Below are 72,089 nucleotides of genomic sequence, written 5' to 3' on the forward strand. Positions count from 1 at the left end.
TTGGTCAACGAATCGTGCCTAGAGTTCGGGTCAGCTGACTCCCACATGATCTTGAGACCTCGGCCTGGCTATATGCCCAAGGTTCCCACCACTCCTTTCAGGGACTAGGTGGTGAACCTGCAAGTGCTGCCCCTGGAGGAGGCAGACCCAGCCCTAGCTTTGCTCTGTCCCGTCCGCGCACTGCGACTGTACGTGGACCGAACACAAAACTTCAGGACCTCAGAGCAACTCTTTGTCTGTTACGGAGGCCAGCAGAAGGGAATGGCTGTCTCCAAGCAGAGGATGGCCCACTGGACAGTGGATGCCATCACCTTGGCATACCATGCACAAGGCGTGCCCTGCTCACTCGGGTTGCGAGCTCACTCTACCAGAAGTGTTGCATTATCCTGGGCACTGGCATGTGGCACCTCGCTGACAGATATTTGTAGAGTTGCGGGCTGGGCAACACTCAACACGTTCGCTAGACTCTATAGCCTTCGTATTGAGCCGGTTTCCTCCTGTGTTCTCACCTCAAATGGGTAAAAGCGGCAAGAGGCCCCTGCTTAGTGTCTACTTGCTGCGCCATGGTATGCGCTTATATTGCTCCAGAGAGTTCCTTGTTGGGCAAACCCTGTTGAGTTATTCAATCACCCTCGGTAGCTGGCCGTGGCGGACCATCCGGTGCCAGGCCTTCACTCGTTGTCTTCTTGAAAACCAGTGCTAGCGTGATTCCCAATTCGTCGGTTCAATCAACGTGATGTCTCTGTTACCTCCTTCAGGGAACGAGGGTTACATACGTAACTAAGACATACTTTTGTTTTCTTTAATAAATGTATGCTGTAAATAGATCATAACATGACAGTCATGCATTTTTCTCTGTCTTTATCTTAGCATGAGCCAATAGCACTCTTGAGAGCACATCAATAGTTTGATTCACTGAACAAGTAGGCCTAACCCAATTCACTAAACAAGTCAGCATTTATTTCCTTCATAATTAAAATAACCTGTCCTAAATCTGACATCTGGACATGGATCAGCTACTGACTGACTGCACGACAATAGCCATGTCAAAACTACTTCAATCATAAAATCTTCAAACTTTAAGTTTTTCAAACTACTTCACACTTTTGGCCAGGCTTTTTCATGTCAACAGTCTGTCTTGACCAACTTTTTAATCTAGTTTACTTTACACACTCACATTTGAGTTTTAATTTTACATGTTAATCTAAAATATTGTGCTGTCACTTGGCTCACCTGTTATCCACCAAGCACAAGGCGTGACTGTGTTTTACGAATATTTCTCACGAAGTCATTATCCGTGCCTTTCTGAATATTTATATGTGTTTTGGCTTCAGGCACATCCTAAGTGTCTATGTTTGTTGGCACTTTACTAAGATTATTTAACTGAAAGAATATTTATTAAGAGGTATTGCTAGACATTATTGTAAAGTAAAATGTGCAGAACATTTGTTAGCATTACTTAACAGCTGTATTACGTTCATCAAACTTAATAACACGTAACATGTTCAATCAAACCCACCTGAAAATCTTTGGCCATTTATAATGGGAAAATTGTCAAGACAACTCCAGTATCATGGCAGTGGGTTTTGCAAACAGACAAACATCTAAAATGTACATACAGAAGTCCTTAATTTGCTATCTTTGTTTCCACGCTGAATGCCTTTCATATAAATAAGCAGTTCAGTGTGAAAGTAAAAATCCAATTCTTTTCTTCCATAGAGAAATCCAAGTTGACCATTAAGCTTTCTCCATTGGTAGAGCCGTGGAGGTTGTAAATAACATTGTACATTGTAAATAAATACTTGCACATGCGTGCTTCATTTACCTTATCTGTTCTTATCTAAGAGCAAAGACTTATTGCATCATAATATACTATGATGTAGTCTTGAATTTTTGGAAAGTCTTCTTCTTGAAATTAATTCACTTCATTAGAAAAAAAAAAATAATAATAATTATATATATATATATATATATATATATATATATATATATATATATAATATACAAAAAAAATGTTGTTAATTTTAATGTGAGCCAAAATACTGTGATCATAACTTTAAATGATTCAACAGACCCGTCATTTAATATATATATATATATATATATATAAATATAAAATACAAGCACGGTTAATGCAATGCATATTTTTTTCAAGTAGTGCAATTCAACTTGCTTTTTGTTTCAAAAACATATGGCATTATTTTACTTTCATATGAAACTCTGAGCGATTCAGTGACGTAAAAGCCAGTTCACACTATGCTCACTTGCTCCCCAAGCTTGCAGTGCGAAACAGTCGTATGTAAATAAAGCACACGACACATTATCCAAGACCCTTTCCCCAAAATATAACAGAATTAATAAGATTTTCAGTTTGACATCACATTGGTTTGAAGTTAAGTTTATTTCTTTGAATTGCCAGTCTCATTGAGAAGATGTTTTAACGTGGAGTAATGTGTTTAACTGCTGACTCGAATGTGTGTAGCTCCTTATATCATACATGATTCTGACCAACTTTGGCTTTGTATGCATGAAATTTCTTTTGTGTCTGTTTGAATTTCAGATGTGACCTTTGTTGTGTAAATGTCAGGATGGGTGGAATCAAGCCGTATGGGAATCTCTGTGTCAGCGTTATGTAACTGACTGTTTTGCATCAGAAGAAAAAATCTGTTTCAGTACATTATACTTCTGATATTTTATAAGAATAATCTAAAGACATAAATAATTGTTTGCCTTCTGCTATACTGTGTGAAAAAAAAAAACATTCAGTTGGGTGACATTTAGTGTAAAGAAGATCATCTATTAGCAGCTTACAACTCATGATAAACAGCAACTGATACAGTTTTTATTATTTATTTGTTTTGAGGACTATTATTCCTTGTCTATGAATATCAGTTTTGTAAAAACCTCCATTATTAAAGTCGAGAGGCTAGAAATCATTTATTGTGAACCATTTGTGGGATGAAGTTTAATGGATTTAGAGCATTACATACATTTAAATTTTAAAAAATATTATAAAAAGTAATAAAACAAATATTTTTCGGAGCATTTCACTACTAGCGTGATGTCAAAGCATCATATTATTTAATTGATCATTAGGGCTAATTAATACTATTTTTCTTTTTTAATTTGAACTTTAAACCATGCAAAGGACATTTGTTTATATATAAGTTGGTTTGGGCTTTATTTCCATAGCTCTTTATACAATAGAAATTGTTTCCAAGCTGGTTCACAATAATCAACAGGAAAGTAACAGAATTATGACTCAAACTTGATCAAATTTTGCTGTAAAGCAGCTATAGCAAGGTAATAATGTCATTATTCAGCTCATTTCATTTCAAGTTTTGTTCTCATCCAATAGTGCAGTTAAATCAGTAATATTGGTTGATACTGAGTGTCCCCAATAAGCCACCGAAAGGCAGCAGTGACAAGGAACCCAAAATCCATCAGGTGACAGAAATAGAGAAAAATAAGAAATGGAGACTGGCTTATAAGTGGCCTTAAGCACGAACATGCTTCTTGTTAAAACTTTGTTTAGGTCCCATCTGGTCCTGGCATGACGCATTCATAGATTGCCATAGGGATCTGTGCCGAGGTCATCGGTAAGGATCTGTCCCAAGAGCTTGTCTATTCACTAGTCATTTTCACAGCCTTGTTATGTTTAAAACTACACTCTTGCATACTATTCTACCTGAAAATTTCAGGGAAACTAAAAGAGCTGTCAGAAGCTTAATGGTGGTGATGTTGAAGTCACGTGACCATGGTGTTCGTTTAGATTTTTCTTCTGGCTATTTTATTTAGGCTTCAGATTATCATGATGATCAAAACGTGTGACTGTTACACAGGCCGGTGTGGTGGCAAAAAATGACTGCCTTACAGATTATTAATCCCCTCATTCACCTATATGGTTATGTTTAGGTCTAGTTGTGGGGTTAAAGGGATAGATCACCCAAAAATGAAAATTACCCCATGATTTACTCATCCTCAAGCCATCCTAGGTGTATATGACATTCTTCTTTCAGGCAAAAATAATCGGAGTTATATTAAATATTGTCCAGGGTAATCCATGCTTTATAATGGGAGTGGATGGTGCCCCAAATTCTAAAGACAGAAAAAATGCACTCATCCATTATAAAAGAAGTCCACACGGCTCCGGGGGGTTAATAAAGGCCTTCTGAAGCGAAGCAATGCGTTTGTGTAAGAAAGACATCCATATTTCAAATTTTATAAACTATAATCTCTAGCTTCCGTTAACTGTCATAGGCGCGTTCATGAGAGAGTGGTGTCTCAGCTTATGACGCAGGACGCATGCGCAGTGTGAGCTCCGGTGATGAACACGGAAGTGCAGAGAAGAGAGCAAAACAAAACACCGGTCACAAATTAAAAGTACAAAACTAGGATTTGTTAAGAAAAATGTCGGAGGATTTCGATATAAGCCAAGAGAAGACTTTGTTTTTTGCCCAGCCATATTTGTTTGAACCGGAGTATACCGACCAGGATCTCCGGGAGATGGAGGAGGCTGCAGCAGCTAAACAAACTGAAAAACTGTTTCCCGGGGCATGTTTATATTGTCGGAGTAAATGCCAATCACTAGCAAAAACCACGTTAGCCAAACCCCGTAAGTCACATTACCAAAAACAGCAGGCTAAGAGGGAGACAACACACCCAGATATCAAGCAGTAAACAAACCGCACAACTGATAGAGAGAGCGGTAACTCACCCATCTGATGAGCCGAAAGTAGTGGAAGACGCAATAGGGTAGAGAACTTGCAGCAGCCTGATGGCAAAACTTGCAGGCAGTAAAAATTGCAGTCAACAATTAAGTCCAAAGCACCAACAGTTAGAACTGGAGTGATCCGAAAAGCACAGTAATCCGATGGTGATATAGAAATACAAATAAAGCAGTAATCCGATCAGTGCAGCAAAACATACAAACAATCCAGGTTTGAAGCGGCAGCCAGTCATGCACAGCGCTCTGCATCTCCCTTTGATGTCAGCGCATGTAAACTCAAGACTTTAGCTTTGTTGAAGCAACCCGGATATTCACAAGAAATCAGCATTTTAACACTAATAAAATGTAGAGTATAGCTCAAATAATTAGCTTCTTCACGTGGATTTCCTTTGCTGTACACAACTTGGTTCTCGCGAGACTAGCATATTCTCAACGGAGCTCAGGCTGCGCATGCATCTTCGTCACAAGCTGGAGCGCCACTCACAAGCTGGAACGCCACTCTCTCATGAACGCGCGTATGACAGCTAGTGGAAGTTAAAGTTTTAAATATGGATATTTTTCTTACACAAACGCATCGCTTCGCTTCAGAAGGCCTTTATGAACCCCCTGGAGCCGTGTGGACTTCTTTTATAATGGATGAGTAAATTTTTTCTGTCTTTAAAATTTGGGGCACCATCCACTCCCATTATAAAGCATGGATTACCCTGGACATTATTTAATATAACTCTAATTATATTCATCTGAAAGAAGAATGTCATATACATCTAGGATGGCTTGAGGGTGAGTAAATCATGGGGTAATTTTTTGGGTGAACTAACCCTTTAAGGCCCAAATCTACAAATAAATTCTATTTGAATAAATGTTACACACGTGAGGTGACAGAAGGGGGTACGCGGACAAAATGGTTTGTCTTGCCGTTCTACCCTACCTTAAAATAACATTAAAACCGAGCATGTATTTCTAACTGGCAAAATGCCGTAAATGCATGACATCCAATCAAACTACCTCATCTTTTGAGTATTGCTGCCTTAGCAAATTGCGCTACATTACTGTCATTCTCGACAGTGCACCTTTGTAAAAATGGGGATTTAGTACTCACATGAAGGACATATATAGACACAGAGTGGACAGAGATCGATTTAAGTCTCAAACTTTCTTCGATACAAAAACATACCCTATGTGAGTTCTTGTATTTCATTTTGATAAAGAGCAAGAATGCAACTGTTCCCAAATATCCAGATGATTGCAAACGTGATATTGGCTACGTTTACATGTGCACCAATAATGCAATAATTTCTTATAATCAAAGTAAGGTCTTAATCACAGTAAGATGTTTACATGACACAAGCAGAAATATTCACTCCAGTTTTAATGCAAATTTCATTACTCTGATTATTCGCTTATAGCTAAGTATGGCTATACCACACTCAGATAGGCATACAGTATGCATGTTACCGGCCATTGTTTTAATCTACTCACATCAAATTAAAAATATTTTTTTATTGGACGTACTGGATATTATTTGGCGCCGTGATGAACATCGCAATGCCAGGTTTGCCTACGCTGCCGTAGCGTTCTTCGCGCCATCTGGATGAAGATTAGGGATGGGCAGATCGATATGAAGTATCGATATATCGATACTGACATTGAGTATTGAAAGTATCGATACTCAAATTAAAATATCGATACTGTGTTTTTTTATTTTTTGTGGTTTTTTTTGTTTTGTTTTTTAAGTCAAGTCAAGTCACCTTTATTTATATAGCGCTTTTTACAATGTAGATTGTGTCAAAGCAGCTTTACATTGATAACTGGTACATTGTTAGGCTGCACAGCAGCTCTTAAAGAATAGTGTCAATGCAGGCAGATCAAAGCACTGTTGAATATCAAATGTCAAGTCAAGTTTTACCAGTTGTTTTGTTTATTTAACAATAAATTGAATGCATACAATATACATTGAATTGGACAAATAACCTATGTTAGCGAATATTTTGTAGCAGAAGTATTTTCCTGCTCATCTGAACGCGCAAATACTGCAAGTCAGAACCAATCAATCACAGAGTGTTCGCTCACTGCCGACACTACATTCAAACAGGGTTGTGTTTAGCATCGTAAGAAAGTATCGTTTCCCAAAAGCATAAATGCTTAACAGCAGACAGAAAAATAAAATATTATTCTTATTAGTTATTTCACAATAAACAAAATGAAATAGTAGCCTACATACTTTGTGCAATTACATTTATTTACATTGAAGGTTAAAAGTTCATAGTGATGTTCTGTCCGAATACAAATGTTGCATTGAATGGGTGCAACAGCCTGTCACTGGCAGCTTATGAAAATGAACCATTACTAAAGTGACCATAGTTCATCTAGGCATACAGTAGGCTTATTTGTAGATTTGGTTTACCAAGTAAACATTTTAACTATGTGTAAACAAAAATATAATCTAATAAACTGCAATTAAGGCATATTGAATGTTAAAATGCCTTTCAAATATAATGTTAAGTGGGTATCATAACCCATTTTACTCTTAGTAATTCAATAATTGAATAAATGTTAAAATCTATAAATTCATATTAGAGGTATTGTATCGGTATCGATATCGGTGATATTGGCCTTGAAAGTATCTGTATCGTATCGAAAACAAAATAAGTGGTATTGCCCATCCCTAATGAAGATACGGAGCAGAGACTGCGCAGTGAGTTGTGTTTGACAGAGTTAGGCGACTTGGAGAAGAGAAAACTTCAAAATAATATAACAGAGTTCATTCATGAAGTTGTATCCTAGCACATGCACACTTTGGTCAGAGCGGTAATAATGCGATTAAGGTGTTTAAATGCCTGTTTATTGCGATTAAATTTGGCATAGTACACCACTGAATTTAATGTGATTATGGTTTCTATAATTATGAACTTTTGATCGAAGTATTGCATTTACATGAGGTAAATTTTAATCACAATATTGCCAAAATCCAATTATAACCGCATTATGCACTCGTTGATTATTATACAACAGGTCAACAAACAAAATGTGCATTTTAAACACAGTATTGTCAGTATTCTCTATTTTGCAATGAAATAATAGTTCCAACAAAAGCAACAGCAGAACTGCAGCCACAGCAGAATTGTTTCGTAAACAATTCTGCAGCTTTGAACAAATCGTGAGAGTCAATCATTCAATGATTCATTCATACATACAGCTAGGGTGCTTCTCAATTCTTATTGTGCATCCTTGTTTCCTTTCCTCGCTTTCCTTTCCTCAGCTCCACCCCCCATAGGATTCGAGGGAAGGATGCAAAGAAATGTTATTTGTATATTGGAATGTTCTTGAACACTCTAGCATCACTTCAAAGCGTCATCAGCTGCGCTTGAGGGATCTGCCCTTACGTTGTTGAAGTTTGGTTATTTAAGAAATTCATAAATAATAATAATAAAGCAAGATGCCCTTTTGAAATATGTGAGATATATGGTTTATTTGAACTGCAAAGGTAAAGCATAAATTAAAATTACTGTGACAGATATGAAAGGGGAGGAGAATGTATATGTGTGTCAGGTTTCTCGTTGAGAAAAACTTCCACAAAGGATACACCTGTGTGTCCTCGCTCATAGCTCCTCAGGAAGCTTCCTCACTTCCTCGTTCCTCGCCTCCTCACGGTGCAATTAGAGGCTGCATCCGAAAACCTAGCTGACTTGTTGTCTCACTGCCTTATCAGGCAATGACTTGTAAGGCAGTGTTTGTGCATGAAGGCACCTCACGAAACTGATTTCGGACAGACTTCTGAGGCAGCGTAACAGTTTAATGATCTACAGCAAAATAGCGTGAGGTTTGGTGAGAACTGAACAAATATTTAATTACTACAGTAGCAATTTCTCACTAGAAATGTCATCAAAAGTGGAAAATGTTGGTCAAAAACGTACATTTACATACAAACTGACCAGCAAACTCAACTTTCGGACGCCATCTTTAATTTTCTAGCTCAACAGTCACAGAATGGACGCACAGGATTGTGGGATATCAAAGGCAGTGAAGGATACATCTATGCTGCCTTCAAAAATCGATCAGATGAAGGTATCTCAGGAAACAGGAAGTGAAGCTAACATTGGATTCGGACATGCCTTGATGCCTTCCTACCTTGAAATGTGTCCTCCCAAGGCATCATTTTCCAGTTTTTGGATGCAGCCAGAGAATTGAGATGTCCTCCAAGATGGCTGAGTTTGTTTGGTTTCTGGGTCACAGGCTGGAGGACGGAGGAGCGAGGAAATGAGGAAGCATCAATTTGAGTATTGAGAAGCACCCTTAGTTGCTTCGTTACTGAATGAATGAATGAGCCGATGACTCGCTCATTAAGACAGTGGCTATGCACCAATTTTACGCAGAAGTATGGTAACTCTAATTGGTACGCCACTCTAAAAAGTTTGGGAACCACTGGTGTAGCGATATGTAGCACAGCTCACATAGAAGTCACTTTCAAACCAACCAGCCTTTGTCACATGGATTTGCCATCTTGCAGATGACAAAACTTGAACCTTGTGTACACGTGGAAATCGAGTGGAATTGACTATGGATTTAATAAATAATTACCAGAAGGTTTCTCAATGTTACAAGATATTATGTTAAGTTAATAAACTATCAGAAGATTTCTTTTTTATGAGATACTAAAGTATAGCTAAGTATGAAAAAGTAATGAAAAGAAAAGACTTAGGATGGTTGTCTTAGGAAGACTTAGGATACCTTCTGATATTAGGTATCCATTCATACGTTACTAATAATTTGTGGGATCTTGTATTAGATGTCTTACACGTGGACGATTTTAAACTGCTTAGCTTTAAGCTCATTATTTCTTTTTTGTCTTCATTAATAAGTTAGTAATATTCTTAACTGTATGCACATTGACTAACGGTCTGTTAGGCCTTATGCAATAGAGTCTGAATTTTGTTAATGTAAATAACAGTGTTTCCATAGTGAGGGTGTAACATCACGCAGGCAGTATCTGGTTGGCTGAACGCAGATGCGCGTCATCTGTGCTGTAGAATAAGCATTGTGAATAGTGACTCCTCGCGCTGATTTCCGCTGCTGTTTTGACGACAAAAGATGCCGATAAAGATGATGGTGAGGATGAGGCATATTTATGCGTGTATTGGAATGTAAGGCACAGAGGGAAACACAGAGGTGTATCTTAAAACCTAGCGAGCTGCCTAGCAACACAGCATTGAAGGACATTACAGGTGCGCGCAGCTGCTCAGCCCAAATGTGCTGTCTAGGTAGGCAGCTCACTAGGGTTTGAGACATACCCGGAGTGTCGTGTTTTTAACCTCTTACATACATATCTATGCAGGTGGATACTTTTATAATTGTAGGCTACTGAACGCAGGTTTGACATCAGCATCGCGAATCTCGCAGCACTGCAGCATGACCTTGGACGTGCAAACGGTGGCGGTGTTCACTGTTATCGCCATTCTGCTGCTGGTTAACGTGATTCTCATATTCTTCATGGGTTCCAGCTAAAGGATCTTCACCATGACTGATACACAGTCGTAAAGACACAAAGATCTGTGATTGTTTCTTGTGCTGGAAACATCTGAGGCTGTTTCACGACTCCCCATCTGTGATTCTACTCTATACAGCGGTGGATATGGTAAAATATATTTTACGTTGCAATTTGAAGTGTGTGCGTGTGTGTTCTTCGCCCTAATTATTCAGTCCTATGGCATTATATAAGATGATCTGTATAATTATTCCACGACATTGTGAATGCATCATGACGTTCTATGAAAGTAGTAGGTATGTGTATGTATTGTGTGAATGATTTATGAACATGAGTCTGGTAACGTTCGTTCAAAATGCTATTGAATTATTGAATATTCATGACCAATGCTCTGAAACCATAAAAGATCAAATGCCGTTTAATTATATTTGTGCTAAAATCGTAATAATTGCAATCAGTTATTTCTTTAGATATCTGAACAATGTATTTTTTTTTTTTTTTTTAATGATATAAAATACTGTGCAGTCTTGTTTCAGGGGAGTTTAGACAATATGCATTTAGCTTATTTGGCCCAGTCCTCTCAAAATATAATGAGGCAAAATTACAATCAAAGGATTATAATATAGGCTATGGCCAGATGCCATTCTGTATTTAGAGAAAGGTACATTCCGAGAATCTGTTATTATCATGTTTGATCAGAGCTGTGATCACATGCCAGCACATGTGGTGACACATTTTGGCAAGTTGTGAAGTGTCAGTTTTTTACAGCATTACTGTGAAAAGCTTGACAGCAGCAAGGAGCTGTTTTCTAAACTGTGCTTTGGTTTACTTAGAGGCTAGATGGTTGATATTTTACAGTCTTATGCTTCAGAAGGCACATCATATGTTTCAAATGTTGCAGATGTGTTTGTATGTGTAAACCTGTCTGGCAACTTTGATTGGCCCTCACTCTCAGGACACAAGTCTGTTACATAATATAATATTTCACTGTATAGTGACTGGCTCTTCAGTGAGGATGTTGGTATTTGGGCAAATGGAATTCTCATAGCAAATTTCTACTTTAAAACAAATGTTCATGTTGCTCATACAGACATGGTAAATTCCTTATTTTCATTCTAATTTGATTTTAATGAAATGCTTTCCTTTGTTGAAGTTCACTTTTGTCAGCTTTAGTATTATTGACAATGAATATTTCTTCCTAAAAGATAACAAAGTCCCCACAAATCTGACAGTAAAAATAGCACATTGATGTGAAATGACAGATAGAGGACATGTTTCCTCATTCTTATTTTGAGTTTTTTACATCTTTGTGTTTTTATATGCGCTTGGTGCCATGTCAAATAGCATTCGTCTCAGCATAATGTATGCTGCAACATGAAGGGAACAGAGGTTATGTAACAATAATTCCATTATATTCACTGGAATCCTCGGACTCTGTAATGAGAGGCGACTTTGAATGTCTTAATATTATGACTTGTTGACATAGTTGTTCTGTATTTTTAATGATTTCCATTCACAGAACAGTCTAAAATTGGTTGCTAAATGCTTGAGAGGATATTTATTGGCATTAATCATCTGGATAATTATGTTTAATGTATTATGTAGCCTTCTCAAGTTTGAAGCAAATGGATCACACAAATAGCAGAGTGTGTGTTTGATCTTCTTATATTTATGTACTTGTGGTATGTACATCGGGTCTTTGGCATATGATGTTTGCAGTCCAGAAAAGGGTTCGGGCATTTGTGGCTGGAGTCTAAATGTGCTGTACCTGTGGCTGCTGTACGCAGCAGGGGAGTTAAGAGACAACCATCAACAAATGCACTGACAGCACTCATTTACGCACGCTCAGGGTGACACTGTCAGAGGAGACATATACTGTACAAACAGATAATCAAGAATCCTCCTCCCACAACCCACCTCCTCCTGTGCCAGTCTGAAAAGCAGCTTTTAAGAACTTTGATTTAAGCACTACACTATACAAATTAAAAAAGACTCAGAAATGGTTTGATGAGGTGGTGAGAAAAGCAAGTCAGTTATCTCCACAGCAAAATCTTGTATGGTCACACAATGATTCATCTTTTATGAATTGTTAAAATATTGGTGTCCAGGATGCCATGAGTCTGTAGTATACACAAGGGGTGTCCAACCCTGGTCCTGGAGGGCTACTGCTCTGCAGATTTTTAGCTCCAACCTGAATAAAACACACCTTAATTAGCTAATCATGGTGTTCAGGGCTCAAACAAACAAACCAAAAAAAGCCAATATTTAAATGCCAAAAATTCTTTTCTCGATAATATATAGTTATATCAACCTAAATCTTAACATCAAGAACATGCAGGTAAACAAAAACACCTGAAACTAAGGGTGGAAGATTTTTTTTTTTTTTTCTTATTTTAATTTGTCTTTGTTTTTTTTTTAAAAAAAAAAAAAAAAGAACTACAAACAATAGGACAAATTAAGGCTACATCCACACGAAGCCAGAGCTTTCCCTATCCGATCTTTTTTTTTTTTTTTTCTCGTCTCAAGATATATCTGCGTACACACGAAACCACTAAAATGACTCAAAACGATGTAGTATACATGCCAGATCAGTTTGTGGCGCTGTAATTCTGCAAAAGAGATACACTAAAAACAAAGAATAAGACTTGGAGCATGCGCATAATCCTTGCGCGCTGTATACAAACTTTAGTAAAGCTTAGAAATCCACTCTGGGACCAGGTTTCAGAAAATAGCGGTTTCACCTTCTGAAAACGCCGGATCCGTCTGGACGAAATGCCTATACGATACAACATTTTTGTGTGTACAGCTAAACTCGTCTCCGTGTGGACGGGGCCTAAATAACATTCAAGAAAGAAACAATACATAAATTGAATGATTAAATGTAAATCTAAAACACTGCATAGTCTTCACATGAATTAAATATACATTGATTTATAATAAAGCTACAAAAGTTATTCAGTTCAGTCAAGAGCAGTGAGTGACTTTCTCTTTATCTTTTGTTGTTTGACAGACAGCAGCAGGTTTACTGTATTACGCTGCTGTCCCTTTAAGACCTAATGCACGGCCACGGATCCTACTGAAACGCATCCGATTTCTTTCCCAACTGATAACGTTTACTTAAGACATACCGACTGTGTTTACATGGATACTCACCAAGATAGACATTTTGACATAACAGTGTGTGTATTTGAGCATTCGAGTGCAATAAGGCACGAAAGAGAACTGAAGGGATCGCACGCTGTCAGAGAGGCGGTTTGTACGCCCGCTTCACGTGTGTGTGTCAAGCCTGATTTAGTGGCCCGGTCCTAAATGGCACCCTAAACCCTCACTGTCTTCCTCTGAGTCCGTACTTTCATGACGTAATGCCGCTTTGACTGCCGGGTAAAGTCCTCTGCATAGCTCACAGACTTGTGGGCTCAGCTGAAGTGCGCATCGAGGGCGCATAGCGGCCGCAAAGGGGACTCTCGCGAGCACCCTTCTGAAACCTAAAATAAAGAATGGGACACCCTACGGTCTCGTTCCACAAGACCGAAAGCGCATAGAAGTGTGCCATTTGGGACAGGGCCAAAAATGATGTCATCGGCGAATCTGGCTAAGCTTGTACTTCTGGCTAAGCTTGTACTTTAGACGCCCAGTTTGCGCGTCTAAATTAGTTGCTTAAATTTACTAAATGTGCCAACAATACCAGAAATAATCCCTTTTAATGAAAATAAAGGTCCATGTTTAATAAAACATTTTCATGAAACTAAATGAAAATGTTTAGTGAAATTAGAAAATATTTAAGAGATTGTTAATTTAGTTGTGTATACATGTTCACATATCCATATATTTTGTTCTAATCTCACAAGTAATAATCTCAAGGTTTACTGGGTTTTACACGATTCTTTTTGCAGTGTGGTTTTGGTGAAGTGTAGTTACTAGAATAGACATTGTCACGTGTACCTTACTTCTCACCCCTGCTTCCTGCTGATTAGAGAACAATTTCTCCAAGTCGCCCCCTGTCGTTTCAAAGAATAGAACAACGGCGAGCGCGTCAAGCATCTCGTCCGTTTGGGGAGATGCGCGCACAGTCAGTGGAGGCTCGGGGTGCAGAGCCAGGCGAAAGCATATATCAGGCTTTAGACAGCAGACAGCGCGAGACCACAAGGAGTTGTTTTCTGCAGCTTATCACGGTTAATATCTCTTTTTAACGTCAAGCAAGTCACGTACAGTAAGTAACAGTCGCATGCCCAGTCTATTCACTGCTATGTGCATTGACCTAAAACGGACTTTTCGCAATGTTTTAGCCTATTAAAATCATTCATATATCGCATACTGTTGCAATATGCATATCGCGATATGTACATTTGAGATATTTGGTTAATTTCGATATATCGTGCAGCCCTAGTTGCATATTATATACCCTAAGATAATATGGGACTAATATGAATCTCTATGATAAGGCTCAAAGGGGTACCTTTGAGGGTGCCACTCCAGTGAGAAGCAGTTGTAATGCTACAGTAGGTAAAAAAAATTTTATCTGCAGGACCAGAATTGAGAACAACTGGGTGATTAACCTTTTTGGAAATACTTTCACTTTTCATAGATTAATGTGCCACTTGTCATAGATTAATGTGCAGACACAATTGTGATGCGTTCCAAACATTGGGCTGTGATTGTTAGAGCATATTGAACAGCCCAACATAGCAACACTGGCTCCACTGGTGGCATGAATTTGAGACAGGACTACCTGTTTTTTGATGAATGGCATACAGGGGATCGAGTTTTGAAACAGTCATGTGTGTGAAAGAATGAACATTTCTACATCAGCGTCATTGTATTTTTCTACAGTTGATCAGCGGAGGTTCAGTGGTCAGCGCAGAGGCAGTATGGGATCACGTGACCATGGCCGAGAGGGAGTTGGCGTTTAAGGCGGGAGACGTCATCAAAGTCCTGGATGCCTCCAATAAAGACTGGTGGTGGGGTCAAATCGATGACGAGGAGGGCTGGTTCCCCGCCAGCTTTGTGAGGGTAGGTTTCAGCCACATCTTGGATCAACTCTCTCATCTCATCTTGATCTTATTATTTAATTGTGATGCGGCTCAAGGTCTCAAGTGAAGAAATGAGGTCTTGGGACACTGATCCCGATTAGATGCGTCTGTCTGGACTTTGAAAAGAATGCAGTCAGTGTTGAATCAGTGTTGCCAAGCCACTTCCATCTGACTGTTCCATTTCTATTCTTCCACAACAAGAGTAAATTAAAACAAAGTGTATTTTTTCATTCTTTCCAAAGGTTGATCCCCACCCTCCTCAACCTTACACAAAACCAGTTTTCTATATCAACCCTATAGCAACTCCAAGGTTCCATAACACAACAGCAAAGGTGCGTTCCCAGCTCCTCAAATCTTATCAAGTGCTGCTGATTTTGTCAACACAGCCGTCTCTCATAAAGCATTTTAAAGCATCCAACTGAAATCACGCTCCTAGTGTGCTTCGTAGCTTTTCAAGTAGATTTAGAACATAAGCATCCTTTCTTCATTACATGTTCTGCTTTGGATGCGTTTTGTAGTATCCTCCAAATCACAGGCCTCATGTTAAAATAAATGTTAGTTATAGTAATCTGCTTTGCATTCAGAAGCATCTTTGCCTTTTTGCCAGGAAGCATCCCATTTTATGTTTGCATCTTTTTTTAATGCAATACGTTTGTACGATTTAAAATACTCTAATAATTCCAAATGGAGTTACACAGGCATTGGTACATATAAAGCTATAAACACTCAAGCAAATGTTCCTGATGGGAATGGGTTTCTTAGCCATTAGTAGGCCATGCAAGGGTGACTTGTGAAATGGAGAATTACTAAGACAACTATTATGCCCTCACATGACCCTATGGTCTCTCTTTAGCAGTACTGGAGTTAGGACAAGACCCTCTGAAACCCAGACCAAGACAAGACCCCTCAAGACCCAGACACACACACACACACACACACACACACACACACACACACAAATCTTTTTGCATTGTCAAATGTTTTATTTTAAATGTTTTTTTTTTGTTGTTTTTTGTTTATTTACACCAAGAACATGTTTTCATAATGAACATAAAATAAAAGCAGTAAAATATAAAATAAAATACAAACATCCAGTGTTTGCTATAGTGTTACAAGTGATGCACAATCATCAGATTACTTCTTTAATAAAGTACCACACTACTTTTTGAATTTACTCCATAATACAAGTTTTATATACCATTTATAATACCATTTTTTCTATTTATTGAGTGTATTTTAAAAACAAAATTGAAAACCTCACCTATTTCCATAACATTCTAGGCCTTCTCAGTGCATGTGAAACTATAAAATATACTGGCGTTGACCCACCATGGAAACAATCCAGAAGACATAATATAATATAACATTCAAGAGTGTGATTCATTGTTTCCCAGGATTGTGATTCCTATGTAAAAATATTTATGCCACCATTAGATTTCTGAGCCCTATTAAAACATAAAAAGTCTATGTAAACTGCATATATGCCACTTCAGAAACAGCTTCTGTGACACCTTGCAACACAATGCGGTCTTGTCTGAAACCATAAGCTGAGACCCAGAAAAAAGGCACATATTTGGTCTTATTACGAAGGCCATGAGAGCAAGATTCCAAGTCATCATATGTTTGGAATAAGAAGTGTCCAGTCAAAATGGTTAAAGAACAACCATCTTCAGTGGAACTCTGCAGAGAAATTAATTTGTATTTTTGTAACCATTGCACTATGGAACCTTTAATTGCCCAAACTTCTCAGTCCAAACAACTGTCTGTCAGTCAGCAAATCCTATCTTTATCCCAGTGAGAATTAGGGGTCAAACCTATTCCCCTTTGCAAAATTCACAGCTTGGAGATACTGTATAATGTATGATTATGCCTTTGTTTCTTTCCTACCAGCTATGGGTTAACCAGGAAAATGCAGCCACAGAATCAACTGAGGGTGCCAGTGAGGTGCAGAATGGACACACTGACCCGAGCAATGGCTGTCTGTGCATTGGCCAACCACTTCAGAACCGAGATCAGATGAGGGCCAACGTTATCAACGAGATCATGAGCACTGAGCGTCACTATATCAAACACCTGAAGGACATATGTGAGGTACTGCTGCCACTATCAGATGACTATTGCTGTGTTCGAAATCGCCCCCTATACCTTCATTCACTATTCCCTACATTACTCCACTAATATAGTCCACTTGAAGGAGTGAATGAAACGAGTGAGTGAATTCGGACACTGAGTGCACCGGAAGGGCTGCCGATTTCGCATAATGTACTACTCTTTAATAATCTTTTGAAATAGCAAACTGGCAGCTCCAGTAGTAATGAATATTTATGTTGAACTAGCATATTCAAACCTTTTAAATGATTTAATAATTAATTAAAAAGGAATTTATACCTGTATGATAATGCTGGACCAGCGCGGTTTGGAAAATGAATGGATGATTGATTCTGATTCAGCTGCGGGCGCCATCTCCTGGCGAGACACTGGAATTCATTCAGCGCGCGACTCTCACAGTGCATTATGGGTATTCTCTAGCTGTTGAGCGTGCATCGGTTGTACACTCGTTATTGCGGTGCATTGTGGGATTGAATGCACTCAACATCGTCCACTATGGTTTTGGACACCACTACAAATGGCTGTCCCCTCAAATAGTGCCCTATTTATGGGTATAGGGGGCGATTTCGGACACAGCCTATGACTGTTGGCCTCTTGGTATCATGGAGAGTTTAAAGAGATAGTTCACCCAAAAATGAAAGTTGCCCTCATTTATTCACCCTCATTTTGTTCCAAACCCGTAAGATTTTTATTCATCTTCGAAACATAAATTAAGATATTTTAATGAAACCTGAGACATTTCAGTCCCTTCATTGAAGTCCATTCCACCAAAACATTGATGCTTCAAAACATTCTTTGTAACATTGTAAAAATAATCCTTAAGAGTCAAACAGTTTCTGAAGAGACATAATCGCTTTATATGATCAACAGCTTTAATTTAGGCTTTATTCACATATAAACTTTGATCATTTTCTTTTGCTGTGTCTTTATGAACTTCCTTTATGAAGGTTACAGGTTTAGTTAAATTGACTTTCAGTGGAGGGACAGAATTTTGTTTGTTAATCAAAGATTGGAATAAGAATTATTCATGCAGATGATTCTATCATTTGACACGTTTGCAGTCATGCAGTGCACATTGTCCAAAGAATGAGTTTCCTAACACTTTTGCTGTTGTTCTGTAGTGTACATCACTTGATTTACTCATCTGGGGCTTACAGAATGCTAAACTGAAGGTGTTTCTTTCTGTAGGGCTACTTGAGGCAGTGCAGAAAGAGGATTGACATGTTCAATGATGACCAACTGAAAGTGATTTTTGGTAACATTGAGGATATCTACAGATTTCAAATGGGATTTGTGCGGGACTTGGAGAAACAGTACAACATTGAGGAACCCCATCTTAGTGAAATTGGACCGTGTTTTCTGGAACATGTAAGTAAATTGCCTTATGACTTCTTATTAACATCATCCACCTCTTATTTCAAATTATAGCCATTTTTAGCTGAAGTACCTACAAGCTCCTTCATAATAAATCTAGAAAATTTCAAGCATGTGTATAATGGTTGGGTATTGACATGTATCAGGGAACTATTCTCAGGCAATCGGGTTATATAAATAACCCTGAGACATTCCCTTTCGAGGGAACATTGATGCCGCGTCATGGTGTTGATGCAGTGGGAATGACAATACTCATGTCGCCATACTGAGGATGCCTGCACACAGGCTGTGGAAAGTTGCACAAGTACTGTAGTACAGGACGGACTCACCCCAAAAGGACCTGAGACCCTGGGGCTCAGTTCTCATCCACACTATAAAACCTGATGAATGTGCACGGAGAGGACCAGCCTGCCGCAGCACAAACATACCTTGCACCCTCCAAAGCAGACAAGAAGTTGATCAGATTTACACAAATAGCCTGAGCGGTGGACGTAAATATTAAGAGCCCTGATTGGTCATAACTTGTTCAGCCTCTCTTGCTCCTGAGTTTCAAATGGTGGAGGAGAGAAGTCCTGAAGAACAACAGTATGAAATGTGAAAAAGGCACCTTAGGGACGTAATCTGGCGTAGAGTGCAAAATCACCTTGACCAGTCCAGGGGCAAAATCCAGGCAGGAGGAGGTGAGTGACAAAGCCTGCAGGTCTCCTTACCCTTTCGAGAGAGGTAATAGCAATAAGAAAATCCACCTTAAGAGTCAGAAGCTTCACAAAGGGAGCAGTAGACAACCCTTCAAGTAGCACAGAAAGATCCCAAGATGGAACCCATGGTCTGCAGTCCGGCCTCAAACATCTGGCATCGCGCATAAAACAGGACACCAATGCTTACCCACTGACATTCCCTCAATCTGATTGTGGCAAGCATGGCCACATAAACCTTAAATACCCCGTATTTATTTTTTATAATATTTTTTTAATAAGCCTATGTATTGTTATTTTCTTCTTGTAATAAAAAAATAAAAAAATAAATAAAATAAAAATAGAAATGTGAATTATATAGGGTACAAATAATAAATTTTTGGGTATTAAGAGTGATAGAATATTTTTCCCTAATAGGCTGCATAAATGAGTAGGCTTTGGATGTTTTAGTTTAATCAGCAGTGAAAATAGGCTAGTGGAAAACGCTACACATGGCGCAACTGTGCTTTAAGAGACTAGAGTTCGAGACCTTGCTTCTCAAGCCAACATATTTCCTTTAAAATGTACATTTATTGATCTGAAAATGGTCTTTGTTATTAATTTTCTGCCATTTTTATTAGTATTAGGCTGTGTTTATTTTTAATTGATGCTTAATGATAACAACATTGTAAATATTTGCTCTTAACCGATGTTGGGTGACAGTCTTTGTTTTACCGTTCTTGATGCTTAAGAAACAGCATATTGGTCAAGTGTTTGGTTTTGTGAATCACCCATGAAACTGAGATGACTGACAATGATAACTAATGGATAAATGATAAAGCAACAAAAGAAAAACAACAAATTTCAAAACAGATCCGTACGCCATCAAACAAATCAGTGTTGGCTGAAAGTTTATTACAGTTTTAAAAAAACTTTAAACATTTTTGTTGACTAAATGACTAAAAAAGTTAAAATAATAATAGCCTACTAACTAGGCTAAATAGTATTGCTTTATTTTCAAGGTAAAGTCTCGGGACAGTAGCCTATTTATTTATTACAGGTTTTTATTCCCTGTGCGACTTTATGTAAAATGAGGAATACAGAATCTTATTCTTGCAATGTTTTACATTTGTATTGCCAAATAAGTTGCTGTGTACAATTAAAAGAGTGCAAAATGAAAATAGTAGGCTACAAGCAACAAGTTAAGAACAGAAGTTTTTCTTTTCGTCTCTCTCGCCGACGCGCTGGATCTCTTTCAGCAACTTTCTTTTTTTCCCTCGCTGACGCTCAATTTACACCTTTAGCTAGTATTGTCCTGCACCCCCACCTTGAAGCTACTAAATTGTCAACCCAATAATTAGCCTAAACTTTACAGGGATCCTGGGATCCTTCCAATCGTATTAAAAAAAAAATAAATAAAAAAAAAAAACTTTCTGAATAACGGATCTTTTTTTTTTTTTTTTTTTTTTTTACAGAACTGCTGTTTGTTATAAAATGTAAATTCAGTCTGTTCAGTCTGTTGAATTTGTTGCTTGGCATAAAATGGAAATTCATGATAATTTTATAGCCTATAAATGTAAGCAAGCAAATTATGGTGTAACAAATAAATGTGTGTCCTGCAGTTCTGAAACACATCTCAGTAGCCCGTGTTTGTTCGGAATTTGAACCCGTGTCATAGATGTTTCTGTCCAACGCTATACCACTCGACTACGACTTTCCACGAAATACCCAGAACAGATGTTCTCTTTTCCAGCAGTAACCATGCAGCGCGTCCGCGCAGACGAGAGAGGAGCGTTAGTAAAACTTCGCAATAGTAAAAATAATCAGCTCATTGCACATAATTGCACACATTTCTGGCACTGACTGTGAAATATGATGGTCTTGTGGTGTATTATTATTTTTTTTTTTTTTTGTTAAGTGCCATGTTCAAATCTTGATCAAGGATTGCGCTGCATTTTGTGGAAAACAGCAGATTGTCTGCTAATAACACACAGTTTGTTTAATGGGGAAAACCTAACACAACATAAAATAATTATTTATAATAAAACTTAACTGAAATTTTCGCTGTAATAACTACGTCTTTTTGAATTCGTTCTGAATTAGGCCTATTGACAAAAGCGTGTTCATATTATTAACGTCTTTACTGAGGCTGCATCATCTTATTTGTAGCCTACATCCCAAACACAGGGAATACAAACACTGATCTCTCTATTCACACCTGCAATAATTAATAAGTCTAACTGTCCCAGGACTTTATAGGCCCGTGTTGAAAATGTTTAGGCCAATTTACGGAGACCCGCGCTGACATGCAAGGGGAAAAATAAACTTGCATGTTTTAAATTGTGGCTACCTTAGCCTATTTTTTTTTCGTTTCTTCATTCTTGAAATCATAAGAACAAATTAATAGCCTAGCAATGTTCTCACATTTTTAGTAGGCTACAAAGAAACATTTTAATAAAAAGTGATCAACAGGTTCTTAATTAATTTACAAAGGAACGATTTAATAAAAAGTGATCAACAATTTCTTCATTTACAAAGAAATAGTTTAATAAACAAATATAAAAATTTTTATAATTCATGGACACTTTATTTTTCTGCATGTTATGCGCAGTGCTCAGTGTTGTACGGGAATAAATGTTTCATTGTGCATGCCTGACCTATTGAAATACATTAGTGAATTATTAAATGTAGTTTCAAGCTTTTTGTCTGCCGCCACTGTAATCTTTCACTGTAACAGTAGTCAAATAGCTGGAACATTAAGCACTTACATGAAAAATAATTAGCCAAGATTAAATATTATTATTATTATTATTATTATTATTATTATTACCAGTAATTTATTTCGTTATTTTATCTTCATTTAAAAGTACAAATGTCACAGCTGCCTTACGCAATGTTGCAAACCGTCCATTTGCGCCACATGGTGGTGATTGTGCGACAAGTGTGACGTGTCACTGGGTTGCATTTAACGCTGTGGCCTTGCGGCGCTGTTACACGCGGCGGTAATAGGCATTTTGGTTGACTACCTACCTGCTTTGATCGCTACTATGCTATGTTCCATCCACATTTGCATTTTTGTCTAAATGTAGGCTACTGTATGATTTGAAATGTATTTTCTTGCCCCTGAAATACATTTTGGAATATATTTTGGTATATGAAGGTTGAAACAAAATATGTTTTCACTTTCAAAAATATATCTTATCTAACTTCACTGTTTACAGCATATATTTACCATATATTTAAAATATATTTTGGCCAATTTTTTTTCGTATGGGTCTCTAGACAGTTGATGTGCCAAGATGTGGGCCCCCCCCCCAGAGACCCCGAGCTGGACGGCTTTCCATGACCGCTCCCCAGCCCGTAAGCGAGGTATCCATTGTAATGATCTTGTGATGGAAACACACTCCTAGAGAGGGACCCAAGGTGAGAAACCGGGGACTCCTCCAGATAGAAAGGGCACAAAGTGCTCGGCGAGTGATCCTACATGGGTTTTAATAAGGGATGAAACCCTCTGCTTTTGAGCCAGGCAGCAAGATCAGGGCATCCAGCAGAAAAGATTTTTCCTTTTTCCTGATCCTCGAAAGGTTGAGCCACAGATGCGTCTCTGTAGCTACCAGAGCAGCCACTGAATTGCCGATGGCATTGTGTCAACATTGCATCAACACCATGACGCGGCGTCAATGTTTCCTCGAAAGGGAACGTTAAAACAGTTTAATTTGATTCAGTTCTGACCTTAACGACTGTTTGCCATACAGCAAGATGGTTTCTGGATCTATTCAGAGTATTGCAACAACCACCTTGATGCCTGCATGGAGCTCTCCAAGCTGATGAAGGATGGGCGCTATCAGCACTTTTTTGAAGCCTGTCGCCTCCTCCAGCAGATGATCGACATCGCCATTGATGGCTTCCTCCTCACCCCTGTGCAGAAGATCTGCAAGTACCCACTACAACTTGCAGAGTTACTCAAGTACACAGCACAGGAACATAGGTAAGACACACTCATACAAAAGCCACTGCCTAGAGACCCAAGGCTAAATTAAGTAAAGGCTATATTTAAAAATGAATAAATAAATAAAATTGGACACAATGTGCACAATGTATGGAAGCCCGCTTCCGCCACTAAATAAAAACATAAAAACAGAAATTGCGACTTTTTATCTCAGAATTCTGACTTTGTATCTCTCAATTGCGAGTTTATATCTCACAATTCTGACTTTTTTTCTCACAATTCAGACTTTTTTTTTTTTTTACAATTGCGAGTTATAAAGTCACAATTCTGAGATATAAACTCGCAATTGCGTGATATTAAGTCAGAATTGCGAGATATAAACTCGCAATTGCGTGATATAAAGTCAGAATTCTGAGATATAAACTCGCAATTGCGAGAAAAAAAGTCAGAATTGTGAGAAAAAAAGTTACTTTATATCACGCAATTGCGAGTTTATATCTCAGAATTCTGACTTTTTTCTCACAATTGCGAGTTATAAAGTCAGAATTCTGAAATAAAAAGTCGCAATTAATGTTTTTATTTTTTTTTTTCTTTAGTGGCGAAAATGGGCTTCCATAACAATGGCACCTGCCCACCCCCCAATTTTTACTAATTTTCAACAGTAATCAGAGTACGCCTAGGGCTTTAAACTGAGGCCTGAACCCGGCCCGTACTTGAGATCGTTTGACCCGACCCGAACCCAACCGTAACTGTTATAGTTTAACCCAAACCCGACCTGTAGAGATGTATTCTTGCTATTATAAGCCAAGACCGCTTTGTAAGACTTATACTGCACGTAACCGCTGAGCTATTTATTGGTTGAAATGACAAGATCATATTGTACAACATTAAGTAGGCTAGTAGAAAAGACGCACAGAGACTATTTAACATGCTATCGCGGTTCATTTCATTCATATGGTTTGCACTCAGTCATGTATCATATCTTACGATGTTTTAAACATTTAAATACATATCAACAAAATGTGTATGATGTAGTGTTTTAGATGATAGTAGCCTACTCTTGACAAAGCTGATTTCTGAGAGACGCAAAAGAAATTCGGCTATTTGATTTACGAACCCGCTTGGCTCATTTCATTCGTAGAGTTTATACTTATTCGTCTATAATATCATACAAGGTTTAAAACATTTAAGTATACATATCAAATAATGTAGTATTTTAGTTGACAGCACTCTTGACAAAGCTCTGATTTCTGAGACAGAGACGGCAGTGTGGCTATTTGATTTGCGGCTGCACTCAGTTTACAGTCGTTCACTTCACACACATTATTGCGTAGTAATTGTAGAGGCTTGTGTATAATTTTATGCTATCCCCTGGCTCACTTGTTATTCGGTAGAATTTGTTGTGCAGCTTTCCCTGCATCATTTGGCACTGTAATAAGTCTTCCCTCAGTAATTGTTTGCTTTATCGCAATTGTTTTAGGTTTGAGTGCTCAATAATAACGGACTCTCACCTTGTGTGCCTAATGTACGATTACTGTCACTGTATCTCCTTTACCTTGATTACAATCGTCATCCATCAAAACTTTTCTAGAGCGACACTGGTTTTCTCTGCATCAGGGCTATTTTGGACTAACTGTTCGCTTACTGCATGCTTGGACTGAAAACTTTCCAGGAGTTTAGAGTTTAAAATGATCTGCCCGAAAACAGAGGATTGGAAACATAACGACTCTTATCCGGCTTCTTCTCACTTTTTAAAGTATTGTTTCCACTATCATTCATTGATTGAAATTATTAATCATTCATTATTATTATTATTATTATTATTATTATTATTTTTACCACTCTGCGTGCCTCCCAGACATGCCATCACTGATTCATTTAAAGAAGTTATTCTCCACCACCTGCATGACAGCATTCACCAATGTGGCTGAACGACAGGTCGTCAATACGGTTTCGGGAAACGGATTTGTTTTTGATTCGATTTGTTCAACGATGCATAGTACTATGGTAGTGAAGCATCAAGTTACGCACTCTAGAGCGTTACTGACAGACTTTTGAAGAGAGTAGCTGCAACAATGTAAAATATATGAAAAATAATGTTTTTTTTTCTGAAAAATCAAGCATGAAAACCTATTCTAAACAAAACATTGTGCATTTTTGCCAAAAAAAACAAACAAACAAAAAACATTTGTCTCGGCTAAACATTTTCCCAGAAATGCTGTGAAACAACCAGGTGGTTTTGGGCAAATGTGAGAAAAGCCTCTTTTTTTTTTTTTTTTTTTTTTTTTTTTTGGCAGCAGTGGTTTCCTTTGTGTTGTCCTTCCATGAACACCACCAGTGGCAGAACTACAGTTTCATACATGTTGTGGCTAGGGGGTGGCCAAGGCTACTTCAGGGAGTCCAGAGGCCATGAAAGAAAATTAAGGCCAGATTTATTAACAGCTTGCACCAGCGCAAACCTTCTTTTGGCATTAAAAAACTACTGTCAGGATTTACTAAAGACACGCAGTGAGAAATTAGTGATGAAAAGGCATGGACACAGTTATTTTTGCCAGTGACCTTCTTTCATATGCATTTGTAAGAGTTTCACTTTCAGACACAAAATTTATGGGAGGATAGTATTTAAAATGAATCATGCAATGCATAAGGTTTGCAGTAGTGAATTTATTATTTAACGCTGAAAAAACATCTCAACCCATTTAACGCTTGACATGGCTGCTAGGAGGAGGAACCACAGAGAATGTGACAGACGGGAGAGAACTTTCTCCACTCGTATTAATTTATTTGGAATACCAGAGGAAGACGTTAACCTGAAAGTATTGATTATCAAGCCACGTTATTTTTAATTTGCTGTGACCCTATGCTAATTTGCTCTGCTCTTGGTAATTTGCGTTGGTCATTATGGAAATGAGCTGCTGCGTCTGTGTTATTTAATTTGCACATTGTCAGTAGATCGCCTGCAGAACTTTCCACTCCCATCTGCGCTTTTATGGGATTCTCATGCTAATTTGCCCTGTTTAGTAAAAACTGCTGTGCCCGGTTGCATAAAACATCTTAAGTTTTTCCCTTAAGTATGACACTTAAGGCGTGATTTCCCCTTAACTAAGGGAATGACTTAAGGGTGTTGCATATAATCCCTTAAAGTGTTCTCTTAGGTAAGGGAAACCGTGAAGTGTTTCACGACAGCAACCCAGGTTTTGCCGTTATAAATTTCTACTGTTGCCATGGACACGTTATTTGTTAATACCGATCGCGACATGTTTTCACAGAAAACAACATAAGATGGATAAAGAAAACAAAAAAATAAAACCAAATATGAAAGAGAAAGACCAGACGAGAAACTCAAATTGATAGTTTACTCAAAATTGAGATTCACTTACCCTCATGTCGTTCCAAACTCACAAGACATTCATTCATATTTGAATAACAAATAAAGATATTTTTAATATTCTCATCATTTATGCCCATTCATTGAAAGACATCCATATGAATAAGGCTGTTTCAGAAGCTCGAAAGTGCGCGCAAGCGCAAGAACCAATGAGGTTTGTTTTTGCGCGTGATGCACGCACGTTTGCGCTTCCGTTGACCACATGTGCTACATATGTAATTTCATCAATGTTTATGTGAATAAACGCCTAAATTACAATTTATTTATCATATAAAGCGGTCTATCGTGTCTCGTTAGAAGACTTGGATTGAACCTGCTCACTCCGTGTAACACTTAAGGTTAAGTTTTTCGAACCTTGTGTTATACTTAGGGAAATTACTGTTAAGGGGCTTTATGCAACACTTATCGATTTTTAAGGGATTACTTAAGTGAAAAATATATACTTAAGGGAAATTCTTAGGGTTTATGACGTTTCACCTAAAGAAACCCTTAAGTAATACTTAATGGTTATTTATTCAATGTGGCAGATAGTGTGGTCCAAAAGGTGTATTTCACATTACCCTGCATTAGCTAAACATTCCTATACTGTAACTGATGACTACACTGTGTATAACTAGCATAGATGTAAACATAATATGTTAGTCTAAATTTGGAACTCTTATTTCTCTTATCTGATTAACTGTCTGTTATTGGAGCAAGAGATCTAACTTTAGCTTATACAGTGAATTTCTTAAAAGCTGTTCAGGAAAGCTAAACCCCATGGTAAACCTTATACCAGGGGGTGTCCAACCCTGCTCCTGGAGGGCTACCGTCCTGCAGATTTCAGTTCCAACCCTGCTCCAACACACCTGTCTGTAATTATCAAGCAGCCCTGAACTTGATTAGCTGGTTCAGGTGTGTTTGATTCAGGTTAGAGCTAAAATCTGCAGGGCGGTAGCTAGGGCTGTAGTCAAGTCCACCTTTGTCGAGTCCAAGTCCAAAAGGTTCGAGTCCAAGTCAAGTCCGAGTCCAAAGAGGTTAAAGTCCAAGTCAAGTCCAAGTCCAAAAGGTTCGAGTCCAAGTCAAGTCCGAGTCCAAATGAGACAGTCAAGACAGGTTTAGGTACAGCAATTTCACTAAAGTCACATAAAGCTGAAGTGCAACTTCACATTTTCAGTCTTTTTTTTTATAGTGTATCAATCACATTCTGGGCTACCAATGGAAAATGTAAAAAAATAACAAGCAACACAGGTGTCACCAAAGAACTGACCTTATTACTCGTCCAAAAGAATCCATAGTAGGCCTACAAAGTAACAAAAATAATAAACCAGTGTTTTTTTTTTTTTTTTTTTTTTTTTTGCAATGACGATGACTTGCGATAAAAAATAAACAATTAGGTGTGCATATTAGCTGCCTGGTTGTTTTTAAATTTACTACAGCAGTGGTTCCCAAACATTTTGCAGTCGCATACCCCCTCTCTTCAACTTAGACTGCTGCAATCACACCTTTTCCATTAAGGAACAATATTTTCCCCCTCAAACTGATTGTTCGTTAAAGTGTTTTTTTTTACCTTTATACCTTTACCTTTATAAAATAAACAATGTTTTAAATTAAAAATGTCCTATAGAGAAATAAGCAATGATGTTAAAATGACGTGATACTTTAAATATTGAACTAAAACCGCCAGTAGGTGGCGCTAAGTCATCGAGTCATTCATTCATTCAGTAATGAACCAAGTGGCTGTATTTATGAATGGGTAATTGAATCATTGGCTCTTATGATTTGTTCACAGTAACAGATTCGTTCACAAAACATTGCTGTGAGTTGCAGTTCTGCTGTTGCTTTCATCGAAACTATTATTTTGTTTTGTTGGAACTATTATTTAGCAAAATACAGCAAACAATACAGTGTTTAACATGTACTTCGCTTAATATTACCCTTTTGTTTGTTGAACTGTTATATAAAATCAATGTCACGTTTGCAATCATGTGGATATTTAGGAAAAATTGCATTTTTGCTTGTATAATATGTTATCAATATTAAAAACAAGAACGCACACAGGGTGCTTTTGTATCAAGAGAGTTTAAGTCTTAAATAAATCGAGGCTATTTGTTCTTCATGCTAGTAAGTGCTAAAACCCCACTTTTACAATGGTAGCCTACATTAGCCGCGTTTCCACCGAAATCAATTATTGTGGAGAACGGCAGTAGGCTAATGCAGCGCGATTTGTATTCTGCACGCAACTTCTCATACGCTGCTTGTGTGGATACAGTCAGTTTTGACAGCAAAAGGTGAGGTAATTTGATTAGATGTCATGTATTAACGACATTTCATTTTTTAGAAATGCATGCTTCGTTTTAATGTTATTTTAAGGTGGGGTAGAATTAAATGAACGGCAAAACTCAGCATTTTGTTTGTGTACCCCCTCTGTCACGTAGGCTACCCCAGTTTGGGAACCACTGCATTACAGGATTTGAATAGAATATTTGAATATAACTAAATGTTGTTTCTATAGCAGCAACATTGAAGTTTACAGCAGCAAAGTCATATAATAGTATATAGTATATATACATACATAGTATATATACATTTTGTCTTTTTACTCACTAAGTTTTTATTGCACGTACTTAGAACGCTTCTTCACTTCACCGCGACCGCTGTGTGTGTATGCGTGTGTGCCCACGCTCATGTCTGTGCTACGTTAGAGGAGCCGACACATGAGCGACAGAGAGAACAGAGGCTGTCGGTCTGCAGCCCCACGCCCCGTTTAATGGCACGTTTCGTTGCCCATCGCTAAATAACATGTTCATATCAGATAAAAGTGACCAAGCCCGAGACAAGTCTGAGTGCAAATGCAACGAGTCCAAGACAAGTCCGAGACAATAGAAAAATGTCTCGAGTCCGGACTCTACAGCACTAGCGGTAGCCCTCCAGGACCAGGGTTGGACACACCTGCCTTATACTTATTTCAAATATAGGCTATGTGAGAAGCGAACAAGAAGCGACATGCCGCACACCAGATGCATTGCATTCTCAAGTTCAAGTTCCAAAACAGTGAATCCAATCACCATACAGACAAAAACTTCACTACAAGAATGAAGAAAAGTGGATGAGAGTAGATTAGTTTTGCTGTAAAAACAGAGCAAACAGGTGATCTAAATTATTATATCTCTCTATATGAAAATGACTTTATTCAATCCAGAGAAAGACTAAAAGCTTGGTCCTCTTCTGGAAAGGGGGCTGGGAGCAGCAGCTCATTTGCATTTAAAGGGACACACAAAAATGGTGTGTTTTTGCTCATACCCAAATATAAGCAAATTTGACAAGGTATAATAAATGATCTGTGGGGTATTTTGAGCTGAAACTTCAGACACATTCTGGGGACACCAGAGACTTTTCACAAGACTTTCATCTTGTGAAAAGGGGCATAATAGATCCCCTTTAAAAAAGACCATAGAAGGGTTACTCCAGTAAATTAAGTGCTTCAATCATCCAGCTGGCAATAGCACACATACACTGTGTGCAGAATTATGAGGCAAATTGATTTTCTGATCATATTTTTTTTTTCCAAGCACATTTTACCAATTCCAAACCTCATCAATCTTAATAACTACTATTCAATAATTACTACTAATTTAACAATATTCAATAATAATTTATAAGTGATATATAATTGTTCATGAAGGCTGGGAATGAAAAACGCCTCATATTCAGGTGTGCATAATTATTAGGCAGGTTTTCTTTTACAGTCAAAATGAGCCAAAAAAAAAAAAAAAAAGATTTAACTCAGACAAAAATTATTAAATGCTCATGAGAAGGATGCAATACTAATACTAGAAATTGCAAAGTTAAAGCATGACCAATTGACAGAAAACTCTTGAAAGACCAGCACTACATTCTCTTGTGCCACTGTTTTGGAAGATAATTTTTATTCTATATCTGCAAGATGGACTTTTCAGGATAGGAGATGGACTAAAAGTGAACTCCTACACCTTACTGCCAGATTCTGGAAGATAAATTCTTCAAACAGTGGCACAAGAGGATGTGGTGCTGGTCCTTCAAGAGTCACTCTCAATCTGTCTGTCTATAAAGCCTATTAAAAAAAATAAATAAATAAAAAACAGTATTCATGTATTTTACAACACTACAGCTTGTGATTCTTATTAAGTGGGGGTCATTTTTTAGGATTCTTTACCTAACCTAAGTCTCTGAGATCCTGACACCTTGCACTCCTGGAGACTCCAGGTAGGTTGCAGTTCTGGAAAATGGTGGCGCTGAAGACTAAAATGTTCCTGATGGTTTCACACTTAATTCTTCACCTGTCACAACTTGGTTGTGATAAACATACAAATGACGAAGAAGATGAAAGTTCAAGCAGTCTTTAATAATCCACAGGGAATCCAGATAGGAACTGGTAGGAACACACAACCGATATACATAGACAATACCCGACAAACAGAGAATGAAACAGAGAAACATATATCTGGTGCTGGGGTGATGAGGTGATAGAAGACAGCTGGTGGTGATTGACGAACGAGTGCAGGTGGTAGACCAGGGTGGATTCTGGGTGATGTAGTGCTGCAGGTGATCGTGACATTACGCCCCCTCCCGGAAAGGCGCGACCTCGCGCCGGCAGAAGAAGGAGGCAAGCGGCTCTGGTGAAGGACGAGAGTCCAGGAGAGGGGGAAAAAAAAACAAATATGTCCAGGGTGGTTTAGGTGGAGGAATGATCCAGTTAGTGGCCACAAGCAGGAAGAGCCAGATGACTATCCAGGCCACAGCCAGGATGGCGTCCCACTGCGGTGTTGATGGAGGGAGGAGCCAAGGTGGTGAGGGTCTCAATGCCAACCTGGGGACGAGTGTAGGCAAGGAAGCCGATGGATGTGGGACCCACCACGCAGACAGAGAGCCGATGGAGCGGAACGACACTGGAGGCTTAGGCGGCCGTGACTAAGCAGCAGCGACGACCCCCCGAGGTGGAAGCAGGGTACCGAAGGGCTGAGGAGGAACTGGAGCGACTGAGGGCAACAGCGGAGTCTGAGGGAAGGCGGAGCCAAACTGAGCCATAGGGGTGGAGGGTCGGAGCATAGTGAACGACCCGCAAGTCCATGGCGATGTGCTGGCGATGTCTGACCCTGGCGCAGCTGATGTACTGAAGGAGCCCGGTGAAGCCGAACGCTCAACGGTCCTTGCTGGAGCTGAGGGAGGAAGGAGCGAAGGAATCAGGGCGACGGGCCAAAGTGGAGTGACGAGATCAGAGGCCGAAGGCGGAGCCTTGGTGTACCCACTTCCAGGTGGAGCTGGCGCACTGAAGGCCTGAGGTGGATCCGCGCCACTGAGAGTAGGCAGAAGAGAAACAGAGGGGCTGATGGAAGACATCGGAGATTGGGTAGCCAGAACTGTTGAGGGTTGGGAAATAGACTGAGGAGGGACAGTGGGACTGACAAGGGACAATAAGTTTTGGTTAGCCGATTGGAGAGGAGGTGGGAGAGGGAGGTTGGGAGGGGTTAGCAGGTCTGATGCTGAAGACGAAGATTCAGGCGGAATCAAAGGAGGTAAGGAATCCTCCTCTCCAAATACAAAACAACTGTCCATTAAAGTCAACAGATACTCACTCTCAGTGGCGGGAGTGTGGGCGGGGCTCTCTTCCATACCCTCGTACTCCACTATGACTCCCACAAGGACGGATGGTGTTGACGGTTCACACACCTGGTCTGACGTGCAAGGCTCTGCTTCCCGAGTGATGTTCCGCTCAGTCGCTCTTGTAGACGCTGGCTCTCTCATCGCGGCAGAGTCGGGCCCTCTGTCTGCGGTGGGTGCAGGCAACCGTTCCGTGCTGCTGACTGGTTTCTGGCTGGGCGCTGGGGTAGGAGTGGGGCTGGGGTCGTCATCTGCTGGGCTGACGCAGAAGGCAGATCCGCAGGAATCCAGCACCCACTCTACGTATGCGGCAAAGCTCCCACGAGGTCCTTTCCCAGACAATTTAGCCCTTGTCATGGTGTTAAGTCCTGGGTAGAGGAAGAAACACAGGGCCTCGTCCGGGAAGTGTGTTAGATGGGCAAGCTCTAAAAACTCACTTAGATGTTGCTCAAGGGAGCGATCTCCCTGCTCAAGGCACAACAAACGGACTACAGAAATGTCCATGGTGAAGGTGACAAAAACCAAAAAAAAAGATCGAAACACAAGAAAAGAAAAAATATTCGTGCTGCAGGTGATCGTGACATCACCTTAATTCTTTATTCTTTTGCAATTAACATGTGTCTTTTCTTCTCCACCTGTTTTTGTCTGACCCTGCTGACCCAATAAGTGTTTTGCTGTCCATTGGTTATGCCTTAACTTTGCAATTTCTAGTATTGCATTACTATTACATCCTTCTCATGAGCATTTAATAATTTTTGACTTTTCAGTTTGAGTTAAATCTCTTTTTTTTTCTCATTTTGCCTGTAAAATTCTAAAGAAAACATAACAAATAATAATAATATAATAAATAAAAAATAATAATAAAAGAAAACCTGCCTAACAATTATGCACATCTGAATATGGTGTGCATAATTAATTACTGATGATGAAAATGAAGGTGTTTTTCATTCCCAGGCTTTGTGAACTATTATATATCACTTATAAATGATTAAATACAAAATGAATAGTAGTTATTAAGATTGATGTGGTTTGGAATTGGTAAAATGTGCTTGGAAAAAAAATAATAATCAGAAAATCAACTTGCAAATAATTCTGCACATGGTGTAATATGTGCTAATATAACCAACAGAGAGACTATCAGTGCAGTTATTGCTGTTTAAATAAAGCAGTCTGTAGTTTTAACGATTGTAAACCTATCCTCAACCAAAATGCAGGCTCTATTCTTGAGCATAATGGTAACCTCCCCAAAATGCAGACACAACAGAAACCCTTTTAAAACCAAACATAACAGAACATTAAACACTAACAAATCTCCCCCTGTATTAATCTTGTGCAAAATCTCATAAAATAACTTAATTTCAGCATTTGCTGATAAAGTCTGAAGGAAAGCAACTAGAAAGAATTTATCTTACCACTAAGCAGTGGTGTATAAAATACTCGAAAACCATACTTGAGTAAAAGTATAGATATCTTACCAGAAAATGACTTTGGTAGAAGTTGAAGTCACTGTTTAGAATGTTACTTGGATAAAAGTTTTAAAGTATGTGATATTTTTTGTACTTAAACGATATTTGATATTAAACGTCAAGTAAAGTACAGATTCTCCCAAAAAATACCTAAGTACTGTAACGAATATTATTACTTTGTTACATTACACCACTGCCACTAAGAGTTCTCCTAAATAGCAGTAAAAGTTCTTGGCTAAGATTTTTCTTTTAAAACCTATTCTGCTCACACCAACTTTTACGAAGGAATAGAGAGAAGTCAAGCTAAGAGTAAGGCCGGGGTTGACCTCATTGCTATGGATGATGTCAACACGCTTACTAACTATGCCCACAGTGCTTGGCTGATAGGGGAGGGGTCTCTGTCAGTGATTTAATCACAGAAATATTGTAGAATGAGGTATCATGTTGCCATATTCAAATAAAGGTTTTAAAATAAAAATTTTACCATATTCAAATAAAGATTTTAAAATGTAGTCTAAGTGTCACCAATTAAAGAAGTATATGTTTAGCTAATTATCAGCCTCTTGAATGTAATCAGCTCGAAAGGAGGCATATATACACAGCTAACTCAGTTACCGTGACAGTTTTCTGCATCCCTCCGCCACCCCGACTCCTCACTCTCGGCTGGTTTCTATTCTAAGGATATGGGGAAATACTAAATTCTGAGCTTCTGAGGGGGTGGGAGCTTGAAAAGTCCACGAGCTGGAACTCGAACTCGGGTCACCCGAGCTGCCCACAAGACTATTAGCGCTAACGATAGGACATTATTTTCAACTTGACCGCAATGTTTTATTCTCCATCATTCAATACATTTGCCTGTACATAAATGAGCCTTTATGTTATGATCCTGATTAATATATAGAAAACAAAATATATAGCGCATTTATGAAGATAAGGCTCAGCACCCAAGGCTCTGTTGCCTATTGCCTCAACAGTCTTTGGACGGATTGCTGAGGCGGATTGCCGGCAACAGCTATTTTAGGATTGTTTGTGATTTGGTTTTAGTGACTTAGGAGTCCTCTTGACTACTCTTAACTTTTCACAGATTTAGGAGCTAGTTTTAGCGATAAAATGCTTTATGAAATACTCTTAGAGCAAATATTTAGGACTGACGCACCCATTACTTTTAAGAGTTTCTCTTAATTCTGAATATGGCCCAAGATGTAACTCATTCATTTAAGTTCTGTCTAATATAATCAATTTATCTTTGTGAATAACAAAGGCATAGTACACAAACAGTACAGAGTCCTATATTTTTACAATTAAAATGAATTAATGTACATTAAAGTCAAATAGAAAGTGTTAGGACATTTGTTAGGTTTTACAGTGTACAGCAGTGTATTGTTTGTGTGTTATTTTATTCAGATTGTGTATGTCTTTAATTGACTCATTACCAAACCATGTTGTATTTGTTATATAGTTATAGATATGCATTCAATATATAATATATCAATAGTCTGTGGTTCTTTATGCCCCCAACAGTGATTACCGCTATGTGGCAGCAGCACTTGCAGTCATGAGGAACGTCACCCAGCAAATTAATGAGCGCAAAAGAAGACTGGAGAACATTGACAAGATCGCCCAATGGCAAGCCTCAGTGTTGGACTGGGAGGTGTGTTTAGTGGTGTGGAATTCAACTTTAAAATATTAATAAATATTAATAAAAGCTTCTTTAGGGTATCCACTGCCAATCCTAGTTTGTCTGCCTTGACTGTTAAGTTTTGTTTTGTTTTTCCTTAGGGTGATGACATTCTGGACAGAAGTTCAGAGCTGATCTACACGGGTGAGATGTCATGGATCTATCAGCCTTATGGCAGGAGTCAGCAGCGAGTCTTCTTCCTTTTTGATCATCAGCTGGTCTTGTGCAAAAAGGTACATAACATTTACAAAGGGTTTAACAATATGAAAAATAAATAAATGTGTAAACACTGATAACAAAACAAAAAAAAAAGGCTCATAGACAAAATTAAACTCATAAGCATTTCTTAATTTATATTGCCAGATTTGAATCTCAAAATCTGATTTTAAATTAGAACTGCATCCAAAATTCTGTCACATACAGTGGCCATAATGAAGTGCATGATCACAAGGAATAGAACAAATCAATCTTTTAATAATAATAAATCCATTACGGAAAACATGGGAATCAAAATAGCACACTCACACTAAACATTGATGACACAGAAAAACTAAGGGCTTAAATACACAGAGAGTAATGAGGTAACTAAATGAACAACAGCTGAACATAATTAGTAATAAGGGAACAAACTGGCACACACTAGAAAACTAGTGCTGTGTTCGAAATCATCCCTTATACCCTCATTCACTATTCCCTACGTTACCCCACTAATATAGTCCACCTGAAGGAGTGAATGAAAACAAGTGAGTGAATTCGGACACTGAGTGCGCCAGAAGGGCTGCCGCTTTTACATAGTTTGTACTTGCTGTTTAATAATCATTTGAAACTAAGCAAACTGGCAGCTCCAGTAGTAACGCGTTTCAAAAAGGAACTGAAACTCAGCGAATACTTGCTGCACAGACATGAGAGATATTTCTTTAGAAAGCTTGAAGTGTTTAATTTTAAATGAAGTCATTTCGAAAACAAATATTCTCTGTTTATCTACTGTAACCAAGGAGAGGTATAGTTTCTCACCCTCTGCTCTTTACTGTGTAAATAAACCAAAAAAGAGTATAGATGTTAGAAATGCATCCTACATCTAAAGCTTTTCAGAGCTGTAATTTTGTATACATGATTTATCCTTATTGAAATAACTATGAAATAACACAAAGTAGCAGTTGCAGATATTTTACAAGTGAATTCATTTTGGACATAGTTAGAGATGCCAACTCTCAAGCATTTGAGACACACTTTACATGATCTTTATCACGCTTTAACGTCACCATGTTAAATCTGCCAAATAATAAGATAACACAAAATATGTTACAACAAATCTGCTCATTGCATCTTTTCCGTTGTTTTTTTTTGTTTGTTTGTTTGTTTTTTCTCTTCTAAAACCAATATTTAGCAAACATTCACACTTTTGCCCTAAGTAAGACATAATTTATGACAATCAATAGTCTTTGTTTTGCCCATATTTATGCTTTCCAACATGCTTTTGCTCCATCAGCATTCTTTCCCAACATCTTTAAACTGGCATCTTTTTCTTTTTGCATCTAATATTTTTCATGACTGTCAAAAGATTAAAATAAATCACAATGAATATAAAGAATTTAATGTATCACATTACATTGAAAAACAACATTTGACCTCACAAACATTCATTGCATAAAAAAAAGAAAAAAAGAATTACGGATAGGTCTGTGTAAAAAAAAAAAAAAAAAATTCTACTAATTTAACCTTTTTTCTATAAATCATTGCTTCCAGCCAGCTGCTGCAAGCACGATCACGAGCATTGAATTTACACTCAATGTAAATGCATGGCATGATGCTCAGGCACTACTGTAGATGTAAATCATATATCCTGTATTTATTCCATTTAAACATAGTCTTGTTGCAAAGATGGTTTTGATTCTGTTTGGGTTTGATTCTGTTCTGGTCATTGAAAGCCACCTTTAGTGAGCACTGTATCTCTTCTCAGGACCTGATACGACGGGACATACTTTACTACAAAGGACGTATTGACATGGATAGGTATACAGTGAGAGATGCTATTGATGGACGGGACGACGACTTTAACGTCAGTGTGAAAAATGCTTTCAAGCTGCACAACAGAGACAGCGACGAGATTCACATCTTTCTGGCCAAGAAACCAGAAGAGAAGATTCGCTGGCTGAGGGCTTTCCATGAGGAGCGCAAGATGGTCCAAGAGGATGAAAAAATTGGTAAATTGGCATAAATTCTCATGTATTTATTTTATGTATCATTGCTGCTTCAAAAGGATTTCCATATGTTATTAATGGCACAAAAATACACTTGCTATCCTCCCTCATATATTCTGCTGCTGTTCTTGTTGGTTTTGTTTAGGTTTTGAAATTTCTGAATATCAGAAACGACAAGCTGCCATGACAGTGCGTAAAGTGACCAAACAGAAAGGTGAGACAACAAAGCGATACCAGGTGAATTCAACATTTTTCTATTTTTAACACCTGTCTTATCATTGTTGCTTTACTCTAGTAAGCTAGTGTAGACAAGAATACACGTAATTTTTTCTTCTTTTTCTCCTTGGAGTCATTGTCAGCGTTTGGACAGTATCTAAGAAAAGTAGTGACCCAACTGTCAGAATTACAGTAATTCCATATTGTCACAGTATCTCTACTCAACACTTTCAGTAATAATAATGAGCCTTTTTTTCTAAAATACATAGCGCATTCATGTTGCATTGTTTGCATACAAGGCTTTACAGCTGAATGAGATAAGGTTATAATCAAATGCCCTCTCAGAGAATGTATTATCATTCGAATGTAGCACTGCAAGTCCAATTAATTTTACCAAATTTTGGTGGGCCATTCCACTGAAAAGTTATTTTTGGGCTTCTTTGCTCTTACTAGATAGGACAGAATTGAAGAGTCAATAAGCAATGGGAGAGGAAAGAGAGAAACAAGACTGGGAAAGGATCTTGAGTCGGGACTCAAACTAACAGTAAACTAATATAGAATGCTGAGCAGTAAAAGAATGAGAAATGTTCAATTTCACAATCTATAGCTTTGTTTATTTACCATTAGGTACTGGACGGACCCATTATTATTAACCCTTAACTAATCTACTCCCATTGCATCAAAGCAGTGGTAAGGCTAAATAAGGGCCAGGGTGGCACTGGCCCACTCAGATTGATGGCTGGTCCACCCAATCAAATGAGACACAAAATTATTTTTTGTGGGAAAGATGAAAAATCCTGCATGCATGACAATAATAGCTCAAATACATGAATTTAGATCCTGGTGGATGAGTGCTGATCTTCTAGTCGCGTGCTTCTATTCTTCAATCCAAGCACAATTCTGCTGTAAAACAGTCTCCAATTGGTCTTTACTCATCATCTCTACCCTCTGTACCCACCCACCATACCTGAGATCCAATTTCTATTGGTTGAACTTCCCAATGTTTTCAAATGACTTTGGAAAACATTGCATCATCATTATCGCGACACAATCTGATCCCAGATATCCTTTAGCTTTAGCAAAGCAGCATGTAATGCCACTCTATGAGGATTATCTCAAGACATACGTGTCATGTTATGTTGTGTTTGGATTTGAATTGAGAACATCTGGGGTCTATAACATGAATCCAGTTTAGGTGGCTAGCCAGGTATGTTTCAGTTTAGTTAGCTTTAGGTTTCGTTAAAATGCTATCGTTAAAGTGCTATCAGCTTTTAGCTGTGTTCATCGCCATAGTAACTATGCTCCACAGCTAACCTGATCTAGTGCAGGTTATGTTCTGGGTAGGAGATCTCAAACTGAAACTGGATCTGCTGTGAAAAGGCTGAGAAAATCATGTTTTTGCCAAAGACTACATCTGGATCAGATTCAGAACAATGATCAAAACATAGATGGAGTAGATTGAGTCCATCAACACCCCCAAAGCTTGCACAGTCCTATAGCTCATCTTGGGTTGACATTTCATTCAGTAACATTAGGCAGTTTTGATTTATATGCTGTTTAATGATGATGATTGCAGATTTCATCTACTTACATATGCTATCACTTGTTTCTGCATCTTCTTCACCTGTGTTTTGATCAGGAGTTAGTACTCTTTCAAAAGATGCGTAATAGCGTCCCCTACCCAACAGTGAAAACATGGAAAGCGTTTTCTCATAAAAGACGAGATAACTCATCAATAGCGGGGGAAAGAGTTAAAGGTCACTACATAGTAAAAGATTATTAAAGACAAAATTGTCTCGCTTTTAGCAATGATTGTTTATTTTAATTATTTTAAATTATTTTTATATTATCATATAATTATTATACCCTTAATCCATTACATTCTTAGTTTAACAGTTAATATTAAGCATTTAGTTCAAATGAACAAATATATACAGATAAAATGTAATATAAATACGGTTAAGAATTAATAGTTAAAGGGATAGTTCACCCATGAAAATTTTGTCATCACTTACTCACCCTCAAGTTGTTCCAAACCTGTAGTTTCTTTCTTCTGCTGAACACAAACAATTTTTAAAGAATGTTGGTAATCAAACAGTTCACAGTAGCCATTGACTTCCATAGTAGGAAAAATAATACTATCGAAGTCAATGGCTACGGTCAGCTGTCTGGTTACCAACATTCTTCAAAATATCTTTTGTGTTCAACAGAAGAAAGAAACTCATACAGGTCTGGAACAACTTGATGGTGAGTAAGTAATTTTCAGTTTTTGGGTGAACTATCCCTTTAAAACTTTAAAAATGACTGCATGTGAGCTTACAGTATGTTTGAGTCTCTATATAACTATATACTGTATACTATCAACTATTTAACTAACTTCACAACTTTCACTGATATAGCAAGATATTTTCTTCTTGCTGTGTAAATGCATTTATCTTTGGCAGAAGAGTGAACTGAATCTCGCTGATTCTCTTGTTTGAAGTTTCTCTATTTTTGACCTTTTTCTCTTTCAGCCAAAAAACTGATAATGCCATTTTTAGCTGTCATGATATGCTTCCCTATTTTTATCCCATGTATTGTAAGATGATGTACTTTAGTTTGAGAGTAGGCACTGAGGTCCACCCTATTTCACCCAGGTCCACACATCTAAAAAATTCTGGCTTCGCCACTGCATTAAAGGTGTTACATGTTCGCATACATGTGACCACATGAGTGCAACTGGAGTTTTGTTAAGCACTCTATGCACTCTCTTTTGTTCTGCACTCATGTAAAAGCCCTCATCATAACCAGCAAAGTGCAGACACAATGTAAATAACAGATTCATTGAGATGGTATCATTGATTATAACAGAGCTTTGGTGGGAGTGGAGAACTCATTCACTGATAAACTTGGCTGAACTGAATTGATTGACAGCTTTGGCAAAAATAAAGGGCGCATTCTGCCTTAATCACAATTTAATTTAACATTCTTTGTCTTAATCACAACAATTGAATATTTCTTGTTCTTTAAGGCTCAGTTCAATTTAATCACAATTCAAATACCAATTGTTTTTCATACTACTAAAAGGAACAAATGTATGTTTTTATAATACTGTCTAAATACCTCATATATGTCCAAATATCAAGGAAATTAGATTCCACATCTTATAACCACTTTAACTACTGCTGTTCATCATGTATCATTCAGTTGTATAGATTAGGGTTATGTATTTAAAAAGATGTTACCTCATAACTCAACAGCAAACACTTTTGTAGCATCTTTACTATTTAGGAATCTCCTTTAAGGGGCCATGAAGGAGAAATCACAGAATAGTTCTGACATTAAATTAAACATTATAGCAATTATAGCAATAATTAGGATAAAGAATAGTTCTTCATTTTTATTCTAACAAATTTCTCACCATTTAACTGATAATTAAGGTGTTGTTTGCCAGATGTCCAAATATACACTGAACAAAATTATAAATGCAACACTTTTGTTTTTGTCCCCATTTTTCATGAGCTGAACTCAAAGATCTAAGACTTTTTCTATGTACACGAAAGGCCTATTTCTCTCAAATATTGTTCACAAATCTGTCTAAATCTGTGTTAGCCAGCACTTCTCCTTTGCCGAGATAATCCATCCACCTCACAGGTGTGGCATATCAAGATGCTGATTAGACAGCATGATTATTGCACAGGTGTGCCTTAGGCTGGCCACAATAAAAGGCCACTCTAAAATGTGCAGTTTTACTGTATTGGGGGGGTCCGAAAACCAGTCAGTATCTGGTGTGACCACCATTGGCCGTGCATTATCATGCTGCAATATGAGGTGATGGTCGTGGATGAATGGCACAACAATGGGCCTCAGGATCTTGTCACAGTATCTCTGTGCATTCAAAATGCCATCAATAAAATGCACCTGTGTTCGTTGTCCATAACATACGCCTGCCCCTACCATAACCCCACCGCCACCATGGGCCACTCGATCCACAACGTTGACATCAGCAAACTGCTTACCCACACAACGCCATACACGCTGTCTGCCATCTGCCCTGTACAGTGAAAACCGGGATTCATCCGTGAAGAGAACACCTCTCCAAAGTGCCAGACACCATCAAATGTGAGCATTTTCCCACTCAAGTCAGTTACAACGACGAACTGCAGTCAGGTCGAGACCCCGATGAGGACAACGAGCATGCAGATGAGCTTCCCTGAGACGGTTTCTGACAGTTTGTGCAGAAATTCTTTGGTTATGCAAACCGATTGTTGCAGCAGCTGTCCGGGTGGCTGGTCTCAGATGATCTTGGAGGTGAAGATGCTGGATATTGAGGTCCTGGGCTGGTGTGGTTACACGTGGTCTGCGGTTGTGAGGCCGGTTGGATGTACTGCCAAATTCTCTGAAACGCCTTTGGAGACGGCTTATGGTAGAGAAATAAACATTCAATTCACGGGCAACAGCTCTGGTGGAGTCAGCATGCCAATTGCACGCTCCCTCAAAACTTGCGACATCTGTGGCATTGTGCTGTGTGATAAAACTGCACATTTTAGAGTGGCCTTTTATTGTGGCCAGCCTAAGGCACACCTGTGCAATAATCATGCTGTCTAATCAGCAGCTTGATATGCCACACCTGTGAGGTGGATGGATTATCTCGGCAAAGGAGAAGTGCTCACTAACACAGATTTAGGCAGATTTGTGAACAATATTTGAGAGAAATAGACCTTTTGTGTACATAGAAAAAGTCTTAGATCTTTGAATTCAGCTCATGAAAAATGGGGGCAAAAACAAAAGTGTTGCATTTATAATTTTGTTTAGTGTATATTCAAGCAACAATGAAAAGATATAAAATTGGATTCATATTGATTTCTAATTTATGTTCTGTAAAAATATGTAAACAATGTTTTATATATGTAAACAGATTTATATTCAAATTATTGCTGTATTTTATAGGGGCCAAGCACTCCTTAAGTATTTTTCTACTTTTTTTTTTTTTCTATTCTTCTCAGGTAGTGGAAGCCTATAGCAGCCAATAGCAGTTCTTATAATAACTGTAATGAAAGTAGTGAAATCTGGCACATTGATTATTGGGGGTCTTAAAGGTCCCTAGACTTAGTTTAAGGTTTGTCACTCAAACTCTAAAACACAAACACTATAACACCAACAGCTCAAAATGGGACAGTTATATTGCTTATAACTTCTGACACGTGGTCTAGAACCATAATGTGATTTTTGCTAATAACAAGTCATAAGTGTATCATGGTTGCGCTATTTAATTTTTTGAGAGCAGATTCAACTTATTGGACTTAGTGAATCTTTAAACCTTTCTTGCTTTTTATATGTGATATTCCTGTCCACTTATTGTTGCCCTGGTGTATTTATCTGTTTCAGTCATGTCACTTTTTCCACTAATCTGCCATATTTATGACTATTAGCGAGGCAAAGTAATGGCAGTCAATGCAAAAACAGATGAACAGAGATACCCGTTGATCACTTTGATCCATACCAGGTCCCAGAACAAATTTTTACAGATCTTAAACATGATCCAGTGAATCTACCTATTGTTTGTAATCAAAGCATTCTTTGAACATATACATTGGTTGGATCAAATGTACAGAGACTGAGGACACAGTCAATCAAAATGCAGATTACCACCACATGTATAATAAATGTAAAATCTTGAATAATTATTTATCATAGAAAGATATATGATTCCACCTTCATTATTTGACCACTGATACAGTGAAATGTTCCAGTGACAGTAGTGCTTGAAGTGATCTGGTATGCACTTCTGCCTTATGCTGTTCACAGAATGATTATTATGTTCCAGCAGCTCTCATAAACTGCCAGTACTCTCTTCTTGAGAGAGATCTACACTGAACCCGCAGATCTCACAGACTGGATCATGCTGGATCACGTTCTCCCCAAATTTTTGATAGTTTGGAGTGATGTGCACCTGTCAATAACAAAGCTGAGATTAGACTTATTTAAGAGGGATGATGGACCAAAAACAATTACCTCAGTCTTTGTTCAATTTAAGAAATATGTACTGCGATATGGAGTTCAGTTGCTTGGAGTGCTTTTTCCACTTTTACAACAAATTACTTCATAGTCGCCTGGTAGAACGTTAGTGTCACGGACGTGCCAGGCTCTCCCATCACACCCACACAGCGCTCACTCTTTCCCGACTTCTAATCACCGTGACCAGTTCCTCATCACCGCAGCACTCAGCATCAGTACAAAAGTGCACACCTCTCAGTCACTCATTGTCTGGCCTCAAACGTGGACTCCTTACATGCTCTACTTATCTTGGTGGCTCAGCTCGTAAAACTTGTTTATCTGCTGTGTTGATTACCCTGTGTACCCAGTTCTTCTTCATCTCTACAATGATCTCCTTCATCTTCTTGTCTGAGACCTGTGGATAAAGGTTACCTGTATACTCACCGTTTTTCTCAAGAGGTGTGTGCTTCATCCAGTTCCTCCATCATAATCATCATCATCATCATCACCACCATTCACAACCTACAAAAAAAAAAAAAAAAAAAAAAAAAAAAAAATCTACTGTTTGGATTACTTATATCTGTCTTTGAGTCTGGTTTATCCTGACAGAAGGCTAGACCTACAACTTAATGGCTATGAACCCAACAACCACAGACCTGTTTCAAGAGCTTGTGGATAACCTTTGCAGATTCCTCACTGCACATGCACCCTCCTCTGCAGCGAGCACACCCGTCACTTCCCTGAGCTCTTCCTCACCACCTGTGTACAGTGCGTCACCCATGGTCAACCCAGCACCCTACTCTGTCTCAGTGGAGGAATGCAATGGCTTCCTCCTACAAAATATTTGCTCGCTCTAGAGATGCAGCCGCATCGCTTCCCCAATGAAGAGGCCAAAACCTCCTTCATCTTGCCCCTGTTGTCTGGACATGCACTTCAGTGCACAGAAACACTCTGGAAACAAGCTGGACCAGTCATGATATCCCTCAACAGCTTCATTACTTACTTCCGGGAAATTTTCTGATGCCCTTCAGGAGATTCCTCAGTAAGTGAACAACTATATAATTTTATGGAAGGGAAGAAGTTCAGTGACTAATTATGCTCTCAAGTTTCGTACCCTAGCGGCCTCCAGTGTATAGAATGAGTGGGCACTACCCCTGTTGAAAAAAACAGCATATGCTGGATAGGTATGTTTTGAAGCATGGCAGCTCATGACCAACTAAGGACCAGCATAAACCGGTTTGAGCTGGTTTATGCTGGTCCTTAGTTGGTCATGAGCTGGTCATAAGCTGGTCCTTTGTTGGTCCTTAGCTGGTCATAAGCTGGTCAAGTGCTGGTCCTAAGCTGGTCCTAAGCAAAAAGCTCCAGCTCAGGACCAGCATAAACCAGCTCATGACCAACTAAGGACCAGCATAAAATCTGCCATGCAGTCCTTCCATAACATCTGCCAGCCAGTACAATCCGGCACTCCAGACCCAGAGATTATGTTTATATTGTGGTGACAGTGGACACATTATTGCTTCATGTCCGGTCTGACCTCTACGCCCCTTGGTGAGTTACATTACCTGTCCGAAAGCTATTTCATCACAACTTTTCCATCATCGTAAATCAAGCGTAGCTTTAGTTATGGCAGGTCACGTCAGTCAAGCTCGCATCAGCTGACTCTCAGGTGACTCACGTCTAAATATAGGAATAAGACGCCTATTACAGCATCCATATATAAGGTCCTTCAGCATTATCAGCAGCTTTCGTGTTTCTCAGGAGCTAATTACCCTCCTCCATTCCCAGCTCCTCCTCCTCGTCAGGATTTGGCCTTCTGAATTTTTGCTTCCCTGACTGTTTTTGCAGCCATCCCATTTCACACCTCCAGTGGCCCAAGACCATTTCCATTAATTCCATTTCTGTCGAAAGCCCCATGGACAAACAGTCAGTCGACATTCCACCCTGCTTCTCTCACGTCAAAGATGTCTTCTGCCCACAAAGAGCCCCTCAACTACCACCCCATAGACCATGGGACTGTGCCATCCACCTTTTCTGGGTGAACCAGTGCCCTGTGGAAAAATATACCCACTTTCATTCCCTGAAAAAAAGGGGAATTACATGGAAGAGGCTCTACAACAACTTCCCCTGCAGCTTTCAGTTTTTTCTTTGTGGCTAAAAAGGACAGAGGCTTGTGGCCTTCTATGGACTACTGGGCACTCAACAGCATCACTGAAAAATCATGTGTATTTGTGATTTATATTGTGAGCTCACAAGCAATATATTTTAACGCATACATCTGAGGGAGATTCTAAATGTGACACATATGTAACTAATACTTGCATTTTCTGGAAGTTTTGACACTGCTTTATTATTGCTGTATATACCCAACTGGCCCTCTGTCTCTACACATCACATATGCACTGTTTGCTGAGAGATGCTAAAACTCCCTCTGCACCCATGCATTTTCTGCACCCTTGTTTGACTTGCACCTGGCACCGAGGTACAGTTGGTGTGCCTCACACCAACTGACTTTTGTTGTGTTGTGGTCGTAAAGAGATGGTTCTTCCTCTAAATTGTGGCACTGCTGCTTCTGCTCTGAGACAAAAAAAATAAAAAATAGAGTTTCACACTCTTTAACCGAGATCCACTTTTCCAATTTCTGCCGTGAGGTTTTTGCCTTGGCATGTACATTTTTTTTCTGGAGCACAGACAGAAGAGAGCACCTGCAGTTTATGAGGGCTACATAAGAATTATTCCCAGTACTGTGAACAGCACAATACATCAGATCGACGTCATACGTCAAGACACATCACAGAGGCAGATTCTTTTGTTGCTTGTTTCATTCACACACACAAAAAAGTTGTTTTGTTCTCTGTTGTTTTGCTTTATTTCCAGATGTTTGATTCAATTGCGGGTTCTCTCTAATGTCATATTCCACGGCTCCCCTGTGGTACTAGAGCACATGCACACTCTTAAAATTTTTTTACTTTCATTCACTTAAAGATGCACTGTAAAACTCAAAACATTTGAGGAAACTTATTACGTAAAAACATTTAAGTAATCTAACTCAAGAGACAAGTGGGGCGGGGCCGAGAGCCGTGGAAGCAGAGCAAGGCTAGTGTGGTGCACAGGTGTGTCTCATTAACAATCACGTCACCGGCATCCCTTCGCTCCCACAGTTCTCAGCCTTACCCCACTCATCATAATGTTAATTACACACAGTTCATTTACATAAACATCACATTCAGATTATGGTTAAATGTTAGATAGCAAATAACACATTCTATTATAACTATCAAAGAGACTGTCATTATACTTGCATGTATATAATCAAACAACATACAGTATAAACAGTCTTAAAAGTTTTGCAGCCCATCCTCAACCTAACCACAGGCTTTATTCTTCACCACATTGGTAACCCTACAAAACTAACATAACAGAACCCTGTAAATCCCAACATAACACAACATTAAACACTAGCTTATGTCTCTCTATGTTTATCTTGTGCAAAAACACAAAATAACACTTAATTTCAACATTTATTTATACAGTCTGAGCTGTTTGGTTTTACAGCGTGTAGAATGTAATCTGTATATATGGAATAAAAGATATAGATTGCACTGCATGTTATCTTGCATATTTTGTTTAAAAGTTGACATTTTTTAAATGTGTCATACTAACAAGAAATTATGCCTCTAACCACAGACTGAGAGCTGTAATTCCAACCACAGCATTTTGTAATGCTGGTTGCGAATGTTTGTTGGTGCTATGTTTCGAGAAATACCAAATCATTAAAAATAACAAAAACCTACATGAAGGTTTATAAGTAAGCCTTCTAAAATTAGTCCTGTGTATGAACTCTTTTAACTAAAATGTTTTCTTGCATTTTCCCTCAACTGCAGCCATCAAATCTAGCCCATAGGCATGGTGAGGTTGACTGCTACTTGTGAAAATGCGTTCGCCTCCTAACTTGTGGAAGTATACGGTTATAGCGCCACTTAGCGCTTAAAAGCAGCAAATGCATGTTGCAATGGAAACCACTGTGGCAAAAAAAATCTGTACGAGTATCATCTGTAGTCCATAATGGACTGAGTCATTTGTCCTTTTTTTGTGCACATATTCACTTATGTCTTGTGCACTTTTATACACATTTTTTCAGCATATTGACATTTTGCAACAGCACCAACTTTTGGTCAAAGGTTATAAGCAATGTTATGTTCTTCTTTAGTTCTTCGTTCCCCTAATATTATCACAGGGAATGCTACATGCTATTAAATTTTGTTGTAATGGACCTTCTGCAGTTTTGCTTGGCCCCTTAAAATCTGCTTTCAATTATTTGCATTTGTCTTTTTTCATGATACTATGTAACATAGTGAATGTAAATTTGTTTTATAGTGAATACTCTACATTTTATATTTTATAGCTTAGTATTTTTTTGTCATATTTACACTCTGTTGTGAATCCTCAATGCTTCACTGACAAACGGTGAAGTATGTTCTTGAATTTGCAGATTCATTGATAGATATCATCTTGAGAAAGAGGGCCATTTTATATGGACATGGTATGAAAATGATAAAGGTATTTTTATGAGCGTTTAAAGTAGAATTCGTTTTTATACAAAATGCCATGGCAACGACTTTGAAATGCAACTATTAATAAAGCAATTATTGCACTCTAAAAAATCCAAACCTAAGAATATTGTTAAACAATAAGTAAAATAGGACTATAGCTATTAAAAAATAAAATAGATATTAAAGGGTTAGTTCACCTAAAAACGTCTGTCATTAATTACTCATATGTCGTTCCACACCCGTAAGACCTTCGTTCTTCTTTTGAACACAAATCAAGATATTTTTGATAAAATCCGATGGCTCAGTGAGGCCACATGAGACATATTTAAAACAGTTCATGTGACTACAGTTGTTCAACCTGAATGTTATGAAGCAACGAGAATACTTTTTGTGCGCCAAAAAAACCCCAAAATAACGACTTTAACAATATGTAGTGATGGGTGATTTCAAAACACTGCTTCATGAAGCTTTGAAGCTTTACGAACCTTTTGTTTCGAATCAGTGGTTTGGAGCATGTATCAAACTGCCAAAGTCACGTGAACCATTGAAATTTCGAAATGTTTTGAATCACTTACGACATAACAAAGCCTTGTTTACTGAAATCATTTGACTTTGGCAGTTTGATACAAGCTCCGAACCACTGATTCGAAAAAAAAAAAAAGATTCGCAAAGCTTCGAAGCTTCATAAAGCAGTGTTTTGAAATCTCCCATCACTAGATATTGTTGAATAAAGTTGTTTTTTTGTTTGTTTGTTTTTTTTGGCGCACAAAAAGTATTCTCGTCGCTTCATAACATTAAGGTTGAACCACTGTAGTCACATGAACTGTTTTAAATATGTCTTTAGTACCATTCTGGGCATTTGAAAGTGTTAATTATCTTGCTGTCAATGGAGGCCTTGGATTTTATGAAAAATATCTTAATTTGTGTTCCGAAGATGAACGAAGGTCTTACAATTGTGGAACGACATGAGGGTGAGCAATTAATGACAGAATTTTCATTTTTGGGTGAACTAACCCTTTAAAAGGGATAGCTCACCCAAAAATTAGATTTCAATATTTACTTACCCTGGTTTAGCCGTTCTTTTTTTTTTTTTTTCTGAGGATAAAAGGAGAAATTAAAAATATGTCGTGCTTGTACTTGTCCATATAATGGCAGTGAATAGTGACCTTCTTCAAGAATGCAAAAGAATCAGAAAGTAATTCCATGTGACTTGTGCCGTATACTCCAAGGTACACATTTACTAACAGATTGCACCAGCGCAATCCCTCGTTTGGCTTAAAGTGCCCCTATTATGCTATTTTAAAGGTTCTTAATTTTGCTTTGTAGGTGTTCTACAACATGTTTACATGCATCAAAGGTCCAAAAACGCTTTCATTTTCTCATAATATACATTGCACATCACCACAGTTTTCAATGATTCTCAAACGACTCATCCAGTGCTACAATCTCTCTAAACCAGTGTTGTCAAGTGTGCCATGGGAAATTACCAAATGCCAAAAAATACACTACCGGTCAAAAGTTTTTGAACTGTGAGATTTTTTAATGTTTTTAAAAGAAGGCTCAAATAGAAAGCTTTTGTAACATTATCACTACTGTTCAAAAGTTTGGGGTCAGTTTTTTTTTTTTTTTTTTTTTGGAAAGAAATTAAAGAAATTAATACTTTTATTCAGCAAGGATGCATTAAATTGATCAAATTGTTGCAAAAGCTTTATATTTCAGATAAATGCTGTTCTTTTGAACTTCTATTCATCAAATACTCCTAAAAGAAATTGTACACAGCTGTTTTCAACTGATAATAATAATGATAAATGTTTCTTGACCAGCAAATCAGCATATTAAAATGATTTCTGAAGGATCACGTGACACTGAAGACTGGAGTAATGATGCTGAAAATTCAGCTTTGCCAACACAGAAATAAATTGCATTTTAAAATATATTCAGATAGAAAACAATTTTAAATTGTAAAAATATTTCACAATATTACTGTTTTTGCTGTATTTTGAATCAAATAAATGAAGCCTTGGTGAGCAGAAGAGACTTCTTTTAAAAACATTAAAAATCTTACTGTTCAAAAACTTTTGACTGGTAGTGTACATAAATAAAATAAAATAAATGCTATACAGTTATCATCACTGTCAGGCGGAAACCTCGTATCTCTATATTTTGTCTTTTTTTTTTTTTTTTTAAATCAATGCTATTAGTCACTCTTTACGCCTGTATGTGGGTTTTAAAAATATTTAACCAATGAAAAGTATTTAAAAGAGCTTGTGACAAAAACCTTGTAACTCCATTGGATCCTCAAACTGTCAGTCAAACCTCATATCTCCGCCCTGCCTCTATCGTGAATGAAGTGTTGCACGCAGTTTGGAGATAGATCTCTGCTTGTTTGCAATGCAAAGGTAAATAAAGAACTGATGTATGAAAATAATGTTTTCTTTGCTCAAGAAACACTATACCTATAAAGGATAATGTTTAATATATTTGAAGAGCGAGGAAGAGTCTTAGTCTGATATTTCCCGTCTAGCTGTAGCCAATATGCTACTGTTTTAAATATCCCACTTCGATTAAACACCAAATCTCTCTGTCACGAGCTGGTCAAAAACCTTGCAACTCTGTCTAAGCTTGATTTTCATAAATTGTTAATATTATAATGACACATGTGCATGTTTGACATATATAAAGCCACAACATCAACTTTGATGACACAGTGTTTTTTTATTTATTTTTTTTAAATACAAGGTTTCCGAGACGATATGTAAATTTGTTGTTTTTTTCATCAACATATAGCTACCTATATATGATCTTATTGTGTTCCTACCTGACTTAAGCTCAAGTTTCACATTAAATGTGAGTATTACTTTTAATATAATATCTATTCTTAATATGCCATTTGAAGCAATGCATGTTATGCAATTTTGTTGTTTTAGTGCATAGTGGTGTGCCGTGGGAGTTTTAGTGCCAATGAAGACCATAGGCGGGCAGTTGGCAAAATGTGTTACCCAGTGATGTGTAGCCATCACGGAAGTGGGATTCGAATTCCTAACGATTTGTTTAAGCGGTTCTGAGTCGATTCTTTCTTTTGAGAGACAATAACTTTATTTATCATGCACTTTCGACTTTGACAACTTTGCAGATCATTTACATTCACAGACAAAAAGCATAATAGGGGCACTTTAAAAAAAAATAAAAAAAATACTGAGAGAAAAACTACTGCCAGAATTTACTTAAGACATGAAGTGAAGAATTGGAGATCAAAAGGCATGGATACAGTTATTTTGTGGCTGGCCATATGCATTTGTAGGAGTTTCCCTTTCAGATGCAAAATTTATGGGAGGAGTATTTAAATAAATCCTGCAATGTGATTTACTAAGGTTTGTGATAGTCAATTTACTGGTATTTGTGCCAATATTTAAAGGTGCAGTAAGCAATTTTTGAGAAACACTGTTGATATTTGAAATCAACACAAACAAACTAAGGAGTATAATAAAGAGTGGATGTCTCTTTATCATAGCTGAAGTGAAGCAAAATAATGCTTCATGAAAAATAAAGCAAATTAAGATGACGAGGTTTGTGCTAAGGAGCCAAGATGGCTTCTCGACCACAACAGCGGCAGTTCAGAGGGACACAATGTCTTTGTTCCCTCCATCATGGAACGGGGGTTACAATAGTAACCAGGACGTTCCCTATCTGCCAGTCTCTTTGACTTTGTGTCGAAATACAGACACTAGGGGTCCCTATACTAAACTCCACAACTAACTGAACTGCGTTACGAGCCTTAGTGGTGCAGATGCCGGCAAGTTTTGCATGCCAAGTAACAAGTGCACTCCAAGTTTCTCTCTTCACCCTAGGGGACTTACCATTACAATAGGAACAGGTCCCTTTAACTGCAGAAAGCATTTTCTGCTAGGGGATAGACTACTAACCAGGGGTAGTCCAGGGGAAGACACAGGGTTCACCGTCAGGGAAACTGAACCATGGAGGAATACGCATATGAGATAGCAGTAGGGAGTCAACACATATGGAGCACTTAACCCAAATATGAGGGCTCACCTGAAAAGGGGCATACCACAAGTAATGGGTCTGGTCATGAGTACCTCTGCTGAACTCACTACCGAATATGTGCTTGCGCTACAACCTGCTAGTTGTCTGCTGGTACACAAAACTTGAGACAAAACCGGTTCCATACATAGACTGTAGAATCTCGCGAAGGTATTGGGTGTAGCCCTGTCTGCAGCTCTGCAGATGTCTGCTAATAAGGCACCATTTGCCAAAGCCAAAGAGGCTGTGATGCCCCTAATGGAGTGAGCCCGCACTCCCAAGGGACATGGTAAGCCTTGAGCCTGGTAAGCCAGGAGAATGGCATCCACAATCCAGTGGGCCATTTGTTTGGAGACAGCCTTCCCCTTCTGCTGACCTCCAAAGCAGACTAAGAGTTGTTTATATTGTCTGAAACTGTGTGCAATCCAATACCACAGAAGACAGTCGAAGGATTTTTGGGAGGTGTACAGGTCTACTTACAAATCTACTCCAAATCAGGTGGACTGTCTGGAGATGGAGTCTCCACTTTCCTCTGAGCATAACCTGTTGTGAGAATGAGTTTGCTGTGCAATTGAGGTTGCCCAGGATGTGAGTGGCTTGCAGGGACTTAAGTTGCTGCTGACTCCATAGGAGGAGATGGCAGGCGAGTTGTGACATGTAACGAGAGCAGAAACTGCTCTGGTGGTTTATATATGCTGCCGTGTTGCAGTGTAACATTGATGCAGTGTTGTATGTCCGGACCAACACATGCTTGCCCTGGATCAAAGGTTGAAACCTCCTCAAGGCTAACAACACAGCCAACAACTCAAGGCAGTTGATGTGCCATTGCAGTCAAGGGTCCGTCCAGGAACCCAACGCTGCATGCCCGTTGCAGTGTTGTTATTGTCCCTCGTCACAGCTTGTAATGCTTACCTGATCCCGTGAGCAGGTCTGATGCAGGAGAATGTGATTCGGCAAGATATCTGTGTCCACCAAGGCTCTGTTGTGAATAGAGTGAAGCTTGACCCCAATTGCACAGTTCAGCAGCCTCTCCTCCTTCCCTGGGTTGCCTGTCTCAGGTCCGCTTTGAAGCTTTCCAAGGGTTCTTAGTAGCCTGCTGATGGGCAGGGTGGTGCCACCTTCCTGCGTGAGGACTGTTCTGGTCTGGCTGCCCATCCAGGCGGTGGTGGGGCCAGAGCAGCTGGAGCTGGGGGGCTTGCGGCCTTGGGGGTCTAGGGGTGGAAGCTGACCCGCACTGAGGCAAGATGTGTTTTATCACCTCCATCTATTTCTTGACTGCCGAGAACTGTTATGCAAAGTCCTCAACATTGTTGCCGAATAGGCCACCTTGGGAAAACGCAAGCGTGCTTTCTCTGCATCCTGCATCTCCATCAGGTTAAGCCATAGGTGATGTTCCTGATCATCACTGGACCCAGAACCTGCACTGTGACCTTCTTAGCCCATAGGGCTAATTTATAGAACTCAGTTCCTGCATCATCTCTGGATTGGGACCACCCTTGTGCAGATCTCTCAACACTTTGGCTTGGTAGACTTGCAGGATCGCCATAGCATGCAGGGCGGAGGCAGCCCAGCCAGTTGCATTGTAAGCCCTCGCCGTGAGAAACAAGGTAAACTTATGTGCCCTGGACGGGAACCTTGGACGGTGTACCATGTTCTGGCAGAACCAAACTGATGGAACTCAACCAGAAGACACGTGTGAGTGGAAGAATGGGAGGTCCACAGGGATTCACCCGGCGGAACCGCTCCCATTTCATCCCCTTGCTCACCCTCAGAGCACATTGCTGAGGCCTCATACCCAGAGGTAGAAGGACCAAGACGGGAAGCAGCTGAGGTGACTCTGTCTTTTGAAAAAGAGCGCAACATGCTCATGGTCATGCAACAAACCATGTCTCAGCATGAGCATGGCTTAAACACTGAAGAAAACGATCGTGGCCATCTGAGGGAGACATAAATTGACTGCACCCAGAAGGATATGGACGGAAAGGCATGATTTGAAATACACATTCCTCCATGTATTTGCTCTTTTAGAGGAATTTGCTCTTTTTAAGGTAATTGCCTCTTTAAGATCCCTACTGATGCACACAGGGGAGCTCTCTGCTCTTATCTGTGCGAGTGAGGAGAGACACAGCTGATCGTGCTGTGCAGCAGCGTGATGCGGAGGTCAATAGAAATTGCTTCTCAGTGAAAGAGAAAAAAGAACAAAGCTGAATGAGTGAAGCATGTCAGCCCTCTTTTATACCCAGATGTCAGGGGAGTGGCTAAGCATGCAAATTTCTGAAAATGTGTTTGGGGCTCCCAAGAGCGACCCCTAGTGTCAGTATTTTGACACAACATCGAAGAGACCGTCAGACAGGGAACATGCAGTTAATGTATCACACTATCAGAGAATGACATTAATTCTGTTCAAGTTATAATACAATAATCTATAAGACTAGGCATATTTAAAGATCGATCCAAGACTCTTCATTGCCATAAGTGGCAAAGAGCAGTCTGATCTGGCCTGTAGCTGCTGTGTGTTGAGCTACAATATGTTGTTCCATGCGTTCAATGCAAGTAGCATTCCTGCAAGATGCTATGGTCACGCATAAGATGCAGAAGCAGATGCAGATGCACAAACTGGCGCAAATGAAATTTGAACATTCATCACTCAGTCGTCTTCATTAAAAGTGATGAGCATTATATATTGTCCTACCAATGCTGGCTCTCTCTCCCATTGTGATCTTTGATTTTGAAAATGTTATGCTGATGATAAATAAAATGCAGAATATAACCTCTATTGCTTTTAGCCTTTGTGAAGTGACCTTTATGAATTTGTGTGTATAGCACGACATTTGAAGATCCATTTTGCATAAACTGATTAAAGTGTAAATGAAATCAGACAGCAATCAGATCTCTCAAAACACATGAAACCACCACATGTCAAAACTTGTGTGAACACTTGCACTACATAGCAATGTACATACATAGCGTGTACATACAAGTGCATGAGACAGAGGGAAGTTAGGGGGACAGGGAGGCCTTTCACTGCTATTATATGGACAAGCATGAACAGAAGATTTGTGTGATACAGCTTTAGAACAGGGTAAATAATGATTGAATTTTTATTTTTGGGTGAACTTTCCCTTTAAGATGCTCTGAGTACTCAACAAAAATTAACTAAAGCAAAAAGATTGTGTTTCAAAATGCCATGGAAACTTTTTTTTTTTTTTTTTTTTTTTACTAGAAATCCAACTGCTTATTTATGTTTATATATATTTATATTTATTGTTTCTGCTTATATAGTTGGAAAAATTTAATTGCTTAGAATTATGTATGACTGTAGTTCGTTCTTATTGATTTTGTCATGACTAAGGTAAATTCTGCCAAAATACCATAGTTAATACATAGTACTAATATTTGGACACATGATGACCTAGAGACCAGTTGGTTACAAAAAGGTGGCTCGGAAAAGTGAAACAGAATAACAGAAGTTAGTTCTGAGAAAATCTTCAGCATCATTTGTTTGCAGATTCCACCTGGTTTGACATTTTGTATCCAGTGCAGTTTAGACGTAATTTTATTCACTTTGTCATCAAAACAGAAGTGACATTTTCTTAAAACAGTAACTGTATTAACTATGTATTAACTATGGTATTTATTTAGAAACTGTGGCTAGTCACCATGGTACATTTTAAGGGCTGTACTGTATGCTGTGAAGCATGATTCATCATAGCTGTGCATTGATTATTTTGCTTTGAGCATTGACACTCTCTTCCCATTGGCTACATTTTTGTCATTTCTCAAACATCTTCTGTCTCTGTCTTTTGACTTTGTGTTGAGCAGGTTTGAGCCAGAGCAGGCGTGTCTCCCTGTCGGACCCCTCGTCTCATGGACCCTTCCTGCTCTCTGATGACATACAACAGTCAGATGTAGTCGAAATCCATGTTTCCAAATCAGGACAATCTCCATTCTGGCAAAACTTTAATAAGTTCACATCATTAAAAAATGGGAAAAAATAGTTCACTCTGTGTCTGAATGCTCCCAGCAATGAAGTTCAATTTCAAGTGTATTTATTGACAGTAAAAAGACCATGAACCTCCGTCTGGAGATAACTGACTGACTGACAATCATGACCCTGTTATAATGAAACCTGTCAAGCGCCCAAACAAAGATGTATTCTGTATCATTCACCATTACTGTATCTTCACCACTTCAACTTCGCATCGTTTTGAATACAAAATTCAGTAGAAATGATCAGCATACGGTGCTCTGTGTCCTGCTGTGTCAGTGACGGCCATCAAATTGATATTTGTTTTAAAGCTTGTTGATCAAAGACATTTGCACCAGTTTAACATTGGCATGAGGATACTCATGTGTACTATACAGTACCATTCATAAGCAGGATGTAAGATTGTAAGCATTACACAGAATTAACAACCAAATCACCTAAACAGGGTATTGCTTTGTAATTTACAACAGTGATTTTGTCAATCTGAGAAACACAGAGTTTGACAATAAGATTATTCTTAGTATTAGTTAACAAGCATTATTCCAGATTTGTGAAAGAGTCACAATCTTGTATCATGCTCTCCTCAATGAATCTCACATGTTGTATGATATTGACTGAACTCATTTCATATGATATAGATGTTTTTGTATGTCTATGAAAGGTAAAGTAGATTTTTGAATTTGCCTCCAAAGGGGGTTATTTTTGATTGTATTATATATTCACTCTGTAGTAAGCACACTGAAACTATTCATATGTATTGTATTGTATTTTATTTTTTTTTTTTTTTTTTTTTTTTTGTTAATTTGTAATAGCTACTCTGAATACTATTTATTATCGTAGTTAATGGCAAATATTGAGCAAGTTGTTTTTATGCATACAGTAATGTGCAGAAGTCTTGGGCCATATATATTTCAAATTACCATTCAAAAATAAAGGTCATTTATTAACTTTATGGATATGTTTTCCTTTGTCTAATGCCATGTCATAACCATAGCCAAATGGCCTAAGAGTTGTGTACAGTTCTGTGCATAGAGTGCACTACACATTATGTATGCTTATGAGAGAAAACTTCATGACTGTTTATAGACTTCGATTGATCCTTCGGCCCTCTGGCAAATTTACAGTAAATGAATGTGAATAATGGGACAACACAATTTAGCAAAATAATAACTGAACAGTTGTCTTGTAGTGCCACAGCACGGGAGTGTATAGCGTAGGAGTGTATTGTCTCATGGACAACCAGTACACACAAATCTTCTATACTGAGGAGACACGGTAGACTGGCTTACTCAATATGTCTGTGAATATTCGCATATGATTTAGCAGTCAAGAAAATGGTGACTGGCTTCTCCCTTTCTGATGACATTCAATGCAATGAAATCCACAACCTTTAGAGGTCAGTTTTCTTGATTTGGATTAAAGCTTTTTTAAAAGTGATCTGATCAGGCAATGGCCCATTTAATGTTGTTTGTTGAGAATGTGTTGATTGCAATGCCTTTACTTCACATTTCTGTCTATTACTGTAAATGAAGGCAACTGACAACATGAAATGAAATATTTGTTCAGCATCTTTTCTGTATTTTCATCAGGTTTAAAGTCTAATGTTCTAGAAGAAACCCTACTGAAATTTAAAAATAGCTAGTATCCACATTCATTTATTGGTGATTGGTGAATTAACAGGCTACATTTGGCACAATGCGAAGCAGCCAATATAAGCAGAAAATGTGAAAATTGGTTTGTATATGTGCTCATATCTATAGATACACCTAAGCAGTTATGTGATTAAATAATAACTATATAACCTATTGGTGTTCAGTAATAATGCACTTCCTTATTTACTTTCTTATGAATGTTTAGTATGAATTTACATATTGTCAGCTGTAATTATGTGCTATGTTTTAAAGTAAAGAATGAGAAATAAGTACATTCTGTTCTGTTTTAATTTTAATGACTTAACAAATATAAATGACTACTATCACGTTCAATTATAGTTTTAGTTTCATTATCCAGGACTTTTAGTTTGCTTCTATTTGTTTTCTTTTATTCTTTGTTCTATGTTCCTGTTTGTCATTAGTTACTATGGTTATTCATACTTATGGCTATTCATTATTATTAGATCACACCTGTTTGCATTTGAGTTCATTATCTTGTGTATATAAGCCCTTCAGTTAATTTACTTCTTTGTTTGGTGATGGTTGTGTTTTAGTACACTTTTGCGTTGTATTCTCTCGTTGGATTACTGCTTTTGTTTTGTTTTATTAAAGAAAACTATATTGTTTGAACTGCATCTTCTTTGTAATCCTTTGGGGGCATAGCCATGACAGAACACCAGACCTATGAGAATGAATTTGCAGATTGCAGCAATTAATATAGTTTCAGAAGGAACTTTTCATGGACCAAAGGAGACTATAGTTTTTATTTTTTCAAAACGGCTGAGATCTGGACTTATCAGGGCACATGTGATCATCTCCTATTATGGAAGGTTTCAGGTGCGGGCTGGACAATGAGATCAGCTTCCTGTTGCCAAAGGGGGATACCTGCTGGACCTTAGAAGAGTACATCAGCTTTGCTCTGTGGGTGGATGGGTCCTCAGTTACAGTGGGCCAGTCCATAGTCCAGTCCCACCTCGCACCCATCACCACAGCAGATCCCGAGCCCACCCAGCCACATCCCACACCGCGCACAGAAAGGATGCCACAGCCCACCACATATGGAGAGCCTGAGCCTGCCGCGATGAAGGAGCCAAAGCAAGGAACTGAACCCACCATTGCCCCTCTTCTCCATTGTTGCTACTTCCGCCCAGCACCAAGCCTGTTTCGTCGCCCAGCACAAGGTCTGTGTCATTGACGAAACTCCCAGCCACCCTCTCCTTCCTCCTCTACCCAAGACAGCCAGTCTTTCGGCCCCACCTCCGCTGGCTCCCTCCAGTCCCTCGTATTCTCCACTGTTTACTCTACCCTGCAACTTGTATCCGTCTTGGGTCATATGGTCACCAGCTCTGACTTTTAAAGTGGAGTTCCTGGCTTAGCTCGGGTCGCCGAACCCTTAACTCCACCTCAGCCCATCGGCTCTTCTCATAAAAATAATATCTCAAAGGGAAGAGAGGTTACGTAATATAAACAAGAATGAGTAAATGGCGTAATTATTCAAATCTATTTATTCACTCACAACAAAGTATAACGATAATAACAAACATATCAACCAAGTAAAGAATGTAACAGAACGGACAACAACTAACAAAGGAAAAAAAACAAAATAAAAATATAAAGACACTTGTTTGCTGGCAAGCCCACAAAATCTGTTGTCTCTGTCTCTTTCTCCTCCTCGTTGGCGTCTTTTTATCTGCCTGCCCAGTCAATTAGTCACTCTCAAGCAATGAACAGATGCGTCCACCTAAGAAAGAGAGAGAGTATGCGTACACATGCAAAAGGACAGAGCGACGCCAAGAAAAACAAGAGAGGGGCAAAACAAAAAGACAAGACACAGATCAAGCCACCGACTGTAACACTCCCCCACCTAAAAAAAACAAAAAAAACAAGTGAAAACAGGGCAGTTCTTGTGTCGAGTGCACATGAGAAACCAAACAAACAATTACATAAATTATCCTTGCGAAAGAGACTATGTATTTGCACATACGTTACAGGAAGACCAACGGATTGTGGTCAGTAAAAACCACCACAGGCACAGATGCAGACCCCAGATAAACGTCAAAATGTTGTAAAGCAAGTAACATTGCAAGTGTCTCCTTCTCTATGGTCGAATAGTTCAGCTGAGGCTGACTAAACTTAAAGGGTTAGTTCACCCAAAAATGAAAATTCTGTCATTAATTACTCACCCTCATGTCATTCCACACCCCTAAGGCCTTCGTTCATCTTCAGAACACAAATTAAGATATTTTTGATCAAATCCGATGGCTCAGAGAGGCCTCCATTGCCAGCAATGTCACTAAACCTCTCAAGATCTAGAAAGGTACTAAAGACGACGTTAAAACAGTCAATGTGACTACAGTGGTTCTATAATAATTTTATGAAGCGATGAGAATACTTTTTTTGCACAAAAAAAAAAATAAAAAAATAAATAAATAAATTGACTTTGTTCAACAAGTTCTTCTTTTCCGTCTGGGCCCACGTGCGCTCATGAAAGCACCACGTTGCATGTGCGGGAAGATGATGAAGAAGCCGGTGTTCTGACATATGACCTGGAAGTGCGGCACTGTGTTTGCAAGCAGAGGAAGATGTGCTGTATGTAAGCTATTGAATTCTACATTGATTGTGCTTTAGGTCTTGGTGTAGTGTTTAAAATGGTGCTAAAGTGTGCATTTCCTGGATGCCTGAACTGTGAGAAATGAATAGGAGTATGTAAAAGTGCCTTATCAAAGCCGCGAAATGAATGGCTTACCTTTAACCATTTCCCATCGAATGATTCTGAGCGACTGAAGCTATGGCTGCTTGCTGTTCATCAGGATGTTGATTTACCGCTTCGATACGTCAAGCAAATGAAGTTGTGCAGTGAACATTTTTCACCAGATGACTTCAAACCGTGTCAAGGAAACAGTCAACGACTTCTGAAATCAACAGCTGTGCCCAGTAGAAAACAGTTTATGTACAGAGTGCATCTTCCTCTGCTTGCAAACACAGTGCCGTGCTTCCAGGTCATATGTCTTACTGGCTTCTATGTCATCTTCCCGCGCATGCGTCGTGGTGCTTTCGTGAACGCACGTCAGAGGCCCAGATGGAAGAGAAGAGAAGTTTTTTTTTTTTTTTCCCCACACAAAAAGTATTCTTGTCGCTTCATAAAATTATTGTAGAAGCACTGTAGTCACGTCGACTGTTTTAACAACGTCTTTAGTACCTTTCTGGATCTTGAGAGGTTCAGTGACATTGCTGGCAATGGAGGTCTCTCTGAGTCATCGGATTTTATCAAAAATATCTTAATTTGTGTTCTGAAGATGAACGAAGGTCTTAGGGGTGTGGAACGACATGAGGGTTGGTAATTAATGACAGAATTTTCATTTTTGAGTGAACTAACTCTTTAATAGTGAAGTAAGACACAGGATGAAAAAAACCTGTCAGGTGTTGACAGGACTGAGGCACTACAAAGAAGAGACTTAGCACAAATAAAAGCATGTTGACTCATCAGACCACAGAAAGGTAATTTAGGATTGAATAAAGCTGTCAAAAGTGCCACGATCATGGAGAAATTGCTACAAAAGCACCTATAATACCTGGCCATTCCTAAAAATCACTGCAGTTCCTGCTGTGTTGTAGTTCCACACCGCGTAGGAACAGGATAAGACAGAGTCGCAGTCACTTTAGCATCTATTGGTCATACCTTTCCCCAGCCAACTTGCTTACATAAGTGACAGTTGCCTTTGCAAATTCACACTTTTTCAAATTAAGTGTAAGAGAAACATTAAAAAGAAGACAAAAAGACAATCCTCAGCACCATCAACCGGAATGGGAAGATTGAGAAGAGATGGTTTTAAGCAAAACCACTCCCTGAGACTGACCTATCGCATCGTGTTGCTTTTGTTTTTGTTTTTTTAGACTATAACAGTCAGCAATAGAATGCCCCACTTTATGACAGTAACTACACTCATTCCTAAACTTCACTCCTGAAGACTTTACTTTAGAGTCAGTTTGGCAAACTTTGTTTTCTTTTTGAGAACTAGGTCCCAATTCCGACTGACGTCTAACAAAAATAGTTTTATGCATCAAAGCATATTCATCAGCCAGAATAGCTGCCTGTTGCACAGTAGTCACTTTTTGTTCATTCAAATAAAGAGCTGTGCATTCTGGGACACAGTTTTTAAACTCTTTAATAAGTAGAAGTTCGTGCAGAGAATCACAGTCAGTAGCCTTACATGCTTTAATCCATCTGTCAAATGTACTCTTTTCCAGAGAAAATTCAACGTAAGTTTGGCAAGCAGATTTTTTAGTCATTTGAAAACGCTGTCTATAGTGCTCTGGCACTAACTCGTATGCACAAAGGATGGCATTCTTTACTGCATCATACTGAATGCTCTCCTCCAAAGATAGTGACGCTCATGTGCTTTCAATGTGAACTTACACTGTATGGAATCCCAAACCTGCCAATATTAAAAATAAATAAATACATAAATAAATATACAAAGAAATGTAAAAAAGCAAAATAAATGAATAAATATATAAATAAATATACATAGAAAAGCAAAAATAAATAAATAAATAATTATTTATACATTTATTTCCTTATTTATGTATATTTTTTTTCCACATTTATTTATTTTTTTCTTTTATTTATTTATACATTTATTAATTTCCATTTTTATTTATTTCCACATTTATTTATTTATTTATTTCCATAAATTTGTTCATTTCCACATTTATTCATTTCTACATTTGTTTATTTTTACATTTATATATTTTTACATTTCTTTGTCCGTAGGGTAATGAGGAGGCCGTGGTTTACCTCAGACATAGCAATCGAGCTCAGAGTAGGCGAGGGCGAAGCGTTGAGGCCACAGTGACACCTTGTGGTGTGGTCAAAATACAAGAAGTGTAGCCTACTGACGAGCTTGCCGTACTGGGATGAATTACTTAGATGGGCAATATGGCCAAAATCTTATATCATGGGTTAAAGGGTTAGTTCACCCAAAAATGAAAATTCTGTCATTAATTACTCACGCTCATGCCGTTCCAGACCCGTAAGACCTTCGTTGATCTTCGGAGCGCAAATTGAGATATTTTTGTTTAAATCCGATGGCTCCGTGAGGCCTACATAGGGAGCAATGACATTTCCTCTCTCAAGATCTATAAAGGTACTAAAAACATATTTAAATCAGTTCATGTGAGTACAGTCGTTCAAAATTAATATTATAAAGACAAGAATATTTTTGGTGCGCCAAAAAAAACAAAATAACAACTTATTTAGTGATGGCCGATTTCAAAACACTGCTTCAGGAAGATTCGGAGCGTAATGAATCAGCGTGTCAAATCATGATTCGGATCGCGTGTCAAACCGCCAAACTGCTGAAATCACGTGACTTTGGCGCTCCGAACTGCGGATTCGACACGCTGATTCATTACGCTTCGAAGCTTCCTCAAGCAGTGTTTTGAAATCGGCCATCACTAAATAAGTCGTTATTTTGTTTTTTTTTTGGCGCACCAGAAATATTCTCGTCGCTTTATAATATTAATATTGAACCACTGTACTCACATGAACTGATTTAAATATGTTTTTAGTACCTTTATGGATCTTGAGAGAGGAAATGTCATTGCTCCCTATGTAGTCCTCACGGAGCCATCGGATTTAAACAAAAATATCTCAATTTGCGTTCCGAAGATTAACGAAGGTCTTACGTGTCTGGAACGGCACGAGCGTGAGTAATAAATGACAGAATTTTAATTTTTGGGTGAACTAACCCTTTAAGTCATATAATATCACCCTGTACTATGTGACATGGATAGGCTACTCTTTATTCCGGACATGGCCGTAGGACATCGTAGGTCTGGATTTGTAAAATGTCCTGGGCTGGCAAACATGAACAGCAACAGCTTCAACAGATCTGATAACAGGGACTCTGAAATGAAAGTGCTTGTTATTTTCCATTATTAATCATTTGAATGAATGGGCTTGCATTTGACTGAGATTCGGACACCGTCAGAACACAGAAAGGAACCAGCGCACATATAGGCTACAGCAGGGTTGGGGAGTAAAGAAATACATCTAACAGCGTTATGTAATCAGGATACAAAAATTCCAGTAACTGTAATTCGTTACAGTTACATTAAAAAACGTAGTAATAAGATTACAGTTACATTTTGAAAAAAGGGGGAATACTATCAGGATTACAATGGTTTCATTTAAAACTAAATAACACTATATAGAGCCATAACAACACTATATTAAGCGCTGTCAGTATTTCCTGGTTCTGTTGCCAGTGATGACTCACGCGAGCCACCCGCAACCCGAAAAACGCGTTCAATTCATGGAAATTTAGCTGCTATTTTGTATTCAAAGAAGAAAATGCAAACAACATAGTTGTACAGTGCAAACTCCGCCTTCCAGCTACGAAAACACTTTCTTTATCAAAGGACTAAAAAATAATCTGTAATACCATACTGTAGCCACTAGATGTCATATAGCCCTTTACATATATATTCAGGGCTGCGTATTCCCATTCCCAAGCTGTGGAAATGAGACATGATTGCTTAGTTTTAATAGGTTTTAAAAGTAACCAAAATGCTAAACATTAAAATTAAAGCAGAACAAACATGAACAGAAATATTTAATCCGAGCTTGTTCAGTTTGGTTATGATCTGATGTCACTTTTATATTTTTAAGCTCTAAACAACAGCTATAATAATATTGCAATAGATCATTTATGTTTAATGCATGGCATGTGTGTTTCTCTAGCTCCATTTCCATGGGCACATTTTGATTTATCTAATTCTGGATATTTCCAGTTAATAACTTAACCTAAATCATGTGATTAATAATAAGACCACATCAAGAGAACCCATTATAATCAGTGATGCCGTGACTGTCCACACAGGAAGTGACGCGATAATTTTCTACTGAAACCGACGACTTGTTCTATTTTGGATCTTTGAAATATGCGTTTTAATTTAAGCGTTTATCACATGTTGTGCATGTAAAAGTAGGAAATATGAATGTGAAGTGAATTTGTGGTCTCATTTCAAATGCATTAATCAATATGCTTGCGTCGACTTCACTGTAGCCTATATGTCTGCTGGTTCTTTTCCATGTTCTGACGGTGTCCGAATCTCAATCAAATGCAAGCCCATTCATTCAAATGATTAATAATGGAAAATAACAAGCGCTTCCATTTTAGAGTCCCTGTTATCAGATCTGTTGAAGATGTTGCTTATCATGTTTGCCAGCTCAGGACATTTTACAAATCCAGACCTGACGATTCTCTACGGCCATGTCCAGAATAAAGAGTAGCCTATCCATGTCACACAGTACAGTTAGGGTGATATTATATGACTTAACCCGTGATATAAGATTTTGGCCATATTGCCAAGTCATTCATCCCAGTATCGCAGGCTCATCAGTAGGCTACACTTCTTTTATTTCGGCTACACCACAAGGTGTCACTGTGGCCTCAACGCTTCGCCTTCACCTACTCTGAGCTCGATTGCTATGTCTGAGGTAAACCACGCCCTCCTTATTACCCTATGGACAAAGAAATGTAAAAACACATAAATGTTAAAATAAAGAAATGTAGAAATGAATAAATATGGAAATCAACAAATATGGAAATAAATACATAAATAAATGTGGAAATAAATAAAAATCGAAATGAATAAATGTATAAACAAATTAAAAAAAAAATAAATGTGGAAAAAAAAATATATGCATAAATAAGGAAATGTATAAATAATTATTTTTGTCTGTTTTTTTTTTTTATTTTTTGCTTTTCTATGTATATTTATTTATGTATTTATTTACTTTTGCTTTTTTACATTTCTTTGTATATTTATTTATGTATTTATTTATTTTTAATATTGGCAGGTTTGGGATTCCAAAACACTGCAGCATTAACGACCAGGCTTCATTTAGCCATTTTGCGGAGAGAAAACGTACAAGAAGCTGATCTTGTGACGCTTCTAAAGAGCTCACTGCAGCCACTGATTATACACTGTTAAAAAAATTAAAGGAACACTTTTTAATCAGAAAATAGCATCAAGTCAGTTAAACTCCTGGGATATTGATCTGGTCAGTTAAATAGCAGAGGGGGTTGTTAATCAGTTTAAGCTGCTTTGGTGTTAATGAAATTAACAACAGGTGCACTAGATGGGCAACAATGAGACGACCCCCAAAACAGGAATGGTTTTACAGGTGGAGGCCACTGACATTTTTTTCCCTACTCATCTTTTCTGACTGTTTTTCACTAGTTTTGCATTTGGCTAGGGTCAGTGTCACTACTGGTAGCATGAAGCAATACCTGGACCCTACATAGGTTGCACAGGAAGTCCAACTCCTCCAGGATGGCACATCAATACGTGCCATTGCCAGAAGGTTTGTTCTGTCTCCCAGCACAGTCTCAAGAGCATGAAGGAGATTCCAGGAGACAGGCAGTTACTCTAGGAGAGCTGGACAGGGCCGTAGAAGGTCCTTAACCCATCAGCAGGACCGGTATCTGCTCCATTGTGCAAGGAGGAACAGGATGAGCGCTGCCAGAGCCCTACAAAATCACCTCCTACAGGCCACTGGTGTGAATGTCTCTGACCAAACAATCAGAAACAGACTTCATGAGGGTGGCCTGAGGCCAGACATCCTCTAGTGAGCCCTGTGCTCACTGCCTGGCACTGTGGAGCTCGTTTGGCATTTGCCATTGAACACCAGAATGGGCAGGTCCATCACAGATGAGAGCTGGTTCACCCTGAGCATGTGACAGACATGAAAGGGTCTGGAGAAGCCATGGAGAACGGTATGCTGCCTGTAACATCGTTCAGCATGACCAGTTTGGTGGTGGGTCAGTGATGGTCTGGGGAGATATATCCATGGAGGGACACACAGACCTCTACAGGCTAGACAATGGCACCCTGACTGCCATTAGGTATCGGGATAAAATCCTTGGACCCACTGTCAGACCCTACGCTGGTGCAGTGGATCATGGGTTCCTCCTGGTGCACGACAATGCCTGGCCTCTTGTGGCAAGAGTATGCAGGCAGTTCCTGGAGGATGAAGGTATTGATACTTGATATAATTGATAATTGAATGGCCCCCATGCTCGCCTGACCTAAATCCGATAGAACACCTCTGGGACATTATGTTTTGGTCCATCCGACGCCGCCAGGTTGCACCTCAGACTGTCCAGGAGCTCAGTGATGCCCTGGTTCAGATCTGGGAGGAAATACCCCAGGACACCATCCGTCGTCTCATTAGGAGCATGCCCCGACGTTGTCAGGCATGCATACAAGGATGTGGGGGCCATACAAACTACTGAGTACCATTTTGAGTTGCTGCAAAGAAATTTCAGTAAAATGGACTAGCCTGCTGCATCATTTTTTCACTTTGATTTTTGGGGGGTCTTTGAATTCAGTCCTCTGTAGGTTGATAATTTTCATTTCCATCAAACGATGTGGCATCTTTTCGTTCCTAACACATTACCCAGTCCATATCAGTATAGATATCCAGCATGATATTTTTGCCCATTGAGATCTGATGTTTTTAAAGTGTATATTGTTCATCCCAAGCATCACTGAAATATTTACATTTTTTGTTTATTTAAATTAAAAGTTTTGTTCTGATCTATTACTCTCTCTTACTGATATATTTTTCAATTATTTTTCAGCATTAAAAAGTTAAACTATTGCAGGTGTTTTTTATTGCACATTTTTCAATTTAAAAAAATCTTTCCATTTTATAATTTTTAGTAATATTATTTGGTAGTTGGAGGTGGGGTGTGGTGGGAGGTGACAGATTTTTAAAGGTTTAAAGGGGGCCATGACCAAAAAAGTTTGAGAACCACTGACTTAGCTAATGGCAAGGAAATTTCGCTAGCCGGCTCTTACCATCTCTTTCCTCTCTCAGGCTTCAAATTTTTTTGAGTCCGTCAAACAACTGTGGTAAGTCGGAATCAGTCAACAAACATAGTGAATCATGGCATCTTCTCCTGTCATTGTCACTTGCACTGCCTGCCACATGTTTAACGTAGCCTTCTCTGTCAGCAGTTAGACCAACAGAGAAGATTTCAGAATTAAAGACACACATCCAAACTTACTTGTCTGCACAGCTACCTGACAAATATTTTGTTAGCAGTAATCCCTCTGGCACGAGGAAGATCCGTTTAGATCCACTCTGATGAATAGTTCCATGTAGATCCACTCAGACAGACAACAAAGTGTTGAGTTAGCCCTGGTGTTTCCAGGAAGATCCGTTTTGATCCGCTCTGACGGATAGTTCCATGTAGATCTGCTCTGATGGACAACAAAGTTGAGTTAGCCCTGGTGGTTCCAAGAAAATCTGTTTAGATCTGCTCTGACAGATAGTTCTGTGTAGATCCACTCTGATGGACAACAAAGTGTTGAGTTAGCCCTGGTGGTTCCTGGAAGATCCGTTTAGATCTGCTCTGAGGAATAGTTCCATGTAGATCCGCTCTGATGGACAACAAAGTTGAATTAGTGGTTCCAGAATGATTTGTTTGCAAGGTTGCTGTTAAAACAGCCAGCTACCTGACAAATATTCTGACTGAAACTCTCTGACTCTTCCATCCAGATACACTGTAAAACCAGAGAGTTCAGAATACTCAAAATTTTTGTAGACACAGATTACCTCAAAAAATTTAAGTTAAGCAACTCAGAGTTTTTAAGTAAACAATAATTATAAATAACAATTAAGTCGAACTGAAAATTTTTTATTTTATTTAATGTTTAAGTCCACTGTACTTAAAACTATTGTTCACCATTTGTAATGTTTCTCATTTTTTTATTATTTTGATGCAGTGGTTGTAAAACCCAGTAAGTTCAAAATACTCAAAACATTTAAGTAAACAACTCGAAGATCATTTTAGTAGAACTTTAAAAATGAACTTTGTACTATACAAACTCACTAATTACAATTAATTTGAAATATTGAATAAACTAACATCTAAACTTTATGGTTAAGTGTTAGTAACAGCACACCAGCATGTATGAACTGCTAATCAACATGCATTATACAGCCTTGAAGTTTTGCAGCCCATTCTCTACCTAACCACAGGCACTACTCTTCACCACGATGGTAACCCTACAAAACTTCAACATCACCGAAACATCTTTAAATAACAGAACAGAACATTAAATATGAACAAATCTTCCCCTCTATTAATCTTGTGCAAAAACACACAGAATAACACTTAATTTCAACATTTATTCTCCTTACACAGTGTGATGCAAAGCATGCTGGGAATTTGAAATTTGCTGCAACTCAGTTTAATGTTGAATGGATTCTTCTGATAACGTCAGTTAGATTAAGGCCTAAATAAATCCGTCATGAAAACAAGTTATGACAGCCACTGTGTACATAATTATATTTCAACAACGAATTGGAGAAAAGAAGTTAATGCCTTATGTGTAATTTACATGTTTACAATACATACATTTTTTTTATTATTATTTGAGTGTTGATGATTATATCTAAAAATAAATAGCAACTGAATTTAATAATTTGGGCTCTGTTGTTAATTGTAACCTTAATTATAGTAATGTGCAAGTAAGGGCTCCCTAATAGTTTACAGCATTAGCAGAGATAGATTTTTTTTATCCTTAAGAAAATTTTAATTATAATTGAATACATTTAAAGACAGAGACACAGTTGGTTCAGTAAAACATTGTTTAATTAAAAAAAAAAAAAAAAAGGAAAAAATATTTTGTTTTCTCACCCTGCTGTACCGAACCCATACCAAACCATGACTTCAAAACCGAGGTACGTACCGAACCGTCATTTTTGTGTACCGTTACACCCTACTAAAAATAAAGAAGTGTGTGAACTCAAGTATAATGTCAGAAACTGTAATATGCTCTGGCCCCCTCCCTGTTTACCGGGGTGACGAGATAGCAGACTGCCGACTGCCTCAATGGCTGGCTGTCTAAGTGGTGTCCGCAGAATAATATAGGGTTCATAGACAATTAGACAAGTTTTTGGGGCAGACCTGACCTGATGAAAAGAGATGACCTTCATTCCTCTTGGGGCGGTGCCACTCTTCTCTCTACTAATATGGCACATAGTCTTAGAGTTGAAACTTGACTAACTGGGGCCCTGGTCAGGAAACAGATAGACCGAATCAGCTGTCTGCTAGCTGCCTCATGTCACAGAAACTCTTTTACCTTGATATCATAATATAGAGACTGTATCTATTCCCCCGAATTTAATTAATGTTCAACAAATAAAAAACAGATATAATACAGATGAACAAATAATGAAGCTCAGTTTGCTGAATATTTGATCCCTTTCTACAAAAACACTTATTGTAAATTATATGATCACAGATCATAGATGTGCCGTGTTTGACAGAAACCTGGCCAACACCAGGTGATTACATTACTTTAAATGAGTCTAACACCCAAGAGCCTTGTGTAATAGGCAAAGGGAATGTCATTTGTAGTAATATTTCCAGAAGTACTCAGAAGTCTAATTTCAAGTATAATTCTTTTGAAGTATAATTCTCCTGGTGCTTTATGTAACATTATCTAGTGTAAGTGTTAAATCTTGTTTGACATTTGTACTGGCAACTGTATACAGGCCACCCGGGCACCATATAGACTTTATCAAAGAATTTGCTGATTTGCTATCAGAGTTAGTACTAGCTGCAGATAAAGTCTTAATTGTTGGTGATTTTAATTTTGGTTTGGTTTGATTGTAATTTTACAAATTTTATTTGTACTCCAAATCTTTAGAATCCATATGTTTGCAAGAAACAGATCCAGATCCAGCAAGGAACAGATCCAAATTCAGCAATTTATCCGTCGATCTTCATCTTCATTCTCAGCAGCGACCGTCACAGTCAAAGCCCACGCTCGTTATGATTCAAATTTGAAAGTTGCGCCCTCGAGAACCTTTACGACATGGTTTACGGCACTGATATCAAACGCTCATTGTTCTCACCTGCTTCATCACAGATTGCGACATGCCGTGTTTCAGTGGACTGACATTTGAAATGAGTGTGCGCCTTCACGGAGAAAAGCTGGATTCATATTTTCCTGGATTAATAAGTTAAATTCTGCTCTGTACCCTATAAAAAACTATTACCGGAGAGGACTGCAACTCATCATCATTTGAACTACTTTTGGTACCACCTTTGACATTTTCGCAATAAATAAATTGGGATTACGCTTGTTTGTCTGTTATTTTTTTATTTATAACAGTATAGTTTTATGAAATGGTTATGGGTAGGTTTAGGGGTAGGTGTAGGATTAGTGGCCCAAAATATCGTTTAATGTTATATTTTTACAAAAATTGTCATTTTCTTACACATTTGTCCATTTTGTTTTATTCTTTTAACATTCTGTATAAAATGGGTATGTTTACGTTTGGGGTGGGTTTAGGGATCTTACATTTATCTACAAAACGATAAAAGGGAAATTATACATATCTTTATGACATAAAAGATTCATAAATATTTTATGTTTTTTCGTTGTAAAAAGGTAAGTATTTTTACGTTTTAGTGCTATAAATATGTCAATATTATATGTTCCAGTGTCTTAAAGTTACGTATTAATACCTACGTATACCGGTATGACGGTATATCACAGTATGAACGTGTACGATTATCATATCACGCACATTTATTTATCTACATTATTGAAAAACAGATGTAGAATCTCACCTGCGCATACACAATGTCTTTCCACTTGACTGCTTAGACTTCAATCATCCACACCTGCCACGCATCAGCACCATTACCAGCAGCACTACAAAAGACACAGCAGCACACACAGTCACTGTCCGGTCTTGTTAATGCATACTCACCTGTTATGCTTACCTTAAGGACTCCTTTGAAGAATACTCACCTGTCTCCAGCGTTCTCCTCATCTCCCAGTGTTCTCCTCGTCTCCAGTGTCTCTGTGTCTGGTCTGCTCCTCGTCTGCCCGCCATCCACGATCCCTGGAAATCACAAGACAAGAATCAGCTC

General features: G+C 38.4%; 1 protein-coding gene across 1 annotated transcript; it reads left to right on the top strand.

Annotated features, from left to right (window-relative positions):
• Window positions 1-9,720: 9,720 nt before the first annotated feature.
• On the top strand, window positions 9,721-58,749 carry LOC127494444 (rho guanine nucleotide exchange factor 9-like). The gene is given in 12 exon segments (XM_051860365.1): window positions 9,721-9,835; window positions 15,042-15,221; window positions 15,484-15,573; window positions 17,132-17,332; window positions 18,539-18,718; window positions 23,154-23,386; window positions 35,342-35,471; window positions 35,600-35,731; window positions 37,459-37,702; window positions 37,845-37,913; window positions 56,302-56,456; window positions 56,459-58,749. Coding segments are annotated over 12 exon segments (1,683 nt in total). The 5' UTR covers window positions 9,721-9,817; the 3' UTR covers window positions 56,510-58,749.
• Window positions 58,750-72,089: the final 13,340 nt, after the last annotated feature.

The sequence above is a fragment of the Ctenopharyngodon idella genome, chromosome 14 (genome assembly GCF_019924925.1).
Source record: "Ctenopharyngodon idella isolate HZGC_01 chromosome 14, HZGC01, whole genome shotgun sequence".
Classification (NCBI taxonomy): Eukaryota; Metazoa; Chordata; class Actinopteri; order Cypriniformes; family Xenocyprididae; genus Ctenopharyngodon; species Ctenopharyngodon idella.